The following is a 72089-nucleotide window of genomic DNA, read 5'->3' as shown; positions in this document are numbered from 1 at the left end:
TTAATAGGAGATTCTTAGGTGTTGTGTAACTCTACTTAAGTATTGGGTGCCGAGTAACTGAGTCATTATTCAGGTGTTGGGATTTATAACAATATTTAAGGTGCCAAACTCAGCAGGAAAGTTTTAACTACTAATTATAGCTAGTTTAGGTGCCAAGTTACCCTGGAAATAGAGTTGGTGTCATTTTAAACTACATTAAATGTCACATGATTTTCTCAAATGCATTTATAATGACACGACTTCCAAAGTACATTTTTTATGCTTCAAATCTTTTTATTCCTTGATGATTTTTAATTTTGAAGTCTTGTAATTTGATTGCCTCATGCAACTAAATCTGAGTCATTAAGGAGTAATATCTTCAGTACCATTTCCAGGCATGATAAGGACAAAATTTGTGAGTCTACATGGCTAATGACAAGTTACACTATGATTATTTATTGAAATATGCCTATATGTATCTTACATTGCACATTTTCATAAACATCCTGCAATTGCACAAATAGGAAAAATTATTTTGTGATCTGAGATTTTCCTAGTAGATGAATTATGGGTGGGATATTACTTTGGCTTGTGCGATGTGTCATAAACAACATCGTGTCATCATGCTAAAAAAAAATGTATTTGGTTGCCACCAGCATTAGAGGAAGCTGTGCTACCAAGTCATGTTACAGATGAGGTGATGAATCAAATGTTCATAATGCATTCACACACAGTCTAAAGAGCTATTCAGCACATCATTGGTGAAGAGCTTCTTTGTCCCTTGACACTTTTATTTCTCTATCCTACTCAGGTCATCTCAATATTTCTCTCCAATGCCATGGATCTATTGCAATCTCCAAAAATGCTTCAAGTTTTGGCCCAAAAGCTGAATGCATCGACAGTAAATTTGCAACCAATTGAACAAAAAATTTTGGGATCCAATTGGCGAGGTTAATTCTGATTTAGATTGGCTTTTAGACAATTCAAAATTTTGATTTGGCTTGGGAGTTCTTTCTGATGGATTTGGATCTTCTGTTGGTGGTCTTGTATCTATTTGGGAAGGATTGATAGGTAGTGTTACTAAATGTGCCTTTCAGGATACCGTCATCAACTGGTGTTAAGTCTTGTATGTTGTAGTTCTATGTCTAGGTACCTTATGTCGAAGCTATTGTATCTGGAGTTTGCAGAAGTTTAGTGTTGGTTATCTTCAAGTTTTGATTTACCGATGGGTAATAACCCTTTGTAATTACTTGCTCATAATATCTAAATTTATGTAAATATTAGGGATGATGCTAGGTTTTCTTCACTAATTCTTTCCCAGTTGACCTTGTTGAATCATATTAATAAATATTATAGTGGCTTGCCACTTTTGCCTAAAAAAACTAAAAATAAAACAATATTAATTGAATCAGGTTAGAAGCAAGGATTTGGGTCTCAATTCCATAGAAGTCTACAAATTGAGATCATGCTCTTTTAGAAATAGGTACCCGTTTTAGGCTCGGGTGCCTGATCAAAAATTCAAAAAATAGGAACCCATTTTTTTAAAAATCAGGTACCCATTTCTAATTTTGAAAAAATGGGTACCTATTTTTGTAATCATAAAAAATTTGTATATTTTAGAAATGGGTACCTGCTTTTGAAAAGTAAAAAATGGGTACCCAGTTTTTACTTTTAAAAAACGAGTACCCATTTCTAAAAAAAATTAACTTTGGTTTTTGGGGGGGGGATTTTATACGTCTATTTGACTTTTTCAAAATGGGTACCCATTTTTTGAATTTAAATAATGGGTACCCATTTCTTACAACATTGGGTAGGATTTTTTCTCCTACCTCAGATTTTAGTTCAGGATAGGCTTGGTGAGATCAAGCCTACAACTTGACCTCTCAAGATTTGGCTAAGGCATTGAACTAACAAATTTATGACTTGCCATAATTTTGAGAGGGTCTTCCTAATCTATTTTTTAATGAAACAAAAACCCATTAGAGCTCTTGTTTTCCTAATTTCAAACGTATAAATTTTATAGTGCTATGAATTTATTTGCTATTTTGCATTATTTTTTAATGAAAGGTGGTACCTAAATGTAAAATAGTGAAGTTCACTTATACTTTAATAACTTTTTTATTTTATAATTTTTCTTAAATTAATTTATATGTCATTAATCTACATACAATTCTTTTGAGGTTAAAAATTAATTTTTGAAAAAAGTGAAATTTTGATTAAATTATGGTGTCCATACATAAGAAATTTTAAAATTTACCTTTATAGCCAATTAATAGTTAATAATAAAAAAATTATTCAATAAAAAATTTAAAAAAATATTGTCATCAATCTTAGGTGTATTAGGTAACTCATTTAAAAAAGATTTATGAAAATTCATTTATATGTGTCAAATTATGGTGTCTGTACACAAGTGTGGTATGGTCTTGAAATAGGCATTTTTTAAAAAGTGGTTTTTAAATATCCATACCAAACAATATATATATCATATGGGTATACAAATAAATTACAAATTCAAACACTATATTTCAAACACAAATTTTTTTATTTCTAAAGTTATTTTATATTCAATTTCTAAATGCCTCAAATTTTGACATCAATTGACAAGAAATTTCAAAAATAGGAAAAACAATTCCACTTTTTGCCCAAAAGTGAGACCCAACTTCTTGCACTTACCCATGAAGTATACTAGTTGTGATGATTACATTTTGGGTGGTTTTGATCTAAGGTATGTAATCAAAACTAATTTTCATGCTGGCTAATTTAGCAATATAGATTCAACATTTTGTCATTTTGATAGGAAATAGATAATGATATGATGCAAAATGTTAAATTGATTATGATGATTTATGATTAAATGTGATGTTTATATTTTGATATTTTAACGTTTTGAATGACTTATTTGAAATGATTAAGTAAATGAATTCCATTGAATCATGTTAATATGGATTACATAACATTTAAGTTCATATGCATTTATGATATGTATTTTATATGACCTCCTTGAACTTCTGATGGTTCAATTTAGTGTGCAGGAAATGGAACCATGGAAATATTTGGGGGGAAAGAAGTTCCAAACTAATGTAAACATAGTTAGCCAAGGTAAATCTTTGGAAGATTCAAAAGCCTTGTTGTGATGTATTTTATTTTGTAAATGAAAGCTTGCTTGTGTGTGAAATTTTTAACCACAAAGAAGCATTAGGGACATGTGGAATGTGCTTTTAGGTGTTACTTGATACTTATGGACTTTTTGTGTTAATGACATGTCATCTAGGGTTTTAGTCATGGTAGCATTTTCCCCTAAAACTAATTACCTTTTTAATGATTAATTAAACCCACTTGACAAGGGGTAGGATGGGTCATTACCAAAGGAAATTCGAATTTAGACTTGACTAGGGTTTTCAAAGGTCAGTAGGTGGTCCCAAAGTGTCATTTGTGTGAAAATAAGCTACCCATATGATAGTATAGCATGTTAGGGACCAAATTTTGACCATGTTAATGCCTATGTAGACTAGAGGGGCCTTTTACCCATGCATTCCTCCACCAATTCGAAAATGGAGTTTTCACATGAGTTCTTTCCCATGTTTCTACTAAGTCAAATATAGAAAACTTAGGGGGAGAAAATTTTGTAAAAGGAAGTGGCTTGGTGGTTTTTCCAAAAATAGTTAGTTGGAAAGCCTTTCTAAGAGAGTCTTAGCCAAACTAGTGGGGTGTTCACCCACTATCTAAGTTTAGAGATAGTTAGGGTTTTGGAGGGAGGCTAAGGGAGCTCTTCATCAACTATTATTGCCATTAGCTTGGACCAAGGTTGGTGCTCAAACCATGACCATTTTGTTTTAGAATTGCATAATGAATCTGCAAGTATGGAGTATTGCTATGGGAGCATGTATTGTATTGCATTCCTTGTGTTGTATTGTGATTGTGCATTGTGTTTCATACATTTTCTTTATTTTTTCCCTTGATTTCCTTGTTTTTTTTTAATGTTGAAATTTTTAATTGGTGTGAAGGCTTCACTCACCCTTGGGAGGGAAGAGAAGCCTTGGGTGAAGGGGTTAGTTGGGCTCAACATTGTAGTTGAGAAAATCTACCTCGTGATGACAAGTTTTTCTTTCTTTCATGGAGTATGTGATCCATTGAAGCCATATGCATTTTGTTGTTTTGGAGGTATAAGTGTATGTGTAAGGAGGAGATTCTATGATAGCCTTGAGAGGAAAAAATGCAATTGCAACTTGATTTTATATTATGGATATGGAATTCTCCTCTTTGAAGAGTCCACTTTCACCCAATGTGTTAATGATTCCAATAGTGAATTGATGTGCATACCTTGGAAAGAATGATTATGTGTAGTGTTGTAAGTTTTCATGTATTAGCAAAAGTTGCATGTATGTATCCCATTTGGGATTTTTTTCTCCTACTCAGTGGGTGGCTTCACAGAAGCCTAGGATGGGAGGTGAGCCTCTATGGTTCCAATTTTTGTTTTGTTTTGTATGATTTGAGAAGCAGATCCTATGGGGAGGTTAGGGTTTCACCCTTGAAAATGGTGAGGAACCAAGTGTTGTGGAGAGACTAAGCCTTTCCATGTCATCTCATAATGTATTGTGAAATTAAGTTTCCATTGTTGTTTCATTGTAATGTGTAAGGGAATTACTTCCTTTTGTATATTGTTGTAAATGTGAAGCTTGAGAATTTATATATGGTTGTCCTTGCAAGGAAATACTCATTGTGAGGAAAGGCATGTTGAAGTTAGAGGATCAAGCTTTTGCATATAAGGAAATTTATGCATTCAATTTAAAGCTAAATCTTATGAAGTTCTCATGTAGGATAATCTTTGTAATAGGGTAAAAGCACAAACCTGTGTCACTTTTTATAAAGGAGAAGTGATATCAGAATTTAAAGTCTTCAACTTTAATGACATAAAAGTGGCATTTGTGCTTAGAATTTGAAGATGATGTAAACTAATGAAATGTGTAAAATTAGATGAAATTTATGTCTATAATTATTTTGAAAAAAATTGAGTGAAAATTTTATCTATTTTTTAATTTTTAAAGTCTATTTTTAAATCTTTTTTAAATGTTGAAAATATAGAGTTTTTTTCCCGTCAAACAAATCTATAAAAATATTCATATTTTGGTCTGATTTTGGAATATGTTAGAGTCAACATGTATACCTAGTGCACCAAAAAATAAAAATTGAAATTTATCTAATATTTTTTAAGTTATAATTGGTAAAAGTCAAAGTTATCAAAAACTAACAGTTTTTTTCTCCCGTCAAACTTTTTCCATCAAATCTACATATTTTTTAAAACAAATTACATATTCTTGAAGAAGACTCTCATCTAGTGCAGCATTAAAAAATAATAATTTTTGATAATGATTTACTATTTTTTTCTTTTTTTTTGAATAGACATCTTCCTGAATCTCAAAATACCTACTTGAATTATTTTCAAATTATAACATATTATCCATAATCAAAATTTTAAAAAAATTATATAATCATAATCTTGACTCCGAGACCTACAAAACTTTATTTTTGGTTTTAAAAAAAACTTCAATTTAGTAAGTCAAATTGGCCTTCAAAGTGAGAAGTTTGCAAAAGTTCTTATTTTTGCTCATGTGGCTGCCACCTAGGATGCCACATAGGTAGTTCCGGCCGAAACTGTTTCGACCGTAACCGTTTTGGCTGAAAGGGTTTTTGCCATAACCTCCTAGCGTATAAAATTATTTTCAATCACTTTTTGGCTATTTTTATGATATTTTGAGTCATTTGAAACATTGGGGTTATGGCTAGAACCATTTTGGTCGAAAGTGTTTCGGCCGTAACTATGCATGCCACGTCGACGGTGAAAATTGCCACATATGTACGGTCGAAACTTGTTCAGCCCTAACTGTTATGGCCAAAAATATTTCAACCGTAACCCCTCCAAATATCACAAATGGTGACACAGGTTTGTGCTTTCACCCAATAACTATTCAAGATAGAGTGGGTAATTTCATTGTTAGGTTTCATATTATGTGATTTGATTTTTTTTAAATTTTTTTTTTCTAAAAGGGGGTTCATGGAGGGGATTAACTATTATTATGAAGCCCATGGAGAATTCATGTAAATGAGACACTCCTCCTTCCATCAATCTATAAATCAGTTAGTAGAAATATTTCATAGTTTATTTGTGTGGGAGATTCTTATTGATATAGTAGACTTAGTCCAAAACATAAGTGATTGAATTGTAAAATCATATGTTATGATATAATGGAAGAAAGTTATTATGTTTAGATAGTTCATTGTATATGCATGCAGATTGGTTCATTTGTTTTCAAGTAATTTTATTTTTTTTTTAAGTAGAAAAAAACTATACCCTATGTGAGACGGTTCATTGTTTGGAACATATATGTTTGACCTAGTGCAACTATCATTTAGTATGTTAAACCTTGAGTTTGCAAGTTATAATAGAGCCTTAGATGAGATAAATGCTATAGTAATATTAAACTTTACAAATTAAAATTAATAAGGAAGTCAAAATTAGATCATTGTCAACTCTTATTCATGGTCTCCTAAAATGAGAAAGGAGATGAATGCATAAAAACTTATAGTGAAAAATCTTCCTGTAGCTACACATTTCACTCTTTGAAATTTGTATGGGAGGGACAATTAAATCTCCTCCCAAATTACATACCAATATAATACCAAAGGAACATTCTTTGATACCCTAGAAGGAGTCAATAAATTAAAAGGTTATAATATAAATTGAATAAAGATGTCACTCCTAAATTCTTCCCCAAGAGGGGTCATATGACCCTTAGAGAGGACATCCATGATCTAGACATAACACAATATAAAATAATAAATAAATAAATAAACAGATTTAGAGAATAAAAATTAAATTAGGATCTACCCAATCCCCTCAGAAATTGACCCCATCCTTTGAAAGAATGCACTCAAACAAAGCAACTATATGTGGACACCCTTACCAAGATACATACCTTGGAAAAACCATGTAACAAGACATGAAAATTGTGGGGCTTAAAAGTTGATGAGGCCTAGCTATGTAATGCCTTGACTTGAAAACTAATACTCCACTAGGTCAAGCCAGTAGCCTAGCACCTAGGATATTAGACCTAGGGAATGTGAAAGGTTAAAATCACTAGGAATAGTGCCTAGGCTTCAACACTAAGGAGACTAGAAAAGGTCATGGGCCCCCACACACATATGATATGTGAGGCCTACATTTTGAAAAAAAAAGGACAACTCATGTATTAAGGGGGATGGCAAAGTTGTAGGGAAATCAATGTAAGGTAGTTAGTACTTGTTAAGAGTAGAATGTGCTAATTGTTTAAATAGGGTGTTAAGGCATGAGTGAAAGAAAGGTTTAAGGGAATAGTGCCTAAGGATGGGCTAGTGTAGGAAAGTCAAATCAGATTTTAGTAAAGGCTAGGAAATGGAATGTCTAGTGAGTAGTGAGTTAGGTGTGTTAAGGTGATTTAACATATGGTTAAAATTGGCAGAGTGTCTAGTAAGGTATAATTAGTGGGGATGCATTAGTGAAGTTTGATATTATTTTTATGTGCCATTAAATAAATAAAACATTTATGATTATTGCACAATATAATTTTAAATCTTGTTAATACATACATATTAAATTGGGAGTTCATTTACTTAATAGTGAATAGTGATTATGGGATATCTAACGTGTATATGATTGATTGATATGTAGATTTCATTGGAGGTTGGATAACCTTTTTGAATCATCCTTAAAGTTTTTAATAGGTTATCATAATTGACAATACCTAATGAAATATGTGTGTGTGTGTTTGTGTGTGTGTATAAAATAATAATAATGATATGATTCTAGTCGTATTAGAATTAAAATAAATAGTATATGTATATGTGTTTCCAATAATCAAAATAACAATATATGGTTAGATTAGTCAATTAGAGTTAATGAAATGATGATGTACAAGATCTCATTAAAGTTGGTATACCTATAGAAAAAATATAATAATAATAATCAAATAAATTGGAATGGAATTGACCTGAAAATGTAAAGGATTAAGATCACTTTGTAAGAGCATGTGTGTGTGTGTGTGTGTGTGTGTGTGTGTGTGTGTGTGTGTGTGTGTGTGTGTGTGTGTGTGTGCACGTGCGCACATATTGAATAATGAATTGTAAGTAGGGTATTTAGGAGAAATGGGTAAACCTACACAATCTCAATTTATTAGGATTCCAAAACTATAATGGTGCTTCACATCTATATATGTTATGTCCCAGTGCAAGGTTAGGATGTAGAATTGTAAAGTTAATATTGTCTAGCTTTTATTTTATAGCATAGATTTCCTATGAATGTTAGAAAACTAATTAGCCTCCCTTGGAAACTTGTAGTCAAGAATTTTGAATGGAAACAAATTCTTCCACATCAACTAAGATTAATTAGCTCCAACTTAAGGATTGAATCAAGTAACATTCTGATATTCTTGAGTGAATATGAATTGTTATATTCCACACACCTCAGTTCATTAGAATATTCATAACAAGTATAGGTCTATTTTGCTATCCTTTAGTTCACCTTACAAAAAAAAAAAATTGGTTGGGCCTTGTAAATTTTGGGCATGACAGCTAGATTCTCTTCTTTTTCTATATTGTGCAAAATGTAATCACGTTTCTTGCTCAACCAAGAAACCAATCTTCCTCCCAAGAAGAATTCTCTACCACTAGTGCTTTTTATATCATCTGCACAGCTTGCTTGATCAACATTAGTATATGCACACAATGTTAAATCAAGTTATCTATCATACCATTGACCATAATCAAGACTTCCTTTTAAATATTTGAAAATTCTATGTGTTGTGACTAGGGTTGTCTCTTTAGGATCTACTTTAAATATTGACATAATTCCAACTAAATTATTTATATCATATCTAGTATGTGTTAGGTTTTGGAATTTTTCAACTATACATATGTACTTTGTTTGCTCTTCACTAGGAGATTCAATTTTGCTAGATAACTTATATCTAGTTGCCATAAGTGTTCCAATAGGTATACAACTATCCAATTAAAATCACTTCAATAAATTTCTAAGATAATTATCTTTTGATATAAAAATTCCATCTTTGTTTTGTATAATTTGTGATCCCAAGAAGTATTTTATCTCTTTAACCATATTCATCTCAAATTATTTCTTCATTTCTTCTCAAAATATCTTTCTACCTTCATCATTACCTCCAAATACAATGTCATCCATAAATACTAAAACAATTAGCAAACCATTTTTATTCTATCTTAGGCACAAATTACTATGAACATTTCCTTTTGCAAATCCCAAAATTTTCTAGTGTTTATTGAATCTTGCATACCAGGCTCTAGGTGCTTCTTTCAGTCCATACAATGCCTTCATCAGTTTGCAAACCATATAATTTTCATCTATTAGAGGAAAACCATCAGGTTGTTCAATACATACCTCATCTTTAAGTTCTCTTATTAGAAAATCTAACTTAAAACCCATTTGATAAACTTTAAAGTTCTTATTACCTACATATGCCACAAACATTGTCACTACCTCTAATCTTCCAACAAGTGCAAAATTTTCTTCAAAATCAATTTCTTCTTGCTTTGAATATCTTGTATAGACCAATCTTTCTTTATTTCTCAAAACTTAACCTTATTCATTTTCTTATTTTCAAATACCCATTTAGTTCCAATAGTATTTTTATCTTTAGGTCTAAGAACAAATTCCAATTTTTTGTTATTTTTAGTTTTCTTTGATTCTCTTTGATATCTTTTATCCAAAAGTCATTTTTGTAGAATTCATCAACATTCTTAGGCTCAATTTGAAAACTTAAACATAATTCTTCATTCTATTTGTAATTCACTCTAAAAAATTTTGTTAGTTTCATAGAAATAATTCCTTCTCAACATTTTGTATTTTTATTTCTCTTATTATCCCCCCCTTCAAAATTATAATCAAGTAAGGTAAAAGTATGAAGCTATGTCACCTTTCAGGCTGACTAATTAGAACAACAAAATTTGGGTATTTCTATCTAAAATGTTTTTTTTTTTCAAACGTATGATCTAGATATATTCATTCTAGCTAAGTTATATATGGTCTCACACTTTTCCAATTGGAAATGTCTACTAAATGCATGCTTTATACTAGTTTGTATCCAATTACTAAAGAAATTAAATTATTTCAAAAAAGTGGCATTTCAATAACTCTTACTATTTCTTATGATATATTTTTAATAACATATAAACACCATTTTATAGAGCTCAAAGTTAAGAATATTCTCATATAAAATTTATAGTGTTTTAATTAGATATAGTATATTATAATAAAAAAATTCTAAAAACACATATTTTAACACTAGAAATAATCTCTATTTTGAGAAAAAGATTAAATCATATCAAAAAATTTAAAATTATATGATGTTCTAGAGGAGAAAATATAGGTCTAAAGTTGATTTTTATTTTTGAAAGTTCTAGCTAACTATGCTATCTCTAACATAGTCTAAGATCAAAGGGAAATAAGTTTATTTACATATAGTTTTGTGGTGGGAACTAGACCCCTAATTTTGAGCAATATTTTTAGCTAAAAAATTTTCTATAAAAATTAGTAAAATATATTAATTTTTATTTAAAATAATTATTAAAAATTATAATCCTAAACTTCATCCATTTCTACACATTTCATTAGTTTACTTCATTTTCAAAAATAAAATAATAATACCAATTTTATGTCATTGAAAGTGAATATTTATACTTTTGTTAGCCTTTTCCTTTACAAAAGGGTGACACAGGTTTGTGCTTTTATCCAGACTTGTTCTTTCTAAATTCTTAACTTTTCATCAACTCTCTCATTAGCACTTTCAAAAATAGTCTTCAATCTCTGATCAAAAGATCTATATGCTTCTCTTTTCAATGAATATTTAATAAACTTTCCTTGATCACGTTTATATTCAAAATTTTAAATATCATCATCCCTCTTGATATATCATTTACTTCCAAAAATTTTAAAGTATTTCATAGTAAGTGTCTATCCAAACCAAAGTTCATAAAGTGTTTTTCTAATGCCTTGTCTATTCTTTACTCTATTCACAATGTATAATGTGGTGTTTATTGCTTCTCTAAAAAATATATTTGATATAATATTATCAAACATCATTTCTCTAGATTCCTCAGTTACTAATTAGTTCCTTTCTTCTGTTATCCCATTCTATTGTAGACTTCTAGGAGAAGTACGGGGTCTCTTTATACCATTATTTGCATAAAAGATTTTAGACTCATTAGAAATAACTCCTCCACCTATATAACATCATAATAATTTAATCTTTAAACAAGATTACTTCTCAAATCTACTCTTAAATATCTTGAATTTCTCAAAATCATCAAATTTCCCTCTAAGGAATGCAACCCTTATAATTCTAATGAAATCAACAATAAGAATTTTAAATATCTTTCACCATAATAGGCTTGTGTCTTTATAGGACCATTTAGATTTGTATGCACAATCTTGAACTTTGTTAGATTAGTAAACATCTTGCTCTATAATATAATTTTATTTTTCTTTTCCAACACACATTCTTTGTACATAATATTATCAGGTTTCATAATCTTATGAAAATATCTAAGTGTTGGGTATGTGTAGGATTATGGTTTGCCAAAAAGTGGCGATATGAGAAAGTTGTTTTAAAACATCTAAAAGCATTTCAAAATCCATTTTAACTTTTTTCAAACTAATATTGATACTAAAGAAAAAAAGGTAATACCTTTTCTAATTAGGTATCTAATGTCATATCAATTATCTCATATTATCGTGTACCCAATATGACAACATATACCAAAAAAGTGTAACTATAAAATAAAAGAAAATAAACTTGACAGCATCATTTTTGTTCAATGGTAAAATTAAAGCACTTTAATTAGGTTTATACCTCCACTTTACAAGGTATTAAGCCATTACAATACATATATGTGAGCGAAAGAGGGGGATTTACAATTGTGATTCTTCTTATGATCCAAACTAGATTAGCTAGGACCCAAAGGGAGAAGAGTTCTAATATTAAATTTGTGTTGTAAAGTGGAATAGAGTATAAATTAATACACTTTCTTAGGCCCTTTGATAGGCTAATGCGAAGGAGAAATAAAATTATTTACATAAGAAATATAAACCTAGGTTCTATTTGAATACAATTGGTTGAATTAAGATCCAAATCTAGGGTAAAGACATAAAATGAAATGAAATGTAAAAGACTCAACTTAAAATACATAAAGGAAGATGTATTTATACTTAATAACTTTTTCATCTAAATTTTTTTTGATATTCTATTCATAAGTCTTGTAATGAAATGATGAAATGAAAAAAACCAAGAAATATCACCAAAATTTGAGACCGAAGGACAAGGTCAACATGTAAGTACATCCTGCAACCAGGTTGATATAGTCGATAGCTATGAAATTGATGACTCTAGAAAGTGTGAAAACTGTAGGTTCTAAATTTGCAAAAAAAATTCTCCCAACATGCAAATCAATGTAAAAAAAGAAAGGTTTAGGGGTTGGAGTTTGATGAAGGCTTTCCTTAGTTGAGCCCTAGGTTATGGAATCAACCGTAAATAAGAAATGTAAAGATAAATGACCATAAAGAAGAAGATAAATATTAGGATTCACCTTGCCCATATGTATGTAATGTGTATGTAATGTAGATCTTAAATTTTAGAATATAGGATATCTCCATACTTTGTAACAGATATATCATAACTTCATCACTGTGCTATGGATATGGATATACATCAATGAAGATGATGAATGCTTCAATGCAAATATGTTCCCTTGATGGATACAAATACACTAGATCTTGAAGACAAAATTCTCACAAAGAATTCTCCAATGCTAGATAAAATTCTACTTGCTTGAAAGTTTGGAAAATGCTTGAATTCTTTAACTCCTTGAATGCAAAAGGGTAGAATATTCACTAGAGAGAAAGACCTTGAATTACATGAGATGAGATATGAAATGAGATGCTTGGGAGTTGAAAATGAAGCCTCCAAATCTCTTTCTATATGAGTATTTCAATAGAAAATTAGTAGACAACTAGATAACTATGATAATCTAATTGAACCCCAAAGGAATTTTGAGCCATGAGATTTGGTACTACCAAAGACTAGGTCAACTTGGGTCAACCTAGTCTAGGATTATGCCAACCTAGGTGGAATAGATCAACCCAAGTTGACATGGTCTAAGAGGACAACTTTTGGGTTGACAAGAGAGCTAGGATAGAATTTGCTAGAGGGATCAGAAGTAAAGATGGAAGAGACAAAAGGAAAAGAGAGTAAGCATGGGCATATCCATGGGATAAAGAGGGAATCATGAAGATGAGGTATCTAAAAGGTTTTAAGAGGAGAGTGTGTTCATTTTAAGAGATCACATTTAGCCACCCACTTTAGCGAGAGTATGAGTTTCCCTAACCCATGGTAAAGCAGATCAAGAGAAATAGAGAAATTTTTATTATGGCTAAAGAGGAAAGAAATCATCAAGCCCCAAATAGACTTGAGTCTTATCACATAAATAGTCAAAATAAGAGAGATAAGTGCTACAAAAAAAAGCAATTTAGTTTCTTTCACAATAGGTTTTATATGCCTTATTGTGAACCACACAAGGAAAAGGAACAAGGGAAGAAGCAAGTAGAAAGGTCTCTGAAGAGGGGATGGCATTGAATATTCTAGAAAGTGTTTGTAACATGCTATTTAACCCATTTTATATGGACCAAATGATCTATTAAGTGCATGTTTTATGATAATGAACCCATTGGAGATAAACCAAATAGTTTAGCACTTGTGTACAGAATGCTAGTCAGTCCATTGAGTGATTCAACTTCAAGAGAGCTCCATGTCCTAAAAAGAAGAATCAAAAGGTGATCTATAAATATGGATGTGTGTTCCCTAATGGGATCAAGAATGGGCTTACCAAACTATTAGTAGTCAAAAGAAGGATAAAAAACAAGGATCAATACTCCCAAGCTATGAGAGTTTAGAGAGATATCCAAAGAGAGACCAAGCACTCAAGAATTGTCCAAAGTAGTTGGAAACTAAAAAGGAAAAAGAAAAGACAGAGATTATAAAAAGGAATGAAATAAAAATGCATAGATTTGATTGTACCTTACAAATAGTACCAAGCACTAAGGCTGAAGTACACCAATCTATACATAGAATCTGTATTTGTATTCCATGGAAAAGGAATGAGCAGAGTGTAAGCCACAACATAAAAGAGATAGTAAATGCCTTAATGGGAGTAAAAACTTAATGGAAGCATACATGAATATAAGAAATAACATTTCCACTATGAGATACCCCCAAGAGGAGAAATATAGCAAGGAAAATAAGCACATACAAAATAAAAGGTTAAGGCAAAAAGGGATCTAATAACAAAGGGGTCAATAAGATCATATGATAATATGTAATATTATGTCAAGTATGATCATATCATCATTCCCTAAAGGATGTATGAATATAATATAATGGAGGAAAGGACATGAAAGAAAGATATGGAGAAGAGTCTTTTTGGGCCAATAACATGGAGACCAAAAGGAATCAATGCTACCATATAATAAGAAACCAAGAAGACTAAACAAGACCATTAGTAAAAATAATAGCATATGTAAAATATAATATAGAATTACATATAGAATAAGAGAGATACAAATAGAAGAATGTAAATGATAGACTGATTATTTTATCCCCCTGCACTCAACCAAGAAACAAGGTTTGTCTAAAGAAATAAAAGAGAAAATAGAAAATAGAAGAATAACTATTGAGATTTAGTCAAGTTTGTTATAAGTGACAACACTTATTTAGATTCTATATGGCTACCGAGCTTATTGAATAGTCTACAAGTGTTTGCCATGTATTTTAGTAGCTACCGAGCACTACAGTTCAACCCAAGCATTCCAGTGGTTACCAAGTGAATTTAGTCAATATGAAGCCTAATAGTTAAACTCAAGCATTCTAGTGGTTACCAAATTTTGCAATTTCTATTGAGCTAGTAGTTCATATAAAGTGAAGCCAATGTTAACTGAGCTGCATGGAGGTTAGTGTTTACTAAGTGTAGTCATGGTAAACAAGTAATTCAGTTTATATTGAGTTGTGTAGTATCTACTAAGTCACTAGTGTAGACCGAGTTCAAGACTACATTGAAGTGATTAGTATGGACTGACCTTCTACTTCTACTAAGTGCATGAAGATGTCAAGTATCAAAACTTCACCAATTTAGTCTTTAGAACCTAAGTATCTACATATGGGCTGACTTTGTAATATTGGTGTTAACTTGTATGATGGCCAACTTTGTAATTATGTAAATTGGATTGATATATATGTAATGTATTGTATCATATCCAAGTATGACAATAATGTAAAAATGAAGCATGTGAATGTGAATGAATAGTAGACAAAGTGTATTATAAGGCCATACCAGTAAAGGATTAGTAAAAGATAAATCCATAACATAAAGGTGATTAGTACTTCAAGGAATCTCTATTAGCAATGTAGTTGTAAGTCAGAGATCTATTGTTTCATTCTAATAGCTGAATTAGTCTAAATCCTTTAAGAAAGGTAGATTTAATAGTCTTTCTCAAAACCTCTTTACCGAGTGCATACTTCATTGGGTTTTTGTAAACCCTCTAACAAGGTGGACCTAGTAGTCCTAGTTGCTCCTAATAGGGAAGATCATCAGAAGTGATAAATGTAAATCTTAACCAACCAACTTTATGCTGCAGTATTGAAGTTTTGTGGGTATCATCCCAACCCCAATTTTACTTTTTATTTGGAAGGTTTTTGGGTCACCAAGTCATTGTGTTCAAGTGTTATGAATGTTTTATGTTTCTCATGCATGCAAGTAGATTAGATTTGATGAACCAAATGGTAATTAGATTATTACAGTTAAGATCTAAATGTAAAAACATTTTTGAGGTTACTGATTCACCCCTCCCCTCTCAGTAACCTACCTAGTCTTTAATATTTCCAACAATTGGTATTAGAGCTGTGTGGTTCTCAGGAGAAAGTTTAAAAGCTTGAGAAAAGACCAAGGATATGGAGATATTCAGACTTGATAAGGCAATTAACAATGAAAAGTTGGATTTGCAAATGGCCATTGCACAACTCAAGAAAGCTAAGGAGTAAGTTTCCCAATCCCTGAAAAGAAGGAAGGAGCTTGCAAATCAAATGAATGATCATCAGTACATTGAAGAAAGAATTGAAGACTTTTTCCCTTCAAGCAGTTCAGATGAAGAAAATGATGCAATCAAAGAACTCTTAAAGAAGAATGGTTCCCTGCAAGAAGAAGTAAGAAAGCTTAAAAGAGAACAAGAAATTTAGTCAGTAAGGTTATGTGAAATCTTGGAACAGAGGAACAAGATGAAAGAAGACATGGATGGAAGAAACAATAAGATCCAGAATCAATCCCTTCAACATGTAGATCTTATGGATCAAATTTCCAATACAAATGAGGAAATCATGAGCCAAAGATAGATCAATGAAAGATTAAGAAATGATATAAATTTGGAAAGACAAATCAATGAAAGAATAAGAAATGAGCTAAGATCTGTAAAGAAAATCAGTGAAAGGTTGAAAATTGACCTAAACACTAAAAATAAAGTCAATGAAAGAATGATGAATTCCCAAGTAGACATGAATCAATCAAATCAATTGAATGAATAGAATCTCTATAGGAAAAAAGGTAAAGCAGGAATTGGATATAAAGAAGGAGGTGAATCCTCTGAAAAAGGTGCTTAAAGGAATTAAAGACCTACTTGCAATCACTGTGGTAAGATAGGCCATACATCAAACAAATGTTGGATTAATGGTAAAGAAAAATTCAATGGTAAATGCTAGAATTGCAATCAGCATGGTCACAAGGCTAATGAATGCAAAGAGAAAACAAAATTTTAGGGCAAGTGTCACAAATGCAAGAAACAAGGTCACAAGGCATCTAAATGTAGATCTAAGTCATTCAATCCAACAAAACAAATTGCGAAAGAAATATTCAATTGGGACTACAACACTTGGTGTATATGTCATTACTATGGAGAATATGAACACTTTGGCATGAACTCTGTCAAACATCACACAAGGAAGAGAGATACACCATAAGATGTTTCACTTGTACCAAAATTGGTCATCTAGCCAAGAATTGCATGAATATAGGTAGAGTTGAAGATGAGAAGAAAGAAAAAGAAGATAACATTTGAAAGTAAATGAGGTAGCAATGGATTCTTAAATCTACTAAGGATGCTAGTTAAAGTAATTATGGTCAGGTCACTCAAGAAGTGGATGACTCCAACATTATCAATTAGATTACCAAAGGATAACTAGAACTACGCTATCATGATCATATTTAAATAGTTCCAAATTAATAGGTGACAAAGATCCAAATTAGTATTTGCGATACAAAAGGATTAGTAAGGAAGATCAATATTAGTTATCACTGAGTTGACTTCTCTACTAAGAAAGTTTGGATCATGGACTCTATCAAGCAAAGTTGGGATTAACAAGAACATGTTTGATTACCAAATTATGAAGCCTTTACTGAGCAATCTGAATAGATAGTAGATGATACCTATTGTCACACATAATATTGAGCATAATGTCATGCATGATGTCATCATAGCTATCTTCATACTAAGCATTGATGAAAATTTTTTAACAAAAAGTAGGAAATCAAATTCATTTTCACTAAGAAATCTAAGTGTTATTGCAAAGAAGCAAATTGTAGAGTGACCAAGCAACTTTGAGAAAAAAATTTAGCTAAGTTCTTCAAATTTTTCATAGCTTACCAAGTAGCCATGGCATCAAGTAGCAAAAAAAAAGAAAGCAAAGAGTCAGAGATGTTGGTCTAAGAAGTAGAATGTAAAGCACATGATTTCAAACTTGTGTTGGTGATCGTTGAAACCCTTGACCCAAACAGAGTGCAATCACAAATTCCTCCAAAGGTACTTCTCATTAATGACATCTGAACTCATTTTTAGTGTGAAAGTTAGGAAATTGGAACCCTAGAAATGGATTATTCCCTAGGTGAATTGTGTGTGAATGGGATTCTTAAACTCAAGCATAAACATTTGGAAGATAAGGGTTTAACCCACATTCCTCACCTACCCTAAAGCTTTCAAATAAAATTGATTAGATACATCCTTAACCAAGTTCACAATGGTCAATTATGGCTTAAGCAACTAGTCCTGATCACCAAGAAGATGATTCATCACATTACTAGTCTTCCCATGCTCACCAAGGCCAAAGTAACTAAAACCCTAGGTCTGGTAGAGTTGGAAAAGAAAACCCTAGCCAAGTGGCATAACAAAGGCATGAATATTAGTAGTGTAACTGATACAAAACTAAAATTTGGTATACATGTGATAGCCTACAAGATTTACAATTCAAGATATCTCAATAGTGTGTCATGTAAAGCTATTGACTTGGCATACAAGGTTGTGAAGAACAATCTGTCATATGACCTTGCAGATCTATTGTTGAAGCAATTCAAGAAAAACATGGAAAGTATTAGAACTTCCAAGAACAACCCTTGCAAATTCAGTTCTTTTTTTATTTTCTTATTTTTCTATGTTCAAAATTTGTTTCCTTCAAAAGGCACAGTAGTATAGAAAAAAGATGTGCTAGTATTATATCAGATTAATGAATATATTTTTGAAATGGGAGAGAATTTTGTTAGCATTATGGATAACTATTTTGATATCTTCAAGGAGAAAATGAATAATAGATTTAGGATACTCAAGAAATTGGTAGAGGATTACAAAAATGATTTTTTTTTCATGGTATATAGTGATAGAGTCTACATTCAAGTAGTGAGACCTAGAGTTGTATGGGTGAAACCTCTTCCCTTTGAGGTAAACAATGATGAAACCAAAGATATTATTGAAGCCCTAGTGAATGAGCCTATTGATCCTAAGGAACCATACTTTGGAACATATGACAAGACCAATGCAAGAATAGAGCTTGAAATTAAGCTTCCATAGGTAGTTAACTAAGGTAAGAGGAGGACAACCAAACTCAAAACAAGTGCACCTCTTATGTTGACCTCAGGTGAAGGAGAAGATGTTAAAGAAGTAGAGGAAGAAGAACTTGTGAAGAAGAAAGGCTAGGTGATCATCGCCAAGCCACCTAAGCCATCCACTACACTATTCACTAGAAGATCAAGGAAGAAGGAAGATAAGGAAGGTGGTGATGTTATCTTTAACCGATCTCCACCCACTTTTTAGGAAAGACTCAAGGTACTGAGAGAAGGAGCAGGTGTACATAACTTCAAAGCTCTTAAGTATGAGACAATGACATCAGTAGAATAGAAAGAGGTTGAAGATTTGGTCATGGACAAATGGGCCAATGGATATACTCCCCAGACTAGCCAGAATCATAGATCTCAGGTGTTTTGTTAGAAAAAATCAAGTTAAGATGGGAGAACACCAAGAAAACTATCAAAGATATTTTTGCACAATCCTTAAGATAGTTGGTACCCACCTTGATAGATGTAGAGGTAAACAAGGCATTGAAAGACAATGCGAACAAAATGACACTTAAGTTCAATACTTTTCTAGTTCTAATAAAGGACATAGTGTATGTTGTGAGGAATGCCACAAACACATGGAGAAATGTGTTTCATCTTCACAAATCAAGTGAGTATCCAATGGAGATCAAAGATGATGATGATGATGATGGTGACAAGGATGAAGATAATGATGAAGATTCAACTCAATTTGTCACAGTTGATTATCAAGAGCTTATGGAGGATGATGAAGAAGAGAAAGAGGAAGAAGCTATTGAGGAAGCCAAGGAAGATGATGTGGATATTGTACCTGTCAAGATAGCTATGGTTGTCATTTCCTCACTTCCCCACTCTCCAGCTAAACTTACAACATCATCAAGCTGAGAGATAGCTTTAGCAAGTTTGATTGTGACAACTACTGACACATCAAATTTCCAATCCCTCTTTGCTCCCTCACAACTCATCACATCACTGATAGAAGTGTCTACCACTTTAGCTACTAAGTTGTAGCATCCCTCTTCTTTAGCCACCAAGTTAGCATCATCAGCAATGGATACAATATGTTCTACAATTTTGTGCTCTTCTGAAGTAAGTACTACAATTTTGGATTCTATAATTCTGGCTACTATAGTTTTGGATACTTCTATAAGTACTTCAATTTTGGATTTAGTAAGCATACTAGTTAGTATTCCATCTATTGGAATTGTAAAAAATTTCATTGCTAATCCTACTATCTCTACTATTCTTTTCATACCAAATTCAAAGGCATTAAGTACAAGGATAGTTGAACCTAAGGCTCAAATGAGTATAAGAGTTTTGAGTAAAGGAAAGGACATAGAGGAGGATATAGAACTAGATGAGGAGATTGAACTTCCCAAATGAGACATTTATAATCTCACTACCAATCAAATGCACATAGTTGGTGAACTTGTCCAAAAGAAAGAAAAACAATAGAGATTTAGAGAGGAGAGAGATAGAGAGTACAAATCATAGATGATGCCAAGAATATTTTAACTGAGGATATAGGTCTTAAAGTTGATACTTCTCAACACATTTTTTTGCAATTAGAAGAGGCAATCCAAAAGTTTAATGAGGACACTAGTGGTCAAGATAAGTTGATTGAGAAAGAAGAAAATAAATTTGATAATAAAGTGCTTGAGCACATTGCTTAGCAAATAGCTAACCAACAAGTGGAGTTTTCCTCAATTTTGACCAATCTTGAAACCTCTTACACAAATGTAACATAACTTTTTGGAAAGTTTTGTGATGTTTCTGAGTTCACAAAGAAGATTAAGAGAAAACTAACAAAGATTGATGAAGATCTAAAGGCTAGTGCATAGCAGTTGCAACTTGACTCTAGTTCAAGCTCTATACATCATATGAAAATCAGAATTTTGTTAGATATGTAGGTAGAGTTGTTGAGAGAAGAAGGAAGGATCTAATCTACACTAATAGATATTTAGAATATGATCCTTCCCATCATGGATACAATGCAAAAGGATATTGTTTATTCAAAAACATTGATCCATGACAACAACTTCTCCATTGCAGATCACATGATACAACTATCTGCTAAAGTGCAATTTTCTCTACATACATGCAAATTTTTGCAAGAGAACTAGGATAAGACCTTATCACTCATTCTTAAGGTACATTCTAATTTTCTTTCTCATTTTGGTGTCTCCATGTTAATAAGTTCTAAATAAATCTTTGGCATTATTGTCAAAAAGGGGAGAGACACTTAATATTCTATATATAGGGAGACATGCTTGTTATACTATGTATATTGTATGGGGGAGAATCATGGAAAGGGAGAAGATTTATATAGCAAAGAATTTGCAGATATAGTATATTGTATATACATACAAAGACAAATTTTGAAAAATCTCAAAAACAATATACCATACTGAGCTAGTATCAAATTGAGATGTATATAAGTTTTGGATGATAAGTGTTTTTGTCACTAATGTCAAAGGGGGAAATTTTTAACATTTAGTCAAGTTTTTTATTAGTGACACCACTTATTCAAATTTTGTATGGCTACTAAGCTTATTGAATAGTCTATAAGTGTTTGCAATGTATTTCAGTAGCCACCGCGCACTACAATTCAACCTAAGCATTCCAGTGGTTACCAACAGAATTCAATTAGTATGAAGTCTAATAGTTCAACCTGATAATTCCAGTGGTTACTGAGCTTTACAATTTCTACTAAGCTAGTAGTTCATATAAATTAAAGCCAATGTTAACCAAGTTGTATGGAGATCCGTGTTTATTGAGTGCAGTCATGGTAAACAAGTAATTCAATTTATACTAAGTTACACTATATCTACTGAGTCACCAATGCAGACTAAGTTCAAGACTACATTGAAGTGATCAGTATGGACTAAGCTTCTACTTCTACTAAGTGCATGACGAAGTTGAGTAATGAGAGTGGACATCGAGTATCATAACTTCACCAATTTAGTCTTTAGAACCCAAGTATCTACATATGGGCTGACTTTGTAATATTGGTGTTAACTTGTATGTTGGCTAACTTTGTAATTATGTAAATTGGATTGATATATATTTAATGTATTGTATCATATCAAAGTGTGACAATAATGTGGAAAAGAAGCATGCCAATGTAAATCAACAACAAACAAAGTGTATTACAAGGGCATATCACTAAAGGAGGAGCAAAAGAAAAATCCATCACATAAAGGTGATTAATACTTCAAGGAATCTCTATCAGAAACTTAGTTGTAATTTATAGATCTACTATTTCATTCTAATAAGTGAATCAGTCTAAATCCTTTAAACAAGTTAGACTTAATAGTCTTTCTCAAAATCTCTTTACCAGTGCATACTTCATTGTGTTTTTGTAAAACCTCTAACAGGGTGGACCTAGCAGTCCTAATTGATCCTAATAGGGAAAATAATTAGAAATTATCAATGTAAGCCTTAACCAACCAACTTTATGTTGTAGTATTGAATTTTTGTGGGTATCGTCCCCACCCTAGTTTTACTTTCTATTTGGAAGGTTTCTAGGTCACCAAATCATTGTGTTCAAGTGTTATGAATGTTTTATGTTTCTTATCCATGAAAGTAGATTAGATTTGATGAACTAAATGGTAATTGGATTATTACAATTAAGATCTAAATCTAATAAAGTTTTTGAGGTTACTAATTCACCCCTTCCCTCTCAGTAACCTAGCTAGTCTTGAATTTTTCCAACAATAACATGGCAGAAACACAACACTAGAACACTAAAAAAATCCATATGGATGGAGTTCATGTGAAAAATTCTATTTTTGACCTATCCCCCCCTCTCATTCCAAAATTCTAGGGGAAGGGTGGTGACTTACAAGAGGAACCATATCCATAATAGTAGGAATTAGACTGAGTTCTAAGATAGGACTTTGAGAGTCAGTATTGTCATTATTTGGAATGATTATCAATTATTTACAAAAATTTTTAGGTAAATAATTATCTATAATAGTTCAATCATCATCACTACTATCCTCTAAAGTATCCTCCATAATGAATAGTGTTACCTTATCGAACCTCCTCCAAATATGCATGTAGGATTTGATCATAGGAAGGTAAAGGTTGAGATGAAGATGTAGGCTTAGAAGGAAGCTAACAAGATTGATCCTTAGTTATAGCATGATGGTTCTTGTGACATTGATGAGCATGTTGAATATGAATAGTTGTATGAGGTACAATAGAAGCAACATCAATGGGTTGAGATGCATGAGCTAAAGAGATGGATGTAGAAGGTAAGATAGGTGGATAAGTATAAGGTGTAGATGAAGTAGGAAAGATAGGTGAAGGTAAAAATACCTTAGGAAGGCTAAGCTCCATACTCTTAGGTACTTTATGTTGTTGATAGTTTTTATAAAGATGATCAGGACAAGTAGGTAGTTTTTCTAGGTCTGAATGCCAATAAAAATCAATCTATGCACAATCTCTAGGACATGATATTTTATAAAGAGGAATGATTAATAGTAACAATGAATCCATCACAAGGTAATTTAAGTCATTTATGGATACATGAAGCAAAAAATTGCATGGTAGAAAGACATTAAATATCAAGCTTAACTTAAATTGATCAAAAGTAGGAATAACCACAAAGGTAGTAAAAATATTTTTCTTTAAAATAGTAACAAATAAAGTGATAAAACCTTGAGGTTAGTAAATAAAACCATTACAATTTTGAATACATACAAGAGATGAATCATAAGTATTTATATCCAAAACTTTGTTAAAAAAGGTATTCGTACCTTGAGATGTAGTAGGTACTTGACCACCATTTTTATTTTGATATTTGATTTCAATAAAGTTGTTAGATTTAGAGAACTTGTTTGAATGTCTAGCATTATCACTCTTGTGACTAGAAACATGATCCATCAAAGTAGAGCTCTTGATTTGACTCACTTGTAACTAGTAATGGTGAAGCACTACACATAGGTCTAAAAAAGAGGTATACTCAGCAAAGTGAATCATATCCATAATGTCTTTTTAAAAATTATAAATAAAAATGCATAGAATATCATGATAAGATATAGGATAAGAAATTTGAGTATACAAATGTGTAAATCTACCAATAAATTTAGTAACTTTCCCTTTAACATTAAGATTACAATGCATCAAAATCAGTTAAAGAAGCTTGTGGACTAATATTATTATCTTCAAATCTTTAATGAAATCATTAGCAAGAGTTTCAAAAGAATCAATACAATAATGAGGTAGAGAGAAATATCATTGCAAGGTTCTATCCTAAAAGGTGCACAGAAACAATTTAGCCATAATCCTATAGTCATCACAAAAATTATAGCATATAGTTTAGAAAGTTTTAACATGAATAGCATGATCTCCATTACCTTTATAAGTCTTAAGATGAGGTACCTCAACATGTTGTATAATAAAATCATGAAGGATATCTAGGGAAAGGGGATTCACCATATCACATGTTGACATAGGGAGAAACAAAAATAACTAGGGCCAAAGGCACACCTAGCTATCCAATCCACCTTGCATGAGTCAACACAGTGGAAAACACAAAGAAAAGAAAAATACCATGGAGAGATGGAAAAAAATGTTTATTGATTCATCAGATAATCAACACACATGCCCAATTGTAAGGCCTTCTAGGTTATGGCCAATTACACTATACAACTTCCAAATTCATGACCCAACTTCAAGTTCACACTTTCAAACACATAACACCTTATTCTATTCCTCTCTATTCTATCCCCCTCTAAAACTCAATCCTAGACCTCCTTAAATACTTGTGTGGCCATAGGTTAGGCTATCAAAAAATAAACTTGTTGGTAAATAGATTTTGTCCTTCTTCTTTTCCTCTTTTAATGTGCCCAAATTTATAACGAAGAACACTTTACACAATAATTGGGAAACCATTTCTAAGAATATTTAGTTTCCCTCTGAATTGAGGTATAGCTCCCTATGTAAATGATATTCAATGAATTATGTTTTATCTCTAATTCCTACCATGGGGTATGCTCTTAACCTGAGAGTAGGAGAGGAAAACCAAATTAAGCCTATTCTAGAACTTAATTTAGGCAAGAAAAATTTCTCAATATCGAAATAGGTCTATGTATACACACTTCTTATGAATTCATAAGTCCACCCGAGCAAGACTAAAATGAGTTGAAATCTAAATCGGAACTACAACTGATGAATCAAGAAAACTAATAGAATCCTTTCATCAAATGAAATATAACAATACTTATCACATCCATTTGAATTCCAAAAAATAGGGGAAAAGAAACTCTATTCTTTCTTAGATCTCCGTAATGTAGAAAGGAAATACTAACTAATTACAGTACCTACCGGAATGAAAAATGATTAAAACAAAGTGCCATTCAATTGTCTCTGCAACAAATAGTACTTCACACCAAAATTTTTTGACCTTTGATTTATCATTGAATTTCATACATATAGGATTTGAGAGATGACCATTACAATGGGAATTTCAATCAGTTCATCTTCTGAATATAACAAATGGCAAGATGGCAGTTTGTCAAATTCCAAAATTTACTAAAATTTGCAACATTTACATCAAAGAACAAAAAAGGAGTGTTAAATAAGTCATTTAGACTTCTTTCTAATTTCAATTTTTGCCCTATATGTTTTGGCAGCCACTATAATTGGGATCATCTCCTCATGACTAGGCACATGTACATTGGTTAATCTCAAGAGCCACTTTGAATGCTCCTGAGCTAACTTCTCTACTGCACCCAGCTGACTTATTAATTGTCTAGCTGCCACATGCATGCATCCACTCAGTGTTTGCAACTCTACCACTCTATTTTGACTTCTTTAAGTCATTCCAAATAGGTTACTCAAGTATGTGGAGAAGTTATTCTTCATTACTTCTATCTCAATGGAAACCTTTTCTTGCCCACTACTTTTTGAGTTAGTGTGTAATTCTCGCATGAGCTCAAATGCTCTATCTTGGATCTTCTTCACCTTTTCCTTTGTTTCTTTGAGTCCTTCCTCTGCTTCTTGAATCATCTCTTGGTTGAATTGCATGTTTTGAAGCCATTCAAATAGAGGCTCGATTCCCTTCTTCAAAATCTTTGCTTCAACTACCTCTTTTTCCTTCATTTGGATGATCATATTTAGGAGAGAAATGCATTCATCACACCTTTCCTTTTTTGCAGCCAAAGTGTTATGATTAGAAGTGATGTTATCCTTCTCAATTTCTAATCGAAGCATAACATTCTCAATTTGATCAATTATAACAACTCTATCTGAACTAAGTTTCTCAATCTATTCTTTTCCAATCTGACCAAAATGCCTATCTTTTTGGAGCTATGATATGAAGGCTTGTACCTCTTCTGCTGAAGAATTTTTAGTGGCAGGCACATCAGTGATAGTTGCCAATGGAACAACTAATTTCCAGATGAATCTTCTCAACTCCCCTATTTCTACTTTCATTCTGACCTTTGATGACTTGAGATCCTCCATTTTCTCTTTTATCACCTCATTACTTGATTTCCATAGGCCTACTTTTGTATCATGTCTACTTCTCCAAGATCAATTGAGCGCAGAGTGAAGTCTTTTGGTGTCATATCTTCAATTCTCCCTGCCTTGTTTGGTTTTGCTACCTCCATAGTTAGGTGCCCTGTTTCTGGATCTTGTCCCAATATTGATAAGGTCTTATACTTTTTAGTTATTACTAAGGTAGATCCTGAGCGAACCACTTGAGATACAACATCCTTTGAAGGGAAATTTTCATCTTTTCTTTTCCTCTTCTTCTCCAAAGTATCCTCAAGCCAAGACTCTGTATTAATCACTTTGGAGGCTATTCCAAGTGATTTAATGCTGAACATTTTTTTCTTTACTGGAGTCATTATTGTTGTAGTTGCAGAAAAGGGGGTCTTTGGATCTCGAGAAAGGAGCCAAGATGAACTAGAGATTTCTCTTCTTCCTGAGCATTCTTGGCAACTTCATCAGACTCAGTGGATTTGCTACTACTACTTTTATCATCTCCAATCTCTACTATTTGAATAGGATAACCAGTAGGCTTAAGAATAGGAGTGCTTACAGATGGAGTAGGGCTACGATGAGGGGATAAGATAGGGGTAGCATGAAGAGATGTAGTTGGAGAAGCTTGAGGAGATGGGGGAAGAGCAACATGCGAAGGTGAGACTGGAGCAAGAGATCCATCTTTCTATCCCTCTGTTTCTTTTTTAGCTTCAGCTTGAGCTCCAATGAATGGTAGTGATCCCCCTTGACAAGTTGGGGTTATTGGAACATGCTTCTTTGGGGGCTGGTCACCTCCTCTCACAGATTGGGCTGGTCTTTGAGCAGTTGTGGCAGTAGCACTAGGAGTGGCACTTTGAGATGAAGCAGTAGCAGCTACAGCTGGAGAAACTTGAGTAGCTTTTCTCTCGCTTCAGCCTTTCTTAGCTATCCATTCAACCCACTTCCCAATTCTTTTGATAATCCTTGCCATCATGACATCAAAATTTTCTTCTATGTCAACATATGGTTTAGAGCTAATGGGAGTATTCCTCAATTTTGTCAAATATGTATTACTATACATATTTTGACTGTCATCCTCCAGCCCTTCCACATCTTAATGTATTCCATATGTCTTTACCTAATCAATTGTAAATCTAGAAAAGGCATGATCTTGACTCTCCAGCTCATCCTTAAAATCTTCCATATAATCCTCCATGGTTGTCACATGTTTGATTACAATTCCAATCTGGAGCACATCTCTGGAATATCCATTAGGATCAAACAGGGGCCTTACTACTTCATACTCTTCCAATTTGTATTTACTTTCAAATGCTTTGAGTATATTCTTAGAATCTGATCTGGTTTTGCAACTATATGCTCCCACTTTTATAGGGAATTCATACCCTTTCTTCCTCAGGCTAGAGCTCAATAGGTTCACTTGTATTGCTTGCCTCACAATCTCAATGAGCATGATCATATCATCTAGATACTTGGGCAGCTTTAGTGGGAATCTATCAAATGCCACAAGACACAAATAAGAAAATGATGAGAACTAGATGAAGTAATTGCCAAATTGGTTGAAGATTGCCACTGCTTCTGGACTGAGTCTCTGCTCTGGGTGCCCCTGTAGTTCCCTATAAATCCTCATGGTGAATGCATCATTTACCCGAATGTATTCTACATAACTATTCTATAATTGCAAGCATGGATAAAACTCATAACTTTTTACATTATCAAGGAAATTCTCAATTCTAGGGAGTCCCAACCACAATTGAAGAGAAGCCAACATGTATATCAAGAATGAGAACATATAAAAAGAATTATAAAACTTAGCAGCACTGAGAGCCCTAGAAAGCTATTCACTAACCTCATGTGTCCAGTCAATATATTGTGTGTCTGACCAAATAACTTGCACCAAAAAGAGGTACTGCTCTAAAAAATTAAAAGCTTCTACCTCACCTTTGAGTTGATGCAACAGAACCAAAATGTCAACAATTTCTAGTTTGAGGTCTATTCCAAAAAGAGTTTTAGGGACTTTACTCTTAGCTCCCCTTGGCTTCTGAAACCAAGACTGCATGATCTCCCTCCTCCAAACCATCATCCTCAAAGAGTACTCAAACATGGCTCCACTCATCATCATATTAGAGAACTCCTCCCATTCTGGAATCCGCAAGCAATTCACCACTAATTGTCGATCGATTGAAATTGACACTATTTGATCAGGCAATAGAATTTGCCTTATATCCAGCTTGTAATGATTGATGCATTCTAAAATCAACTCTGGGGCTTGTACTACTATTGGGAATCCAGTTGCTCCTACTAATCCACTTCCTTGAAGTTTCTCTATTATGAGGTGGATTGGCTTTGCTCTCAATCTCATTTGAAAATCTTGCATATCATTGAAACAAAGTGAAGTATCTATGATAGTCAACCATGCAGACTTAATTCCACCCAATCCATCAAAACCCACCAATCTTGTTTCCATTTTATTTGATGTATGATAGCAACAGTTAAAAAAATTGTAATTGATATAAGGAGAAAACTTTTTAACTCAAAAATTACTTGAAAGCAATATTTAGTACAAAAGTATAATAGTGAAATGGGAGTTTGAAAATCTGTTACTTCGCTTTTTATAAAATAACCTTAGATTTTCCCGTTGAATTTCATAAACTGCACCACACGAGTGAAATTAAGGGTAAATCCATTGGATTGGTGGATGTAAAGGTTCTAATAGATTTATCTTTTTCTTTTCATTATTTCTGTTGGCTCCTCAGTAACTCTCATTAATTACCAATTTACTTCCCATTTCATTCATTTTTCGAAAAAACACAAATGGAGTACTTCCTTGCACAAAATTTGCTTAGGTAAATTATAATTGCAAAAACCTAACCAATCCACTTATTTACTTCTATTTATTTGCCCAAAATAATCTATAACCAAATCACATACTTACCATGCTTGTAGGAATGACTTTCTCTGAAGTGCGAGAAATGGCCTTCGAGGGTAGAAAACCTATAGCAGAGAAGTAGATTTCTAATTATCCCCTTAAGCTTTTTTTTACCTTTCAACCCTAAGCACTTTACTAAAAATGTTCGAGAAACACCAAAGTGGCTTTGCAAATGAAAAATGGGGCCCGCCTAATAACTTTACCTTTCTATTTAGGCCTCTGCGAAAAGTTTACCTCTTGTTTCAAAGTCTACCAAAGGAGAAGCTACTTCTGAGTTTTTTGACGATGCTTATTCTTTCCTTGTTTCAGCCTATAGATAGCATTTATGGATTGCAATGGAGTTTCACCTTTTGGGTGCGAAAACCTGCAATGGAGAAGAGGAAACTTGTTTTTCCGCCAAAGCCCATTGTTTTACATCCTTTTCCCTATTAACTTTATTTTAAGCTTTCGAAAAACACAAAATTGAATTCAAAAATGAGGGGTGGGGCCCATTAGCTTTCTCAATTCCTTTACATAGACCTTTCCAAAAAACTAATTACTGACTTCAAAGTCTACCACGGAGAAGCTCTTTTTTGGTTTTTTGCCAATGCTTATCCCGATCATTTTCCAAGATTTAAAATGGTTCTCGCTGTGAGATCATGACATCATTTGAACAATTTTTTCTTAACATGATTCACTTTACTTCAAGGAAGCTTACAAATAGAATTTTCTAGTCTTCGTAAAAATTTGCCTTTGGGGTGCAAAAACCCATTGAGGAGAAGTCAAAACTTGATTTTCTACCAATTCAACTTTCTCTAACTCTAGATCAACTGAGTTGCATGGAAATCAAAAGATGTAGCACAAATCAAGAATCTCCATCGAGGATGGCTCTAAACTACCCCTAAGACTCATGAGAACCAAGAAATACCCACCTGGGCTAAGGGTGATACGAAAGAAGGGAAAATATACAAAATCGATGGAGAAACTTAGCACCTAAAGAAGAAAGACCTATTGACCCAACTTGATAGAACATGATATTAGTTCACTCTCCACTTTGCAAAATTTGTATATGGTGAAAAGTGGGGCAACACCTAGCTCTAACTGGGGACTTGGGTAGAGTATGCCCAAGCAAAGGGACTTAGAATCGTTGGTTTCGCAGAAGAAAAATAAAGGTGGCAATGCAACAAAACAAAACAAAACAAGAAAGGAAAGAAAAAATAAATAAATAAATAAATAAAAATGAATGGAGCAGGGTAACTAAGACACACACAACACTAAGTCTAACTATGGTACATTACAGGGATTATCTTTTTTCAATTTGAAACTTGGTAGAGCTTGAGATCTTGACCATTATAAGTCATGGGTAATACTTCACCACCTTCATATGCCAGTTTGAAAGAGTTGTTCTTGAATGGCTATTGAATTCTGAATGGGCCCTTCCATAGAGTATGAAACTTCTTATGCATTCTTTTTGGAGCCTTTCTTTTGTCCCAAAGTAGCACCATATCTCCCACTAGAAATTTTTGAGGTCTCCTTTTCTTATCAAATAGTTCTTTCACTCCCATTTCATGCTGTGTGATATGATCAACAATTTCCACCCTTTCTTCTTCCAGTTTACTCAGATACAAGATTCTTTTTTCTAGACCATCTTTATAGATGTCATCTTCAATTACTTTTCTAAGTTTTCTTGTGGTCAATTCCAATGGTAAAGGTAGATTAGCTTCAGTTCCATAAACTAGCTCAAAAGAAGATATTCCAATTGCCCTCTTAGGTGTCAATCTATCTACCTAGAGCACCTCATGAATCTTTTTGTGCCAATTCTTCTAGTTATCTAACACCAATTTATTTACAATATTGATCAAGTTCTTATTGCTAGATTCTGCCTAGCCAGTCCCTTGAGGAAAATAATCAGATGAATGACTGGCAGTGATCCCATACTCAAAACAAAAATCAGTAATTTCAATTGAAGAAAAATAGGATGCATTATCCATCACTAACTTAATGGGAACACCAAACTTGACCAAAATGTTTTCTTTAATGAATTCACATACCACCTTAGAAGTAGTCTTCTTTGTAGCCTTAGCTTCTACCCACTTGGTGAAGTAGTCGATTGTAGTTATGATATATTGATGACCAGTAGTGGATGCAAGAGTAATTGGACCAATGAAATCAAGGCCCCATTGCTGAAAGGGTCCTTCAATGACAACAGGTCTTAGTGGTAGTGCGGCTAATTGAGGGTGTCCAGAAAACATCTTACACTTTTTGCAATTCGATACCCATGCATGTGCATCTTTGAATATCCCAGGCTAGTAATAGCATTGCCTTAGTATTTTGAAAGCTGTAACAGGAGAAGAGAAGTGTCCTTCACAAGTCTCATCATGAAATGCTTTTAATAGCTTTTCTTGTTTTGGCTTATCTACACACCTCAAGAATGTACCATCAATAGCCTTTTTGAAAAGCTTGCCATCCCAAATCACATTCTTGGCTACTTTTAATCTAAGATCTATTCTTTGTTTTGTATTCAAACCTTTTGGACATTCACCATATGTTAAAAGGTAAGAAATTTTTTTGAACCATGAATCATAGAGACCCACTACTAGCACTAGTTGCTTCTTATTCAATTCTTCTAATTCTCTAGTAGTTTTGTTTTTTGCAATTGCTTTGCATAGAGCATTTCCTCTTATTAGCTTGGTAGCTTTAATCTCAATATCATATTCTTGTATCTTTGACACCCACACTCCTCTAACATTGCAACCTAATTCTTGTTGCGTTAGTACACTTTTTATTGCTGTGTCTGGGATAAAGACAATAGAGCGTGAACGTAAGATATAAAAATGGAAATTCTTAATTGCTCTGACTACTGCATAAGCATGCTTTTCAATTTGTGAATATTTTAGTTCATGATTTTTCAGAGGTATGCTCATAAAAGCAATGGGAGCTTGAATTCTTTCATCATTCTCTTGCACAAGAATAGCTGATAATGTATGTTCTAAAGCATAACAATAAATAATAAAATCTTGCTTGTAATTTGGATGACATAGCACAGGGGCATTAGCAATAGCAGTTTTTATACTCTGAAAAGCTCATTTTCCTTCCTCACTCCATTTGAAACTTGAATTTCCTTTCATCATATATATTATATGCTTAGTAGTTTCTGCAAAATCAGGAACAAACCTTCTAAGGAAATTCACCTGGCCAAAGAAAGATTTAACTCCTATTTTTTTTTATAGGCAGGCTTAGTCTTTTAATGGCCTCTACTCAGTCAGCATCAATTTTAATGCCTTCCTGTGACACTATATGCCCAAGTAGTTTTCCTTCTATTACACAAAAAACTGACTTCTTTAGGTTGAGAGAAATCCCATGCTCTCTGCATCTTTGTAACACTCTTGTCAGGTCCTCCATATGGTCTTTCCTTTTTTTGGAGAACACGGTGAGATCATCCAGGTATATGACTATTACTCAATCTTTCATATCAACAAAGGTCTCACTCATACATCTTTGGAAAGTAGCCCCAACATTAATTAGTCTGAAAGGTATCTTGTGATATGCAAATGTACCCCAAGGAGTTGTGAACTCTATTTTATGTTGATCTTTCTTTTCTACTTTGACCTGGTTATATCCTAAAAAACCATCAAGCATAGACATCATCTTAGATCCTGCAACTGTTTGTAACAAATGGTCCATGTTTAGGAGAGTGAAATTATCTTTGAGAGATGCCTGATTCAAATTACAAAAATCTACACAAATCCTTATCTCTCCATTCTTCTTCTTGACAAGCACTATGTTGGCTATCCAGGTAGAGTGATGAATAGGATAAATGATTCTTGCTTTCAATATTTTATCAACTTCTCAAAAAATGGCATCTGTGACCTTCGAATTATAGTTTCTTTGCTTTTGGTAGAAGAGTATTGCATCTGGCTTCAGAGGAATCTAATGTTTCACCTCTCTTCCTTTGTAACTCTTCAGATCTTCATAGCTCCAAGAAAAGACATCTCTATATTCTTCAAATAATTTTTGTGCAGTTTCTCTCTTTGGGAGTACAACATTTTCCAATATTAATCATTTTGGGACCATGGATATCTCCAATGTTCAATCCTTCATATTCACCTATGGTAGGTTCCTTTTTTGTTCTTTTCTAGTTAACATAAGCATCATGTTTGTTAAACAACTTTTCTAGAGCTACAAAATAAGGGGGAATAATATTACTTTTCAGTTGGACCTTGCCACTTTTGTTATGTTCATCGTCTTCATGAGACTCAGTTTCAAAATTGGCTTTAACATTCTCAAGAAATAGCTACAAACTTTTATCATCATTAAAGACTTACCAGGATTCTATATTATCTAGGATGGTAGATCGATATATGATTTCAATTTGGTATTTTCTATCCTTAAAACCTAGATGTGGGAGTAACAAGGAAGTAGAGACTGCAAGTGAGTCAGCCTTTCTATTCATTTCTCTTGGCACAGTTCTAATGGAGAAGGCATCTAAACCTTCTATCTCATCCCACACCCTATTCCTATAATTCTTCAATTTATGATTCTTCAATGAGTACCATCCTTTGATTTTTCCAACAATAAACTCTGCATCACCTTGTGTCTTTAATACTTTTATCGCTCTTTCTTTTGCAGTGACTATCCCCAATATTAAAGCTTCATATTCTATTGTATTGTTTGTGTTACCAAACTCTAATTTGAAAGCTAAGGGCTTAGCTTCTCCTTTTAGGGATATCAATACTATGCCTTCTCCCGAGCTTGAGGAAGCACAACTTCCATCAAATTTGAGTGTCCAGATATCAGAAGCCTCTTTGTCTTCATCAGGCACCTTCTCGACTTGATTCTCATTCACTTTTTTACTTGAATATACTTTAGTAAACAACATATAATTACCAAATTCAAATTCCTGATATAGAATTTGAGCTTTGGGATCATCCAATTTTAAGGCAGTGAATTTTGCTTTTTCTTTAGGTTCTAACTTGACTTTCTTATTACCAATAAGTATCACAGCTTGGGACCAGTCTAGCTTAATTTCTCCTCCTAAGTCTCAGCAGAAACTTCTACTTAAAAGGAGTCCATAACTTGCAGGAATATCAACTACCAGAATGGTTAACAGGAGTTTCTTTTTTGGGTATGAGGCTAGAGCTACTTGTGCATCTTTAATTTGTCCAAGTAGAGGGACTTGTTTGGCATCCATAGAATAACATCTCCCATACACTTTAGTAAGATTCAAACATAAGGCTTTAGCTACAAAATATGGCATAACATTATCTGATGCACCTGAATCTATTATGAAATTACTGAGTTTACATCCATTAATATACAATGAAATATAAAAAGGTTCAGGCTTCTGTTCAGGGAAAGTCACTAAAATAGTAGAGTCTTCTTGATTAAACAAGCTAGATGTTAAGGTTTCATTTTCAATTTCAATAATCACATTATGATTCAAGTCTGAGGTACCTCCTTTACATTTATCCACTAATTTATTTAGCTCAGAGGGATGTGACTTTAAATAATCAATAGTGGAAATTTGAATCTTTGACTCTTCACAAAATTGAATGAAATCAAAATATGTATGGTCCTTACCCATTTTTGGAGTGGATGTTTCTTGATTAGTATGTGCTTTACTCGTAAAAGGACTAGAGCTATCTTTGTGAGTATGATTAGAGGTTTGATTCTTCAATCTTTGTCCACAAGTAACTACTGTGTATGAGGTTCCATCAATAGTTGCATAACACTCACCTTTTGATTCAGAATCCGATTCATTTTCTAAAAATAAATTTCCAGAGTTGCCATTTCAATAGGAATTAGGTTCTGAACATGGAGCTACAATATTTAATTCATTAGTAGATAGCAATTGCATCATACTAATAGTCTCTGACAATTCTCACTGTCATGATCCATGGTTAAATGAAAGATGCACATATTCCCCTTTTTCGGTGCTGCTTCGATTTGTAGCCTAGGTTGTGAGCCTATAAGCTGTGGAAATCTACTTTCATTACTTCTACCTGGTGAGTTTTGGTAATTCTATTGATAAGAATTATTGAATCCAGGTATCTTCTTTTTCATTGCTACTAACTCATTAGACAACTTCTGAATGATTTCTTCTGATGACGTGGTATTACTAGAATTCCCTTTAGTTTGAAGTTCTCGTTTCCATTTTCTCGAGGAAATTAGGTCATCTTCACAGTCAATATCTTTCTTCTGTGCCTCAACTAGATCAGTAGGGCATGCTCTTCTCAGATCATAATTGATGTTTAGAGGCATAGCACTAATAAAGAAAGTTTTTAAATTGCTAGGTGTGGGTCTATCAGCAGTAGGAATTTTGATATTAATCTTATTGAAGTTGGCAATGAAATCCCTCATGCTCATAGTTGGTTTCTTCTTAATTGAAGTCAACTGTGTTAGCAAGGCATGTTCATCTTCTACAATCTTGAATCTGGCTTCAAATTTAGTTCTCATCATGTCCCAATATGTTATTGAACCATCATCTAAATGATAAAACTAGTCTGCTACATTATTTGTAAGGGTCTCTACAAACAATCTTACAGCAATATCTTTATGTCCCACCCCCAATATATGGGTAGCTATGAAGAATGCTTTAATGTGTTCATCTGTTGTGACTTTCCCATCACCTGAGAATTTAGGGAAGTTCTTCCTTGAACCACCTAGAAGTGGATGATAAGAATTTAGCACTAACGGCCCTCTTGTCATGGCCTATTGAGCAGCCATGATTGTTCTAATAGTATATGGCAGAAAGTTAACAACTGGAGGTGCAGTAACTTCGTGAAGTGCTAGCACCTAACAAGTGGAATGCAAAGTGCCGATGTCTTGAATTCTAACAAGGGAAGGGGGTCTACTCCAACTTTTACCTTCACCTTTCTATTTTGGAACTTCTAAGATAGGAAAACTGAGCTCTGTTAATTTATCAAAAGTGGAATCTTGCCCACCCTATTTCTTGGTACTTTTGAGGAACCTAAATTGTTCCAGGATGCTAGGTCTGATTTAACTCTAAGCTTTCTATCTTAATAGTCTTTCTACTCTCCTGATATCTCTCCTCTAAACAACTCTTTCAAAAGCTTCAGCTCTTCTTTCTTCTTCCTCTAATATTTGGCTAGCATTCTGATAATGTTTAGTGTTCCTTCTATGCCTCCAAAAATATGTGTTATGGGATGAAATTATATCCTCTTGGTCATCTTGAAAACCAAGGTTAGGTTGGAGCACTGGGATTATGTTTTCATGAGGCAGTACCATTTTTCCTCATGACATATGCTTTTTGATCAAGTGATTGTTTGTGTCCCCAACAGAGTCGCCAAAAATCTATTGGTAAACAGATTTTGTCCTTCTCCTTTTCCTCTTTTAATGTGCCCAAATTTATAACGAAGAACAACTTTACACAACAGTTGGGAAACCATATCTAAGAATATTTATTTTCCCTCTGAATTGAGGTACAACTCCCTATGTAAATGATATTCAATGAATTATGTTTTATCTCTAAGTCCTACCATGGGGTATGCTCTTAGCCCAAGAGCAGGAGAGGAAAACCAAATTAAGCCTAATCTAGAACTTAATTTAGGTAAGAAAAATTTCTCAATATCAAAACAGATCTATGTATCTACACTTCTTATGAATTCATAAGTCCATCCGAGCAAGATTAAAACAAGTAAAAATCTAAATCTGAACTACAACTAATGAATCGGGAAAACTAACAGAATCCTTTCATCAAATGAAATATAACAATACTTATCACATCCATTTGAATTCCAGAAAATATGGGAAAAAAACTCTATTCTTTCTTTATTCTCCATAATGCAAAAAGGAAATACTAACTAATTACAGTACCTACTGGAACAAAAAATGATTAAAACGAAGTGCCATTCAATTGTCTCTGCAACAGATAGTACTTCACACCAAAATTTTCCGACCTTTGATTTATCATTGAATTTCATACATATAGGATTTGAGAGATGATCATTACAATGGGAATTTCAATCGGTTCATCTTCTAAATAAGAAAAATAGCAAGATGCCAATTTGTTAGATTTCAAAATTTACAAAAAATTGCAACATTTACATCAAAGAATAGAAAAGGAGTGTTAAATAAGTCATTTAGACTTCTTTCCCTTTTCAATTTTTTCCCTATATGTTCTGGCATCCACTATAATTGGGATCATCTCCTCATGACTAGGCACATGTACATTGGTGAATCTCAAGAGCCACTCTGTTTTGACTACTTGAAGTCATTCTAGATAGGTTACTCAAGTATGTGGAGAAGTTATTCTTCATTACTTCTATCTCAATGGTAACCTTTTCTTGGCCACTACTTTGTGAGTCCGTGTGTAATCCAAGCATGAGCTCAAATGCTCTATCTTGGATCTTCTTCACCTTTTCCTTTGTTTCTTTGAGTCCTTCCTTTGCTTCTTGAATCATCTCCTTCTTGAATTGCATGTTCTGGAGCCATTCGAATAGAGGCTCAATTCCCTTCTTCAAAATCTTTGCTTCAACTACCTCTTTTGCCTTCATTTGGATGATCATATTTAGAAGAGAAATGCATTTGTCACACCTTTCCTTTTTTGTAGTCAAAGTGTTATGATTAGAAGTGATGTTATCCTTCTCAATTTCTAATCAAAGGATAACATTCCCAATTTGATCAATTATAACAGCTCCATCTAAACTAAGCTTCTCAATCCATTCTTTTCCAATCTGACCAAAATGCCTATCTTTCTAGAGCTATGATATGAAGGCTTGTACCTCTTCTGCTGAAGGATTTTTAGTGGTAGGCACACCAGTGATAGTTGCCAATGGAACAACTAATTGCTGGATGAATCTTCTCAACTCCTCTACTTCTACTTTCATTTTGACCTTCGATGACTTGAGATCCTCCAGTTGCTCTTCTATCACCTCATTATTCAATTTCCATAGGCCTACTTTTGTATCATGTCTTGCTTCTCCAAGATCAATTGAGTGCTGAGTGAAGTCTTCTGGTGTCATATCTTTAATTCTCCCTGCCTTGTTTGGTTTTGCTACCTCCATAGTTAGGTGCCCTATTTTTGGATCTTGTCCCAATATTAACAAGGTCTTCTACTTTTTAGTTTTTACTAAGGCAGATCCTGAGTGAACCGCTTGAGATACAACATCCTTTGAAGGGAAATTTTCATTTTTTCTTTTCCTCTTCTTCTCCAAAGTATCCTCAAGTGAAGACTTTGTATTAATCACTTTCGAGTCTGTTCCAAGTGATTCAATCCTCAACATTTTGTTCTTTACTGGAGTCATCATTGTTGTAGCTACAGAAAAGGGGGTCTTTGGATCTCGAGAAAGGAGCTAAGATGAACCTGGAGCTTTCTGTTCTTCCTGATCTTTCGTGGCAACTTCATCAGACTCAGTGGATTTGCTACTACTACTTTTATCATCTCCAATCTATACTATCTGAATAGGAGAACTAGTAGGCTTAAGAATAGGAGTGCTTACAGATGGAGTAGGGCTATGACAGGGGGATAAGATATGGGTAGCATGAAGAGATGGAGTTGGAGAATCTTGAGGAGATGGGGGAAGAGCAGCATGCAGAGGTGAGACTAGAGTAGGAGATCCATCTTTCTGTCACTCTGTTTCTTTTTTAGCTTTAGCTTGAGCTCCAATGACTAGTAGTGATCCCCCTTGATAGGTTGGGGTTATTGGAACATGCTTCTCCGGGGGCTTGTCACCTCCTCTCACAGATTGGGCTAGTCTTTGAGCAACTGTGGCAGTAGCACTGGGAGTGGCACTTTGAGATGAAGTAGGAGTAGCTGCAGCTAGAGAAGCTTGAGTAGCTTTTCTCCTACTTCAGCCTTTCTTAGCTATGCATTCAACCCACTTCCCCATTCTTTTGATAATCCTTGCCATCATGACATCAAAATTTTCTTCTATGTCAACATATGGTTTAGAGCTAATGGGAGTATTCCTCAATTTTGTCAAATATGTATTACTGTACATCTTTTAACCATCATCCTCCATCCCTTCCACATCTAAATTTATTCCATATGTCTTTACCTAATCAATTGTAAATCTGGCAAAGGCATGATCTCGACTCTCTAGCTCATCCTTAAAATCTGCCCAATAATCCTCCATGGTTGTCACATGTTTGATTATGCTTCCAATCTAGAGCACATCTCTAGCATATCCATTAGGATCAAATAGGGGTCTTACTGCTTCATAATCTTTGAATATGTATTTAATTTCAAATGCTTTGAGTATATTCTTTGCATCTAATCTAGTTTCGCAACTATATGCTCCCACTTTTATAGGGAATTCATACCCTTTCTTCCTCAAGCTGGTGCTCAACATGTTCTCTTGTATTGCTTGCCTCATGATCTCCATGAGCACTATCATATCATCCAAATATTTGGGCAGCTTCAATGGGAATCCATCAAATGCTACAATATGCAAATAAGAAAATGATGAGAACTAGATGAAGTAACTACCAAATTTGTTGATGATTGCCATCGCTTCTAGACTGAATCTCCACTTTGGGCACCCCTGTAGTTCCCTAAAAATCCTCATGGTGAGTGCATCATTTACCTGGATGTATTCTGCATAACTATTCTGTAATTGAAAGCATGGATAAAACTCATAACTTTTTACATTATCAGGGAAATTCTCAATTCTAGGGAGTCCCGACCACAATTGAAGAGAAGCCAACATGTATATCAAGAATGAGGACATATAAAAAGAATTATAAAACTTAGCAACATTGAGAACCCTAGAAAGTTGTTCACTGACCTCATGCACCTAGTCAATATACTATGTGTCTGAGCAAATAAGTTTCACCGAAAAGAAGTATTGCTCTACAAAATTAAAAGCTTCTACCTCACCTTTGAGTCGATGCAACAGAACCAAAATGTCAACAATTTTTGGTTTGAGGTCCATGGCAAAAAGAGTTTTAAGAACTTTACTGTTAGCTCCCCTTGGCTTCTAAAACCAAGACTACATGATATCCCTCCTCCAAACCATCTTCTTCAAAGAGTACTCGGACATGGCTCCACTCATCATCAAATTAGAGAACTCCTCCCATTCTGGAATATGCAAGCAATTCACCACTGATTGTCAATCGATTGAAATCAACACTATTTTACCATGTAATAGAATCTGCCTTGTATCCGGGTTGTAATGATTAATGCATTCTAAAATCAACTTCGAAGCTTGTACTACTACAAGGAACCCAACTATTTCTACTAATCTTCTTCCCTGAAGTTTCTTTGTTATGGGTTGGATTGGCTCTACTCTCAATCTCATTTGAAAATCTTGCATATCATATAAATGGAGTGAAGTATCTGTGATAGTCGACCATGATGACTTAATTCCACCCAATCCATTGAAACTCATGAATCTTGTTGCCATTTTATTTGATGTATGATAGTAGTAGTTTAAAAAATTGCAATTGATACAAGGAGAAAACTCTATAACTCAAAAATTACTTGAAAGCATTATTTAGTACAACAATATAACAGTGAAGGGGAGTTTGAAAATCTATTACTTCCCTTTTTATAAAATAACCTTATATTTTCTTGTTGAATTTCATAAATTGCACCACACAAGTGAAATTAAGGGTAAATCCATTGGATTTGTGGATGTAAAGGTTCTAACAAATTTATCTTTGTCTTTTCAGTGTTTCTGTTGGCTCAATGGTAACTCTCATTAATTATCGATTTACTTCTCATTTCATCCCTCTTTTGGAAAAACATGAATGGAGTACTTCCTTGGGAAAAATTCTTTTAGGTCAATTCTACTTGAAAAAACCTAACCAATCAACTAATTTACTTCTACTTATTCACCCAAAATAATCTTCAACCAAATCACATACTTACCATGCTTACAGGAATGACTTTCTCTAAAGTGCGAGAAATGGCCTTTGAGGGTAGAAAACCCTCAGTGGAGAAACAAATTTTTGATTATCCCCTTAAGCTTTTGTTTTACCTTTCAACCCTAAGCACTTTACTAAAAATGTTTGGGAAACACCAAAGAGGCTTTGCGAATGAAAAATTGGGCCTGCCTAATAACTTTACCTTTCTATTTAGGCCTCTGCGGAAAGTTTACCTCTTGTTTCGAAGTCCACCAAAGGAGAAGCTACTTTTGAGTTTTTCACCGGTGCTTATTCTTTCCTTGTTTTAGCCTATAGATAGTATTTATGGATCACCATTGGGTTTCACCTTCTGGGTGCGAAAAACTCACAATGGAGAAGAGGAAACTTGTTTTTCTGCCAAAGCCCATTGTTTTACTTCATTTTCCCTATTCACTTTATTTTAAGTTTTTGAAAAACACAAAACTGACTTCAAAAGTGAGGGGTGGGGCCCATTGGCTTTCTCAATTCCTTTACATAGACCTTTCCAAAAACTTGATTACTGACTTCGAAGTCCACCACGAAGAAGCTCTTTTCTGGTTTTCTACCGATGCTTATCCCAATCATTTTCCAAGCTTTAAAATGGTTCACACTATGAGATCATGACATCATTTGAATGATCTTTTCTTAACATGATTCACTTTATTTCAAGGAAGCTTACAAATAGCATTTGGAAGACTTTGCAAAAAATTTCCATCAGGGTGTGAAAACCCGCTGAGGAGAAGCCAGAACTTGATTTTCTAATGATTCAACTTTCTCTAACTCTAGACCAAATGAGCTACACAGAAATAAAAAGATGTAGCACAAATCTAGAATCTCCATCGAGGATGGCTCTAAACTACCCCTAATACTCATGACAACCAAGAAATACCCACCTAGGCTAAAGGTGATACGGGAGAAGGGAAAAGATAAAAATCCAATGGAGAAACTCACCACCTAAAGCAAAAAGACCTATTGACCCGACTTTATAGAACATGACATTAGTTCACTCTCCACTTTGCAAAATTTGTATATGGTGAAAAGTGGGGCAACAAAACTTTACATTAAATTCATGCACAACCACAAGTCAGGTCACAATAACTACCTATACCAAAATTAAATGCAACAAAGGTCGGCCCAAACTAGAACCAGAAATATACTAATTGAAAAATGAAGACTTCACAAAATAATGGAACTTGGCATCTAAAGGAATCACTCAGGAGCTACTACAAACTTAGCTTCCTCCAACACTCAATAACCATGAAGAAATTGACAACCACAAAGAATATGAAAACTAAAGGATCACTCACCAACCAAAGGATCACTCAGTAGCAACTAAGAACTTAGCATCAACTAAATGCTCGACAATAACTAGAACTTGGCAACAACTGACATAATGAAAAAAAGTGCAAGATTACAAGGCAACCTAAGATGCTCCTACATTAGACAACCATGGTTGGAAGAAATGATTCTCCTAAATCATTCAGATGTAACAACCTAAGAAAAATCCAACTCAAATTGAGAAATCCATGAAACATCTTCAATAGATCTATTCTTCCACTTCACAAAATACTCATAGTAGTATTTTCCTCTTCTGCTCTTGCCAACTCTCTAGTCCAATTTTTGTTCAGCTTCTTCAATCTATTTCTTAGGATAATATTTTGAAACAAAAATCTCATCATCTGACCCATGATAGTTATATAAATCAGCAACATTGAATATAAGAGATATATTCATGTCATCAGGTAACTAAACTTGATAAGTATTTCCATTATCAAACTTGTTCAAGATCTTACACAGTCCAAATTTCTTCATCTTTACCTTACTGTACGTTCCAATAGAAAATATTCCTTTCTTCAAATGATCCATCACCTCATCACCAACTTCAAAAATATGATGTCTTGTAGACTTATTAGCATTCTCCTTATACTTATGATTACTTTATTCCAACCTCAACTTCACTTCCTTATGCAAAGACTCCATAAAATTAGCAAATTCTTCCCCTGTAGCAGTTCTCTTTTCTTCACCAGCAACATTCCTTAAAATTTGATACTCCTTTGGGCTACATTCTAGTAACAATCTCAAAAGGTATCTTCCCTATACTCCTATTCACATAATTATTATATGAAAATTCAGCATGTGCTAACATGACTTCCCAATTACTTGGCTTATCTCCAACTAAACATCTCATCAAATTACCCAAGCTTCTATTCACAACCTCTCTCTATCCATCTATCTATGGATGGAAGGTATAACTAAACTTCAACTTAGTACCCATGTTCTTCCACAAAGTCTTCCAAAAATAACTAACAAACTTACTATCTCTATCAAAAATAATACTTTTTGGTAATCCATGCAAACTCACAATCTCTTTGAAGAAATGTTCAGCAACATGCTCAACATATTATGTCTTCTTACATGGTATTGAATGAGCCATTCTAGAAAATCTATCCACAACAATAAATATGGAATCATACCCTTTCACTGTCTTCAATAATCCAAGAACAAAATCCATGCTAATGTCGCTCCAAGGTTTCTCAGGAACAAAGATAGGTATATACAAACTAGTATTTTGACTTACCCCTTTTGAAACTTGACAAACTCCACAACTCTTCACAAATTTCTAAACATCCTTATACATTTGTGACCAATAATACTTCTCCTTCAGCAAACTCAATCTTTTATCAATTCCAAAATGTCTAGCCAATCCACCACTATGCTTTTCCTCAATCAAATTAATTCTCATAGAACTTCTAGGTATGCACAATTGAATACCTTTGAGCAACATACCTTCTTGAATGAATTATTCATCATACTTACTTATGTGATTTGTTAAATTTGGTGCTCTACACTCTCTCCATGCCTTAGAAAAATTAGGGTCAGTATCATACAACTCTTTCATTTCACCAAAATGAAGAAGTTCAACCTTCATCTCAGTAAATAAAGAATTTCTTCTACTTAATGCATCAACAAATCTACTAATAACTCTATTCTTATGCTTAATTAAAAATGTAAAACTCTAAAAGTACTCAACCCTCTTCATATGTATTTGATTTAACTTATGTTGACTTCCCAAGTAATGTAAAGCTTTATGATCAATAGACAACATGAAGTCCTTAGGAATCAAATAATGTCTCCACTTCTTCAAGCCTTGAACAATAGCATAACATTCTTGATCATACATAGGATACTTCCTTTTAGCCTCATTCAACTTTTCACTAACAAAAGTAATAGATTTACCTTCTTGACTCAATATAGCTCCTATTGCACTACCACTTGCATCACATTCAACCTAAAATACCTTATTGGAATCAATTAAAGCCAATATAGGTAACTCAACAACCTTTTGTTTAAAAGTCTCAAAACTCTTATCAGCTTTATGTGTCTACATGAATTCCTTTTTATTCCCCCTCATTATCTTAGTCATAGCATTACAAAGAGAACTTAAATTCCTTATATATTTTCTATAAAAACTAGCCAAACCATGAAACGATATTACCTCACCCACATTCTTAGGTGTAGGCCGTTCCAAAATAGCTTTAATCTTCTCAGGATCCATCTTCAAACCATCAACTGAAATCACAAATCCCAAATACACAATATCCTTTTGCATAAAAGAACACTTTTTCCATATTAATCAGCAACTTCTCCTTTTTCAACCTCTACATTACTTTTTTAATATACTCTGTTGGGACTCAAAATTGAAGCCCTAATTTTGAGTATCATTGAAAAATTCAAGCCCAATAAATGCTTTTAAATGCATATGTACCTGACTATACTTGTCAGGCCTAAGAGCTGTTTAATATTTATAACACCTTGCATTTAGTACATCCATGTGTTCTATGAAGATAAATTTCCATTTCAAGCCATTTTGTGAAGTCTTGTTTTGAGCAATTGTCAATTCTACATTTTCACCGAAGTGTCAAACAGTGACAAGAGGCCTTGTTTACAATTGAATATCTTGCACCCAACAATGTGTCATGACTTTTTTCTTTGGTAGTGTCTAGTGTCCATAATTAAGAGCCTATGTTTCAGATTTCAAGTTGATTTGAATCTATTTGACTAGGTTTTGAATCCCTCAAAATTAGTTGTTTATCAATGTCATGCAGATGCAATTTATTCCAAATTCTAGGAAGCCCTATTTGACATGTTATAACTTTGACCCTGTTGACCAAAATGCTAAAATTCCTTTTGCATTGAATTTTAGAGGTTAGAGGCTTGTTATGTTTCAATTTTGAGCTTACAAAAAATTTGTTTGATTAGTTTTCAAATGTGATTCCAAACACAATTTCTAACTTTTTACTGGTGTCAAGAAGTGCAGATTGGTCAGTACCCCTATTTGTGACATCATAACTCCTAATTTGTGATAGGTGATATTGAATGGATTGTACCAATATTTTTTACTCTAAAAATACTTTAAGTGTGCCAATTTTCAAGTTTTGATGAATTTGTATATACACTTTTCTGGGTCAATTCCATTTGCAAAAAACACTTTTCTGTTATTATTTCCAATTTGCAAATTTTGAGTAGCCCACTTTCGAGCGTCCAATTATTCATAATGAGCCCAAATCATAGATCCATATTATCCTTGTGATAGTGAACAAATTTCCTAGTTTTTGTTCTCCCAAGTGTCAATTTGCCTAGTTTTCAGAGCCAAATCCAAACACAATTTATTATTTTCTAACATGTTTTCTTGTAGGCAGTTCTAGGTGGTCAACTTTGATGGTCAATATCTTTTGATCCAAAATTTCTCATGAGACAAGATTCAACATGGTACAAGTGTATAGAATAGGGAATCAATAGGTCAGATTCCAAAGCCCAATAAGGTGTTTGGGTAAGTTTTTAAGGCTAGTGAATTGACCTCTTGGCACAAAGTTGACAAGCTGCAATAGAGTGACAAAATGACTTGTAAATGATTGTGCAATGGTCACATTTGTTTTTAATTAGTTTAAGATGTTCCATGGATGAATTTGAGGATTTAGTTGCTTCGAAATGAATTTTTTTTTATCCAAACCCATTTTGGGGCCTAACTAATCTTGTCAAAATGATAGGGCATTGTGGAATTTTCAAAGGGAGTAAAATGGGTTATAATGAATTTATTTTATTAAAATGTTGTAATGTAGATGCATGTATAATAGTGATTGTAGTGACTTCATTGAGGAAGATATGTCAAACCATGAGAGGAGGTTTTCAAAGAAAAAGAAGAGACACTGGTCAGATTCAGAGACTAAAACATCATCATTTTCTTGAATTGCATGATATATGCCCACATGCATTGCCCAATAACTGGCATGAGCAATGTTGAGGACCAAACCTAGCCTTTCCCAAGTTATATTTTTACAACACAACAAGAAGAAACCCTTCACTAGATGGTTTAAGATGCATTCTAATTTCTTCAAAAATTTATATGTTGAATTTTAAAGCAGAGGGGTGTTTTTTCTTGGAAGGAAACTCTTTTGGGAAGCTAAAGAACATTTGGAGAAAGCTCAAATATTAGGAGAACCTTTGGCTTCTTTATTTCACAACTGTATATATAGGAACTAATAGAGGAAAGCCTGACTATTTGGCCACAGTAGATGTAGATCCAAAATCTCCAACTTATTCAAAGATTGTGCATCGCTTGCCTATGACTCATATAGGTGATGAATTACACCATTATGGATGGAATGCATGTAGCTCTTGCCATAATTATGCTTCTACACAAAGGCTTAGTGAGCAAGAAAATGTTGGGCTTGAGGATTAATTTGAATACCCAACCGAGGATGTGATCAAGACAAGTGATGATGAAAGTGGGTATAATGAAAATGGACTTGAGGATGAAGTACATGGATAAGGTTGTGAAGACTATGGACATAGAGGAGTTGAGCATGGAGGAGTAAAATTTCTTATTAGTGATAGATATACAAATAAAAATCCATGCACAAGGTAAAAAAGAAAAGAGTTACAGGCCATATAGAAGATGCCAATGCACAAAGGAAACAATGCAATGTTTGAGATGAAGTGGTAGGGTAGATTTCTAAGCAAAAGGAAAACTTGTGAATGAAATAGCAAGGAAACCCACATGAAGGCCAACCTACAAGTAAGAAAAAGGGTAGGAGCAGACCTATGCATAAAAAGAAGATGTAGCTTCATCTATATTATTAGGCAACATTCATGTGTGGAAGGGAACCAAACTTTGAGCTTTCTGAAGAGGAAAAGCAGGAGCTACATAAATTCAATTGGGAGGAATTTTTAGAACTAACACATGATGCAATTACAAATAAAAGGAAATCAACAAATTAGCTAAGGTTGTTGCTGAGACTCCTACAACAAATATTACCATTCAAAATAAAATCCTTCTTAGCAAGGAAAGAAAGAAGAGGGTGGTAGGGATAAGGTTGCTGGACTCATTTTCATGCGTAACTTTGAAACCAAGTAGAAATGTTTTTGATGTCGTGTATTTTGCTTGCCACAAAGTAAGAAGGATCTGATGCAAAAGGAAAAAAGTTGATTGAAAGACTAGCCACATCATAAAAAAGAGGATTTCTATTTTCCTTTCATACAAGTGTGCACACTATGCATTGGAACATTTTGGTAGAGCACCCCAAAGTTGTTATAATGATATATCCATTAATCTAGTGTGAGCTCTTTTCCAAGTCTATATATTAATGAAAAGAAAGGCAAGGTGGTATGTCAAAGAGGAAAATACTTTGATGCATCCACACTCCATGTGGTTGGAAGGGGAGAAGTAGAAAAGCATTGTGAGAAATTTTTTTGATCTATTCAAATGTATCTGACTAGGTTTTGATCTAACTAAGTTCTAGTTTCTACTATAGTTCAATCTACCCAAATCACGGCTCCAATTTTTTTGGGAGAGTGTGTACTACTATTCTAAAGACTTGCTAGGCTAGCATGCACAAGAAGAAACTACTATGGAAAGGTTCAAATCTATGGTTGCATGGAGTATCTCTACCACTAGGCCTACAATCTTTGGGAAGCTCCATTAAAAATCTTAGTTCATAAACTACAAAATGCCTTATCTTCTTTAGAACACTTTCCTATTATCTTAAGCCATTCTCAAAAATTATGTAGGGGGAGTACAACATTTGGTAATATACATGAACAAAGGCTCACACAAGTGAATAAAGAAGCCTACAGTGAATAATGGAAACAAAATCAAAAAGATATATCCCACATTCATTTTGGGAGGGACTTCTAATAGTTTTAATGAAATACCACACATAATGGAAGATTTCCTAAAAGACATCAGCTTTTGGAAGCCTAGAATTGCATGCATGGCAGACCCTAGATGATGAAGCCAACTAGAGATGCCTTGCAAGTATTTTGAACATGCAAAATGAGAATGCTAATGTGGAGGCAGATGCATAGGATGCTACCACATGGTTGCATCAAAGGGCTAGCGCTTGCCCACAAAACAAAGTTGCTAGGTAGTTAAATAATGCAAGTAAGTTAGGAAGTGCCACATGGCAGTGGGCCTGCCCAATCATGATGATGCATGATGACATGGCATACCTACACAGTAAGATGATGTGGCACCTTAACATGAATTATAGAATGAAAAGTGGCAATCAAATAGCTAATCTTAGGCTAAACTCCCAGATGCATCAAATTGTACTACGTGGAGAATCTAACAATTGGCACTTTCCTACAATATGGAGATGCAGGGAGGTTAAGCCAAGCAGGAATGCACCTAGGCACCATGAGGTAATGGGCCTAGGTCAAAGATGAGGTGGTAGATGACTAGATGGATAGATGATCCAATCAAGTGCTACCATGTGGTAGCTTGGTCAAACAAAGTTGGACCTGAGATACATGGGATGGCTAAAATTTGAAAGTAATAAAAAATAATTTTTAATTATTTTTTGCAGAGAATGGCCATGTAAATTTTTTTTAAAATTTATCAAGTTATTTTCTAAAGTGTAAACTTTAGAAATCTTAAATTTTTGAAATTCAAAAATGTAGACAAGATAGTTATAATAGGGGGTATTTTTCAAATTGACTTTTAGGGGGTTTCTTGTAGGTGAATATAGTGATATTATATATTGTTGAAACTAGGCGAAGATGAACTTTCTGATTATAGAGTTTGTTTTCACATGGGAACTCACTGGTTCAAGTTATAGGCACAAATGCAAAAGTTGGGGCTTCTTAGTGGAATTGGTAAAAATTGAAAATCCAGTTAGAAGCTTGATAAAACATGGTAAGAATGTAGTTGGCGTCAAATTTGGTCACTTTTAGATTAGTTAAACCTCAATTCCTTTAGTATCTCATGAGATTTTTTAGATATTTTGGTTGTAGTATGGTTTTCATCATTGAGCAGAGATATTTACAAGGTTGTTACAAAGTAATGATGAAAACTAAATCAGTTTTAAGGGGTAGAAAGATGAAAGAGGTTTTTCAATAGTAGAGGATAGAATTTCAAGTGGACACATATCATTTAGAAATTTTATCTAAGAATTCATTTCTCTTATATATTTTTCTTTCTTTCATCCATTGTACGGGTTCCAGTTTTCATTGTGAAACTGGTTGGTTCTAGTTTTGGAGAAAAACTACTCACTATTGTGATACCATGTTTTGGTTCTAGTTTTGATGTATTCCTAATACTGTGAGTGTTGGAATATTCAAATATGGAAAGAATATTGATCAAGGTGGGTGGGGGCGGGGGGGGGGGGGGGGGGGGGGGGGGGGGTGAATCAGAAGTATTACACTTTATCTAATAAAACTTTTATTTGAAAGTAAATTGCATGCATGTAACTACATCATGAAAATATGAAACTAAACATGCACCAACAACAGATAACACTGGAATTTGGTAACCTAGAAACCCTCCAAAAATAAGAAGGTAAAATTGGGGTGGGGATGATACCCACAAAAATTCACTGCAGTAATATTGTTCAACCACTTTTGATGGTCTGCCCTATTAAAGGCTTGCCCTATTAAAGGCTTTACACTGTGTCAATAGTGACCTGGTTAAAGGATTTACAAACACTTAACATGAAGTGTCACCCTGTTAAAAAATTTAATCGCCTTTTGATAAGGATCTACAAATAGTTGTTAAGCCAACCTATCTACATAGAATTTTCTTTCTAATACAATGGTAAGAGAGTATTAAGTATTATAAACCTGATAGTTTGCAATCCTTGATTGCTGAATGTAGGCACTTGTTCTAGCTCTCTCTCTCATTTTGATCCTCTAAGATCTGATTTCTGTTCGTCTCCTTTACTTTGTTCTGATCAACTGAATATTGAACTGCTGCTCTTACTCTCTATATCTTCATTCACTAAATTCCATTATGTTTTTCCTTTAACACTATTCTCCTTCTCTCATTATCATTACAGTGAGTCTTTTGTCTTCCTTAAAAAGACTTCAAAGACTTAGGGTTAGATATGGATCTATGATCCACATTGAATCTCAATTTCGTACTCAATACTTACTTTTTTGCTGATTGGTTGCATGCCTTTCCAATTTTCCAATTGGATGCATGCAAATTGCATAGGAAATGTAAAAGATTCATTCTTATCTCTAGATCTTTCAAGATTTACCTTATGTCAGCTACAAAAATGGTTTACATCATAGTTTGTGCAATTACAAACTCTTATGCTAATATCTTGAGTTACTCGGCTCCTAAAGCATTATTGATGCTTGACACATGCTATTTCCTCGATAGCTCAACACCTAAACAAAACTATATCACTCGGCACCTTATGTTACTCGGCACTTGAATAAATCGACACTTGATATCACTCAGCACTTGAATAACTCAGCACTTGATATCACTCAGCACTTGAATAACTGGGCACTTGATATCACTCAGCACTTGAATAACTTTACACTTGATATCACTAGGCACTTGATATTACTCTTTGCTCGGCATGTATAGTGAAAAATGATTAAGTGTATTGACACTCAGCTGTCAAAATTATTCTTTAAACCAAAAATCTCCCCCTTTGACATGAGTGGCAAAAACACTTAACTAAGATCCTATGATCTTGGCATTATTTCATGCATCCTCTTATTTGCTTCAAAAATTTTACAAACAAATAACAATATACCTTATGACTCCCTGTGAGTTGATTATGACTTGTTCACTCAGTGACTTTTGTCCTGTTTCTGCATTCTGACTAATATGTTATACAAAATTTTATCAAAAATTCTCTATCTCCCCCTTTCATCATACTTATCATTTCATTCTGTACTTAACTCCCCCATACTTAATTTCTACTTAACACTCACTTCATACTTATTCTCCCCCTTTTTGACACTTATGTCAATGGTCTTATAAGGAAATGCCATACTTGGCCAAAAATGTTCTATTTACTTCAAGGAGTACCTTTAGAGCTTCATCCCAATTTGCTAGTGCAACATCCAATGACTTATGCTAAATGGCAATCTCTGCTACTAGCTGTACAAGTCCATCAGTTGTAGAAAGATTGAGGTCTTTCTTGAGGACTATCTCTACATTCATCTGCTCCTTGTGAAGTATTTCCAAATGAGGAGTGATAGAGGATTGAATTTGCATCGATTTGGCTTTTGTGGTTGCCTCCTTTGCTACTAAGACAGCTAACTCTCTTTGTGTGTGAAGCAATTGGGAAAAATGCTTCTCACTCTGAGCTAGATTTCTGGGGAGTTGCATGCTAGAAATCTTTAGATTTTTCTCCAAGCTCAGTATCTTCTGGCTAGTGTCCTATGTGAATGTGGAAAAGTCACACAACTTGTTGTACAGGGAAAATATCTTTCCAATTATAGTTTTGACTGTTTCAATTTTCTTAGCATGTTCTACTTGTGATAGTGTTATATCACAAGATATTTTCTTCTTTACCTTGCCTTGGAATTTTCTTTCTAACCATTCTAGTAGTTTGGCATTTGTTTCTTGGTCTTCACTAGTCACCTAGTCAACTATATCAGATAGTTGCTCTACAATTGGCCTTGACTCATCTAGAGACTGTAAGCAGAAAGCTTCTGTGAATATATCTTTGATTTCATTCAAGGTAAGCTTGTGCTTGTGTTCTCTTCTTAGTGCTTCTTTTCTCCTTCTTCTGTCCAATGCACTCTAAATTTCATTGATCTTCTCTTCAGTGAGAGTGCTGGATTCATAATATGGAATCTTTATTTCTTCATCAAGCTCAGGAATTCCATAGTGAAGTTTTCTGACTACCTTTCATGAGCTCGAGCTTGGTGTCCTAATTTTCTATTGTTGGAGTACCAGATTTGGGTAATGCAATCAATGTTTGTATTGCAGACTCTTCCTTCTTGCTTGTCTCATCTTTTTCTTCAGCTTGTATATCCTTTTGATGATCACTAGGTGGGGTTGAACTTGCTAGTTGTTCAGATGTTTCTTTAATTTCCTAGCTAGCTATTCAAATGTTTCTTTAATTTCCCCTGGTGTTGTACTCGACATCTAAAGTGTGTCACTGACTACACTTGGTGGAGGTGGTGGAGGAAGGAATAGAATACCAATAGGTTGTATGATCGAAGGTGGTTCTTGTGTTTTCACCTCGACTACCTTTGTTTTGACTACTACATTCTACAATTCATCAACACTGACCAATATAGGATTTGAACATAATTTTGCTACTAGTGTTGATTGGTTAAGGATTTCTAAATTCTCTACAGTTAATGGATTGGTGTTTGGACTTGAAGTGTCTATAACATCCTTGATTTTGATAATCTCTGTATGTGTGATGGTGGCATGAGGAGAACTAGGAGGGGATACTTGTGTGTCTTGCACACTTTGATCTTGTTGCACAACTATATCTTTCTCTTCCTCTGTCTCCTCTATATGTGCCTTTTTATCTTCCTTTTCTTGTTCAACCTTCTTCTCCACTTGTTCCTTTCCTGATTCCTTCTTCTCCTTTATCTTGACACTTGCCTCTGCCTTATATTCCTCATTATACACATCTTCTATTTTCTTGTAAACTATTTTCCACAATCTTGTGGATTTTGTAACTACCTCCTCAATTTTGTTTTGTAAAATGCTAAAAGCTCTATGTTCAGGAGTGAATCTATTGTTATGCCTCTTGAGTACATTTGTTACTTGATCCTTAGTCAAATCAAGCAAAAATCTAGCTAATGTTGATTCCCTTATCTCCCTTTCCATTTGTAAACAAAAATGCCATTTATCCTCTACAATTTTGTACAATTCTTTAGGCATTGATTCATCTAGTTCTAGAGGTTTTTGCTTATACTCAACCATCATAGCATACACTGATTCCTCTAATTTATTTTTTTCTTCTTTGGTGAGCTTAGAAAAAGTTAGGTTCTTTAAACCTTCCAAATCATCATTCTTGATCTTTGAACATAATTTATCAATATATGTCTAAGGTTTGTGCCTTACCACTTGAAATTGGCTGTTATCCTCTAACTCAGTCTTCTCCTCATCTGTTTCAGGCTGGGCAACAAATTTTCTTTTCTTCTTTGGCTTGACAACAGTCTTCTTTGAAGTTTTCTTCTTCTCTCTTGCCTCCTCTTAGGCTTTTTGTGCTGCAGCTCTTGTAGTAGGTCTCTTTGGTGCTGGAGTAGCTACTTTCTTTCCCTTGGGTTGAGGAGCAGGAGTTCTAGCCTTTCTTTTTGTGACCTTGGTTTCAACTTGTGCTTCCTCAACTTCTTCTTCCTCAACACTTTCCTCTTTACCTTCTCCTAACCCTTGAGTCAGACCTTATGGTTCATCTCCCTCATCTTCAATGTCTTCTTCTTTCTCTTATACTGTTCCTTCTTCTTCAACACCAAATTTTTGTTTGATTCTACTTACCAATTTTTCTTTCTTCTTTATTGTGGAGGTAGTTTTTAAATCTATTGCCACCCTTGATTTTACAACATCATAGGTTCCAAAGGCTTTTGCATTCTTATCAACTTCTTCTATGAGGAGGGATGTTATTGCTGTAGAGGCTTGATCAATGTCAAGTTCATAGCCTAGTGGCCTAAGCCATCTTACTCTAGGTATGACTGCTTGTATATAAGTATAATCAATATCTACAAGAAAAAAAATGTCTTTTTCATATTTGGCAGTCAATGAAACTAGAATCCTCATTCTTTGTTTCATGGACTGTTTGAAGTCCTCAAAGTAACTAGTCATTTGGGCATCAAAATTATAACCCATCTGTTCGATATATCCATTGATTTGTTCAATAATTGTTTTGTCTAGACTCCATCTCACTTTACCCACATAAGGGAATTCTTTCATCAGATAGAAAAATATGCACACCAAAACTGATCAAAATTTTCACTAAGCTCCCTTGCTCTTCCTTATAGCTCCCAGATTCTCATTAATTTGTTTAAACATGAGCTCTGCTAGATCATACGTATGATCCTTTTTAATCAATTTGTATGCAACATCAACTGCTATACAAGGCAAATTGTTTAACTTGCTTGACTAATAGAATTTGTGTGAGATGATTCTCACAACAAAATCTAGTAGGGGTTATGTGATTGTATCAATAGTCATTCCCCTATTATTCCAATTAGCACTCATGTTTCTCTCTGTTACTTCCCTTTTATCACTATGCAAGGTCTTTGGCCGATCTAGGGTTGGAATACCAGTAACCCTATGAATAGTTCTTTTGGTGAATTTCACTGGCCCTATTTCTAACCAAAAGGCTCCATCATGTATTCTACTTAAAACTATGTGTACCCATTCAACTTTGAAAACAATCAAAAATTCTAGGGTTTTGGTCAATCCTTTTCTCTTGACTATTGAGAGCTCATCTTTCAGTATCTTATTTTCACATAGCTTGTCATATGCATTGTGAATTTCTAAATCTGCTATGGCACCAATTTTGCAGTTATTGCATCTACAAACATCTTGGACCATAACAACTTTATTAGGAATAACTGATAATGCACCTACAAGATCCTTCTTATATGCAACTTCTGGAATGGGCTTAAATTCTAGTTGCTTAACTTCATTACTAACCAACTGTATCTCATGACTCTCTTTGATCTTAGTGGTTCCAGACCTAGATACCATTGTTCGCCAAACTAGGGTTTATAGTCTAAACAAGTTTATAAACACTACGTAGCTCAACACTTAAGTAAAATACCTCAAATCGATGAGACTCGTGCTGAATCGCAATGGGAATTTTTTTAAATGGCTTCTAAGTTGGCCTTGATCTCCTGTGCTCTTCTCATCTTTCCTTCATGTTTGAATGGTAAGAAATGATCAAAAATAGAACTATGTACTCTTCAAAATAGAGTAATTAATGCCTAGTGCGCTAACAACTATCTACTCAGCACTTAAAGGATTTTGACATGACTCGGCACTCATTGTGTTTCACTTCGCTCGACTCCCATTGATATTTCATAGCTCAACATCATCTATCAACTCAATCGTTGTTAGCAACTCGGCACCTAAAGACAATTTTGGCAGATTTTGCAAGACTCTTAGTGTAGCATCTTTGCTTATGCTGATTTCTTCTTTGCAGTTCTTCTATGTTTTGGGATTGATGTATGATGTAACTTAGTTTATCAATCTCACACACCCATTCTTGCTCAATTTGATGAAGTGTGATCACTTAACCTATTAGGTGAAGTGATCTCTGCACTTGATGTGCTACACTCATCTTTCTTCTTCCATGTCTTATTCATCTCACTTCTGATGTGTTCAACATCTATCTTTGCCTTTCCATCATTAAACTTAGAACTTGGTGCCTTTGACCTTGTTGGGCAATTCTTGTTGATATGACTAGTTTTTAAGCAACTGAAACATGTGGTTTGACTCAACCATCTTTTATAGTTTCCTCTAAAATGTGTTCTTATGCAATTTTGGTATATATGTCCATATTCTTGAGAATAGTGACAATTGTACCTGGTGTTGTAATCCCAAAATTCATGTTTTAATGTCTTTGCTAGTTGATTTGATGTCCACATAAGCTTTGATCTACATTCAAAAGCTATATGTCCATATTTCTTCCAATAATGATAGTGACCCTCAAATATTGATGTCTTAATAGTCTTGGTTCTACATTCATATGCTTTATGACCTTGCTTCTTGCACTTATGACAATAGTTTACATTCTTAGGCTTATCATACTGATGGGCATTCTTGCTTCTACATACATTAGATGTAACTCCTTTCTTTCCATAGAAATGACATGTAATTTTGACATTTTTACCTTTGTCACTTCTTTGTTCAACACTCTTTGATGATTCTCCAAATTCAGTGCTGTTGTATCCAAGTCCCGATGTATCATGGGTTGATCTTGGGGATTTTAGTAATTTCTCAAAATACTTGATGGCTTTGTTGGGTTTGTTGAAGCTTTTTGAAATTTTCTTTTCTCTTCTTAAGTCATTTTGCAATTGTTCATTTTGCATCTTTAGTTAAGAGATCTCAATGTCGTTCACATTAAGTTCATGATGAAGGTTCATCATTTGGGCAAGTGTATCCATCTACATCTTTGAGATCCTTGTTAATTTAGTACATTTTTCTTCAAGTCTGTTTGCAAGATTCCTTTTGTCATTTTCCATCATGACTTTATCTTCAACTACTCTTTTCTTTTGTTCAATGATTTCACATAACATTATGGCCTATGATTCATGTTCCATCTTGAGAGATCTTATCTCATCTGTTTGAACTTTGTTTTTCTCCATCAATTCTTCAATTTCTGCATCAAACTCTTTAGTATCTCCATTGGAAAATATATTTGTGGTATCAATCTCCTTGTAGTTTATCTCATTTTTGGCTATGGCTAAATCCTTCCTTCTTTTCAATGAGTTTCTCAACTTATCTCTAGATTCCTCCAAGCTATGTGGAGCAAGTTGCACATCTATCACCTGATTTTCAATGATCTTTCCAAGTTTGAAAACTTCCATCTTTAGATCTTTTCGTCCAAGCTGCTAGGCTTTATCTTGTGAGAACCTAATCTGCTCTGATACCAATTGTTGGAATATTCAAATATGGAAAGAATACTGATGAGAGGGGGGGAGGGGGGGGTGGTGAATCATAAGTATTACACTTTATCTAATAAAACTTTTATCTGAAAGTAAATTACATGCATGTAACTACATCATGAAAATATGAAACTAAAACATGCATAAACAACACATAACACTGGAATTTGGTAACCCAGAAACCCTCCAAAAATAAGAAGGTAAAACTGGGGTGGGGATGATACCCACAAAAATTCACTATAGTAATATTGTTCAACCACTTCTGATGGTCTGCCCCGTTAAAGGCCTACCCTGTTAAAGGCTTTACACTGTGTCAATAGTGACCTGGTTAAAGGATTTACAAAAACTTAAGATAAAGTGTCACCCTATTAAAGGATTTAATCACATTTTGATAAGGATCTACAAATAGCTGTTAAGCCAACCTATCTACATAGGATTTCCTTTCTAATACAATGGTAACAGAGTATTAGGTATTATAAACCTGATAGTTTGCAATCCTTGATTGCTGAATGCAGACACTTGTTCTAGCTCTCTCTCTCTCTGATTTCAATCCTCTAAGATCTAATTTTTGTTCATCTCCTTTGCTTTGTTCTGATCATCTGAATATTGAATTGCTGCTCTTACTCTCTATGTCTTCATTCACCGAATTCCATTATATTTTTCCTTTAACACTATTCTCCTTCTCTCATCATTATTACAATGAGTCTTTTGTCATCCTTAAAAAGACTTTGAAGACTTAGGGTTAGATATGGATCTACAATCCACATTGAATCTCAATTTCCCACTCAATACTTCCCTTTTTTGCTGATTGGTTGCATGCCTTTCCAATTTTCCAATTGGCTACATGCAGATTGCATAGGAAATGTAAAAGATTCGTTCTTATCTCTAGATCTTTCGAGATTTACCTTATGTCAGCTACAAAAATGGTTTACGTCATAGTTTGTGCAATTACAAAATCTTATGTTGATATCTTGAGTTATTCAGCTCTTGAAGCATTACTGATGCTTACTCAGCTCCTGAAGCATTACTAATGCTCGACACATGCTATTTCCTGGATAGCTCATCACCTAAACAAAACTGCATCACTCGAAACCTTATGTTACTTGGCACTTGAATAACTCGGCACTTGATATCACTCGACACTTGAATAACTCGGCACTTGATATCACTCGGGACTTGAATAACTCAACACTTGATATCACTCGGTACTTGATTAACTTGGTACTTGATATCACTCGGCACTTGATATTACTCGGCACTTGATATTACTCTTTGCTCAGCATGTATAGTGAAAAATGATTAAGTGTATTGACACTCAGCTGTCAAAATTATTCTTTGAACCAATAATGAGACCACATTCTTCAGTAATTTCTCCCATATAAACAAGAGTAGGAAGGATAATATAGAAAGTTTAGATCTATTAGGTGCTTCTATGTTTTGATTGTATGTATATGAATGTATTATTTAAAGGAAATCTATACAAAGAATAGCAGGTGTTGAGTTTCATTTTAAATATTGTCTCCTTTCTTAGTGAGCTATAATGTTTTATGATCTTTGAACAAAGAGCCCAGGTCATAATTGTAGTCCCTTAAGGCTATATGTTGTTTCATTATTGCTTGTAATTAAACAAATTATGTAAATTCTTTAGGGAAATCAATAGGGTTGTAATTTTATCGAGGAGGATATCAGGTAACAATGAGATTTAGATTGAACACAGATGTCTGTTTATAAGGTGAATGGATAGATAAGATATCTAAATATATGAATAGGTATGAGGTATCCATATGTATGTGCTTGATTCATGGAATTTCCCAATAGATAAGGCACTAATCAGCTATAGGATCATTAGTTCTTATTGCTACATATTAGGGGTTTTTCTGAATTCAACATTATTAATTAAATGATTTTCCCTTTCATGTTGAAGAACTGAAAAGTCTAATCCTCACTTAGCTTGTGAATATCATAGAGTTGTAATTCTCTACTATAGATCTATGTTATGCATAAGTATTAGGAGATATAAGGGTTAAATCTACTTAATAGATTTAGGAATTTTTTTTTTGCACTAGTACCATATTGATTGAATCTGAGGTCCTCTCACCTAGGTTTTGCAAAGCCTGAAGTAGAAGAATGGTCTAGCCTTATAGTTGGCCCAATGTCTAAAATGACATGTTAAGGATTGGAGTTAGCTCCCCCTAGATGTGTCTTGTTCTCATCAGGGTAATTTAAAACCTATAGTGTTTTAAAACAGTAACATACTCAAGATGTTCTTAGTTTTACTGAATATCAAAATGTCATCAAAATAAACAATCAAAAACTTACCCAAGAATCTTTTCAGAACTTCATTCATCAAACTTATGAAAGTACTAGGTTCATTAGACAAACCAAAAGGCATAACCAACCATTCATACAAACCATCTTTTGTCTTCAAAGTAGTCTTCCATTCATCATCTTCTCTAATTTTGATTTGATGGCCATTCTTAAAATCAATCTTGGTGAAATACTTTTCTCCACTTGAACAATCCATTATGTTATCCATCCTCGACATAGAAAACCTATATTTCACTATGATCTTGTCAATAGCTCTAGAATCAATACACATCCTCTATTCTCCATTCTTTTTAGGTGTCAATACAATAGGTATAGCACATGGACTCAAACTTTCTCTAATCAAACCTTTCTCCAACAACTCATTCACTTATCTATTATGTAGTTCTTTCTCTGTAGGTGTCAATCTATATGGTTCTTTTTTTGGCAAACTAGCTCCAGGAATTAGATCTATACAATGACTTATGCTTCTCACTAGAGGTAAACCATTAGGAATATCTTCGGCAACAATGTCTTTACTCATTCAACAATTCTGTAATTTCTTCTGTCACTCAACACCACTATATATTGTCACTTGGCCATTACTAGCTTTATTTTATTGGTCATTATTATCAATACTCAACCCTCTAGGAACTAAAACAAAATAGACTTGATTCTTCTTTACTTCTTTTTCAAATTGTTTCCCATTAACTATGCAAATTTTTATAGTAATACAATTAACCTCATTTGTAAATTCAATCAAAGGAATCAATATTTGTTTCTTCCATTTACCCAAAGAGTATATTGATTGAATCTTCCATCATGTATAGCATATCTATCACATTTCCAAGGTCTACCTAAAAAAATATGACAAAAATCCATAGGCATAATATCACACAAAACTTCATCAAAGTAGTGTCCAATCTTGAACTTCAGAATACATTGTTCACCTACCAATATCTTATGCTCATATTTGATCCATGAAACATGATAAGGTTTGGGATGTTTCAGCCTCTACAACTATAACTTTGTAACCAACTCTTCTGATGCCAACTTTGTAGAACTTCCATTGTCAATGATCACTTTGTAGCATTTTCCATGCATCTTACATCAGGTCTTGAAAAGACTTCTCCTTAAAATACACTTCCCTTATTACATAAGGTTCTTCTCACCATTAGATTTTCTCTAGCCTCAAGTCCACTTAGTGAACTCTCAATGTCTCCTTGAATCATATCATTTCTATTATTATGTCCACTTTTAGAAGATCTTCATTCAAAAGATATATGCCCTTCTTTACAACATCTAAAACAATTACCATGGAAAGTACCTCTAGAATATGAATTACCTCTTCCTTGGTAAGAACCAGTACCTCCTTGGTAAAAGCTACCACCTTTCCACGTGGTATTGTCTTTATCATTACATTTCCATTTAGATTTTCCCTTATCTTGCACAATTTTTTTAGATCTACCATCTCCTCCATAAGATCTACCTCTTCCTCTCTACAATCTACCACCTCTACCTCTTTGTCTTTGTTCATGATTCTTTGTGAAGATCTCCTCAACTTTCAAGGCATATTGATATGCTTCTTCCACACATTCCAACTTCACAAAACTTATTTCATCTTGAATTCCATATCGTAATCCATTTATGTACCTTGCAATTTTCTCAATATCATCTTCAACATGTCCAAATATGATCTCCAACCTATAGAATTCCTCAGTACACTCTTTCACACAAAAAACAAAAGAAAAACACTAAGGAGAGAAGGAAAAAAATGTTTATTGATTCATCAGATAATCAACATACATGTCCAGTTGTATGGCCTTCTAGGTTATGGCCAATTACAATATACAACTTCCAGATTCACAATCCAACTTCAAGTTCACACTTCTAGACACATAACACCTTATTCTATTCCTCTTTTCTCTACCCCCTCTCTAAAACTCAATCATAGACCTCCTTAAATACTTGTGAGGCTAGAGGTTGGCCTATCACAAAATAAACTTTAGAATAAATTCATGTACAACTACAAGTCAGCTCACAATAACTACCTATACAAAAATTAAATGCAACTAAGATTGGCCCAAACTGGAACTAGACATAGACTACTTTGTAAATGAAGACTTTGCAAAATACTAACACTTGGCATTCACAAAAACTCGACATCCAAAGGAATCACTCGATAACTAGTACAAACCTGGCATCAACTAAATGTTTAGTCATAACTAGAACTCGGTAGTAACTAGCAGAATGAACAAAACTGTAGGATTACAAGGCAACCCAGGATGCTCCTACATCACATGTAGCATTATTGTACTTAGATTAGACTAAACAAGAAATATTTTGTTGAAAAGAAGAGATATTTTGAACCAAGGTACTAAGAGTAGGATTAGAAGCAGCACTAGTAGCCATAAGTATACTACATGGATAAGAAAATGTATTAGAAGTGGAAGGAATATGTAAGGATGCTGATGAATAATTAGAAGGAATGAGTAAAGGGTTTGAATAAGTAAAAGGAACTACATTATAAAAAGGTAATGAAGAGGGAATAGAAGTTACATGAACACTAACAAGAAGTGAAATACTAGGAATACAAACACTTAAAGAAGTGGAAACTTGTGTAGATTTTGTAATGCCCCGCTAAGGGATCCAAAGAATTTTACTAAGTTTGACAAATAAATTTTTTTAAAACATGAAAGATAAAACCATTCATAACATTCGCGGAAGCAAAAGCAACAATTCAAATGAAAATAAACATAACATATATACACAATAGGCTACATTCTTTAAAGATCCCTTAACGTTGTATCACATCTAAATTAACTATTCATCTAACATCCCATCCTTATGAAATAACAATGATACATCCAATGTACTTAAAACAATATACAAGTGTCCTTTTGTAATTATATTTTAGTTTAGCTCAATCATCCACTGTACATATCACAGGGTATGAAAAGCTTAAAAGAATAAACATCCAAGTAAATAAAGTACAACATCATCATCTAATATTAATCCATGATGCAATAACATAAATGAAACCACATATCATACATGATACATCATCACAAAAGATATAAACATCCATCACAAAAGATAACCATATATCACAAACATAAATAACTAAGTGCACGGTTCCTCCCAACCATAAATAGCATCATTAGACCATAGTGGATCCTAGCCATCCCTTCGTGCATAACATTTCAAAGCATCGAAGAGATCATCGGTATTAACATAGTAGGAATGTCACTCCTAAAACATCCTACTAACATGCAAAGTAAAGCATAATAAATCATCAACTAACATATGCAAACTGAAGAAAATCATCAATATAAGAAACATACCAGTAAATACATCCATCATAAGGTATATTATCTATCATAATGCTCTAAGAACATAATGAAGAATAAATACCAACCAAGGATACTCTAGCCACGATGTCTTGGATGGATCTCAAATGATAAGAGTGAAAATACACTACCACCCGACCACGTGGAACCTAAGTGGTCCACTCCCACCATGCTGAGGAGATAATCTCAAATCCCAAACAAGATATCAATTCATGAAGCACAAATCTCTATAAGTCCAGGAATCCTAAAAGTATACTAACTCAAAGGTTCCATCACACAAAACTGACATCTAATTCCTAGAGGCACACAAAGACAAGTAGGAAACCTACCCTGCAAGCAGGAAAGTGTCATCACATTTATCACGTACAAGTTACCCTAGTAGAACTTTAGCTAAACTCCATGGGTCCATACTAATCTCATGCGGCCACTAGTATCCTCTCATATTGACAAGGCATACTATGGAATGCACGGTCGCAACCATGCATTCTAACTACTCCCATCCTAGCCTATACAAGCACTCAAGGAATGGGTGAGAACATCAAAAAAATTATCTTTTTAGGTTCATTTAATCCCCATTTAGTGTGTAAATGTTATCACTTATTAACCAAACTTACAATGAGTTACCTTGGCAGCCACTTAGGGCCTTGGCCCCCATTGCAAGCCACTTCCCAACACTACAAGTAGATTACCTACCCTAAGCTCATGGAATCATAAATCTCAAAATCATAAAAGATAATCCATAATAAAATAATCAAATATGCATAAAAGCATCAAATATCTATAATAAGAATCATCAAATCTCCATGAGCATCTGAAAAAGCATCTATAGAAAATCATGACCACAATAGTTCTCTATTGGCAACTTAAGGCATCACTGATAATCATAAGTATCAATTGGTTCTCAATAACCACAATATATCTCAAGATAAATTACAATATCCCTTGGTTCTCAACAAGCAACCAAGAATATCTCAAAATTATACTGATCGAAGACTCCAAAATGGTTGAGTCAAACATATCACAACATTATATCATCAAGAAATAAATCCACATTCTAGTCCCATCATGGCGACTAGAAAATAATCTAAGGATAACTGATCGATGACTCAAAAATGATTAGCTCAAGCATCTCAGATATATATATACATCTCAGCTTCACACATGAAGGCTGATGAACAGATACAAACATTTCATAGAGCATACGATCACATAACCATGGTTGGGCTTATAAAGATCAAGACCAAATAAGATCAACATGCCATCATATCTCATAACCCCCGAGCCTCTGGTAACATCCTAGGACTGGTCAACACTAGTCATCCCAAAACAAGAAGCATATAGAATACACGATGCAAACACATGTTTTGGTTTACTAAATTCACATAGTTGAATAATGTGTAGGGGTTTCCAATTTTCTGTTTGCAAGTATACTTCAAGTGTTTTAAGTTTCATCATTTGACCTACAAGTCAACCCATTTGTTCCCCGATAGCATTATCCTTCCATTATTAATAATTACATTCTAAGAATAACTTAAGGATAAATATTCACTAAACTGATCATCATTGACCTTTTAATTAAATTTTCCTCTATATTTAACCATGATCCATATTCTAATTGATTAACTCTTTTTTAATGTTACTTCAACTTTTCAACATAATCAAGGATCATTATTCGTTTAGGTTATAAAAAAGCCAGTTACTAGTCTTCAAATAAGAAGATTATAACTTTATTAAAATGATCAATTAACATAAGTACACCATCCATGACCTATTACATTCTAATAGTTTTCAATTAGAAACTTAATTAAGTATTACTAAAGTTTGATTCTTTTATTTTAATTGTTATCATCATTGACAACCATATAATATCTAACGTCATAATTCAAGTCATAAGACTTATCAACTTCGATATAGATAATCTACAATCTCATTAAAAGAATTATATCAATTAAATCTCTATTACATAACTTAATTACTAATTAAATCTAATTAACTCTAGTTAATTGATTTAATTAATAATTTCACAACCAAACCATCAACCCAATGAATATTAGTTGACTAATAACTAAAAGTCAACCATACACAAATGTTCATATTCATAGTTCAATAATAATAACTTGCTAATATTTAATGACAAACTATATTGGAAATCTTATTAATAAATCTATAATGACCACCTTCGCCATTCTATCAATGAAAACTAACTTTTCTTTGACAAACCCATATTATTGATAATCATTTAGTTAAACCTTATTTGATTCAACTAATTATCAATCAACTATATTCCATTTCATTAACATTAGGATTAGTAATAGTTTAATAACTAATAACAAGTTAAAATAAATCTACGATAACAAATTCTTTATTATTTTTGCTAACAATGATGTCACTAGTAAATTAAATATAACTTCCTTAAGAATCATTCCCCAGATAAGATTTACCAATAATCAATAGGTAATCATTTGTCCAAAATAATCTTTGATGATTCTAAATATAATGATCACCAACTTCATTAATCACAATTTCATTCATGATAACATGAATTCATTTCCACTGTATTTTTCCCCCCTTAATTTGATCTCAACTAAATTCTTAATACTATAATTCAATTATTAACTAATCTCAATTAGATTGAACTTAATTGAATCAATTAACAATTATATAAACTTATATATACTATCCTTCATTAATAATTTGTTAAACTTAACAATTATTAATAAATAATAACTCACTAATAATTTTAATATTCAATTATAATGATTGATATTTGAACCAATCAATAAATAACAACTAAATCATTAGTATCTCTTTTCTTTTAATTTTCTCATATCCATTTACTTAGATTGACTAGTAATTAATTACACTTCTTCTACTATTAACTAATCTTAATTAAATTTGATTTAATTAGATTAGATAATAAACCATATAAAACTAATGCATATTAATAAGATTCTAATAAGGGAAGATTTCAATAATATCTTTAATTCATTCCATGCTTTGATATATTATTTTTGTAAAGTTTAAGCATAAAGAACTCTTGGTTATTAGAAATGGAGAAATAGTTGTCCTTGAATAAAATAGTCTCAGTATGATGGTCATATCTCCCTAATGAACTGTTGGATCGGGCTGAAATTTAAATATGTTGGAGAGGGCCAAGTTGCGCCAATTCTAACTGGAGAGATCGAATAAATTCGATCATAATAAAAAGTTATGAATGAATGAGTTAGGGTCTATCCAAGGGGCAGCGACAGACAATCTGTGATGAATTAAGAATTTTCTATTAAAATGTAATTTTTCTCTAAATTTACCCATTCATCCATCTAATAGGTTTGTCCATACGCATCTGAAAATATAATTTGATAGAAAGATTACATCTAATCATACGAATTTTAAACTTAGAATTTCTATTTTAATTTCAAATCTTGTCTATCTAATTTCACAATATAAATTTGAACCCAAACCTGATTAAAATCTAATTTCTTTCTCATTTGGAACTAGATTTTTTCTATTGTTTTCTTCTCATCCAAATAAAATATCTAGATTTCAATTTCAAATACAGAGAGTATTCAGACACATAAAACAGATATGATGAAGACAGGAAGAGAAAGAGTGCAAAGGGAATATGAGAATATCACGAGTGCACCTGGACACTGATGCTAATTTGCCATGCCTCAGAAGTCCATAGAAAATCCCTTCCTTCTCCATCATTCACAATTCTTCCAAGAATCCAAGCCGATTGAATCCTCCAAGTGATTAGAAGAGCTAAAAGGAGCATAGAAGCAAGTAAAAAATATATGAGCATATGAATCTTCTCCCATGCATGTAAGCTTTGAAGTTTCTATTTTTTTTTTTTAGCTTGTAGCTCGAAGCTTCCATTAAGCTTTTCATTTAAGCTTCTATGAATGCCTGAATATCAAGAGCTCTCAAGAAACCTTTGGAATGCTTCTTGAAACCGCTGAAAGGTGTCACCAGCTAAGCATGGGTCTTTTCCAATTCTTTTTGATGAGTCATAGAATTTTAGACACCTTGTGCTTAATTGATGCACTAACCCCCGTGTTGTTGACACATGTTAATTCCCATGCAAGCTTATAACTCTAATTTACTTTTTAAATAATCCCTATTTAAATTTTATAACTTTCATTTTAATTTTTATAACTTTTGTTATTATTATTTTATTTATTACTTTATTATTAATTTTAATTTCTAGTTTTCTTTTATTTAATTCATTTTCCCCAATAATTCCCATTTAATTAATTACAATCAAAATATCAAAGATCATGATGTTTTATTAATTTTCTCAAATAAAAAATTTATTAATTAAATCTATTTGGTAAGACTTAATTAATGGAAAATTCAACATAATCCTCCAAGATAAAATATGAAAATCCATCATAGAACAAATCGTACAAAATAAATCTAAAGGATTAAAAATCACGAAATATGTCATCTGACACATTTGGTGGGTATTCAACTTAGATACTTGTCCTAATTTTTCAATTAGGACAAATGGTTCAAAGGTTTGGGATTTGGACTTGAGAATTTATCTCCCCTCTCTTATCATTGAGATAATGTGATAGGGTACGCTCATCTTGGCAATTCAGGGAAGTCGATACCCAATACCTGCAACCTGCATAAAAACCATGCATGTACAAACACAATATATACTAAACTAAACAGACAATGGTAGGAAGTGGTGCATCATGTAGATCCTAACTAGCAGGTGACTATGACTCCCTTCCTTAACCACATCAGACACGCCATACAAAAGCAAACACGCAAGGCAAACATGCACACCATACACATGCAAGTATGGGGTAAGTATCCATAAGAAAGCACATATGATAATAAATTATCTTACTAATCATCATTAATAATTGAAAGCAATGTAATAATCATCATCAATAATTGTGAACACTAAAAATAATCATCATACATACATGAAATGTAGAGTCTAAGTATTCTCATCACATAATAAACTGAATCCATAGCACAATATCTGATAATCTCAAAAGAATGCTGCTAACCAACAACATAAAAATAGTTCTAAAAGAGTTCAACAACGATAACAAAATGTGAACTAGGGGCAGGCACTATAGATGTAGTCATAAGAGGTAGAGAATAGGTTGTTTTGATGGAAACTGTGGTAGAAATTAGGATAACAGGTTCAACAGTAGTGGAAGAAGAAGGAGGATGTCCTAACTCTTGAGCATATTTTGTCAAAGGATTAGCATGAGTATTAATAAGGTGAGATATAACACACAAGATAGAAATGTTATTATCATCATTATTAATAAGTTTTAAAGAGCTTCAATAGAAGAAACACTATCAAGATTCCAATTTTCTTGAGCAAGCCAAGTTTTCAATTTATCAAATTCACTAGAAATCTTATCAACTTGTGAAGGACGAACTCTTAAAGTATCAACCTCATGATGGGATGAGTGAGAATGTTTATTCTCTATTATAGGGTTAAGATAATGAGAAAATTTGTGAGTATCATCAAGTAGACCCATGAATGTATGGATTCACCTAATGGGAATGCTATAGGTAAGGATTTGTGAAGTTAAGCTAATAAAAATAAGAGAAAACAAAAGGAAAATCTATTGAGATTGAACAAAAGTAAAGACCATCCAATAAAAGAGGAAAATATATGATAACTATTCCAACACCAAAAAATATAGGTGGTTCACATCAAGTTCAGCCAAATGTTCAATGGTAAAATGTAAGCACTTCAATAGGACGTAGACATTGATTCATTAAAATTATGTATATGTGAAGGAAAGATGGGGATTTCTAAGTATGATTCTACTTATGATCTGAATTAGATTAGCTAGGACCCAAACAGATAATGGTGCTAATAATAAATCCAAGTTGTAAAGAGGAGTGAAATACAAAAGAATGCACTCTCTTAGACCCTTTGATAGGATAATGTGAAGGTGATATTAAACTAATTGCATAAGAAATATAAATCTACATGCTATGTGAATGCAATCAGCACAATTAAGATGAAAATCTAGGTTAAATATATGAAATGAAATGTAAAAGAATCAACTTGAAATGCATAGAGTAAGATGCATTTATGCTCAATAAATTTTGGATCTAAAACTTTTCTAAGCTTCCATCTGCAAATCTTGGAATGAAACAATGAAAGGAACAAAACCCAAAAATCCCCCCAGAATTTTAGACTGAAGGACTATGTCAACATGGAAGGATTTCCTACAAGTAGGTTAATGTAGTTCATACCTCTGTAACTAATGACTTTGGAAATGTTGTGAACTATAGCTTGTAGATCTACAATTTTTTTCATTCCCAACTAACAAATAAACACATAAAATAAAGATTCAAGATCTTGTCTTGGTCAAGCCCTAAGTTAAGTAATTAACCATCAATGTGAAATTTCAATGCAAATGACTATAAAGAACATGATAAATGTTAGGTTTCACCTTGCCTATGTGTATGTAATGTACATCATTAATTAGGAATGTAGGATATCTCCACACTTTGCAATGGATCTATTATAACTCCATCATGGTAACATGGATATGGATATGAATTAATGAAGAGGATGAATTCTTTAGTGCCAATATCCTACCTTGGTGGCCAAAAATACCCTAGATCTTGAAGAGGAAATGCTCATAAAAGATTCATCAATGCTAGATAGAATTCTCCTTGCTTGAATGCTTGAACTCCTTGAATGCAAAAGGCTGAAATATTTACTAGAGATAAAAACCTTGAGTTAATTTAAATGAGATATGAAATGGGGTGCTTGTGAGATGAAAATGAACCCTCCAAGTCTCCTTATATATATATATATATATATATATATATATATATATATATATATATATATATATATATATATATATATATATATATATATATATATATATATATATATATATATATATATATATATATATATGAGTTTTTGAGTGGAAAAATAATGCAACACGACTAGATAAAAAGTTTGTTGTCTTGAATTTTGTGAACTGGATGGAAGATAAGGATGACGAGCTAGTGGTACAAAATTCTAGGTAAACCATTTTTGGGAAAATATAGGTGGATTCTTCATGATGTTTCTAGAAGAAATAAGATAAGGGGTAGATTCATTAAATCTTACCTAATCCATTGGAACCAAAAATAAGAGCTAGAAGATTAGAGCAGGAAAAGTATTCTAGAATTTTATTTAAGGAGTTATAGGTCAAGAAACAAGAGTGGTTGGTTGGAAATAGTATGCAGTGTGAAGGAGAAGACATAAAGAGGGAAGAATAGAGTACAAAAACTCTACTTTGATAGGTGACCTTAGAGGTGATTGTATTGGCACAATGAGCATGGAGACTCAAGGAGACAAAGATTGAAAGGAGGACAAGGTGTCAGAGCTACAAAGGCTAAAGGCTAGGCAAAATTGTGAGCTAAATTGAGATGTGAAATCTACAAGTTATGTTGTGAGTTTTATTAGATCAAAAGCCCTTATTTTTACTCTCTAGCAATTGTATCAGTTAGGGAAGAATCCTATGGACTTAGGTTGGTTTAACAACCATTTTGTAAATCCTTTAATAGGGTGATATTCCAAGTGAATATTCTAAAGTCCTTTAACCAGGCCCACTTCTAACAAGGTGGTTGAAATATTTTAACTATGTCACATTTAACAGTGTGTTGTAGACTTTAACAGGCCAGGCCTTTCATAGGGCATCACTTCAGAAGAGTGAGAAAGGAGTAGCATGTTACTGGTGGTTTTTTCCAAGTTGGTTTTCCACATAAATCACTATGTTATGTGTTGATTTTTCATGTGTTATTCTTGCATGTTGATTTAATAGTAACTTGCTAAGAATAATGTTTAGCCTAGATGCAGGGTTAGTCTAAATAGTCTCAATATAATTAGTGAAAAAAATTTATCAGGACATTTGGACCTTAAATAACTAATTCACCCTGCCCTCCCAGTTATTCTAAAGAATTTCTAACAAACATGATGGAAGATTAATCTATAAGAAGCTATATTGGTAGAACTTCTGAAATTGTTTGATGAATTAATTCTTATCAAGGATCTAGAGATGAAGATGAGATTGTATGGAAAATTTTGAAAACCTTTACACCATCATTCAAGAAAATAATACAGACAATTTAACTAGTGATACCTTGCATTGAGAAGTTTACTAGAGAGACTCTATTAGGAAGATTGGAAGAAATAGAAGAAAGCTTGAAGCAATATGGAGACTTACCTAGAGTGTAAACAAATTTTAGTGGATTAAGTGTTTGTACTTCTTTATCAACAAGTGCAATCACCCGTAAAGACTATCATAGTAGCAATAGATCCATTTGTGAGTGTAGACACCTAAATCCTTTAGAAAATAAAGTATTTTTATTTTCTAAAAAAATTCCTGATGACATCATCATTTATTAATTTATTAATTATTTATTTATTTTTCTACTATTAAATCCCTTTATCTTAATTAAGGAATCCCTCCCAAAAATGTTGAAATCTTATTTAAACATTATTTCTTTATTTAATAATTATTTAATTAATAAATTGACCAAAAAACCCAAAATAAATTAAAAATTTGTTTTTTGCCCAAAACTTGGCCAATTTCCTTAAGACCACTAACCTCTTCCAAAATATTCTAATCCTTCTTTAATTTTGATTAAAGGCTAATCCCATCATTTCTTACCCCTGATCTCAACTCAAAATATTTAATTAAGATTAAATATTAATCCTCATGTTTATTAAAAAAGTTTTAATAAATATCTCCTCAACCCAAACCTTGGAAATAAATATAACTTTATTTATTTCCTAAAAATATAATTTATCCTCATCCTAAGAAGTTCTAGACTCTTCTAGAAAGTCTTCATCCTCATCCTAGGAAGTTCTAGACTATTCTAGAAAGTCTTTATCCTCATCCAAAGTCTAGACTCTTCTAGAAGATGTCTTTAAACCTAATCCTAATCCCCTCCCAACCTTGTCACACTCCCTAAACATGGGTTAAGACTTACTAACCCAAGCCAAAGTTAACAAATATCTCCTCCTTCACCCACCCTCATTAAATGTCATCCAGTTGCCTATCCCTAAGCTAATCCTAAACCATTCTAATCCATCCTCTAATCATTTGCACAATCCTAAGCAAGCTTAAAACCTTCCTAATCAAGTCCAAGTTTAAATTCCTCTCATCTCCCTCAAAGTATCCCAACCATAAAACTTTATGAATCCCACTAGGCCATAAATGACTTTTCCAAGCCCTTTCATTGCTCTTACAAGCCATTATGAAGGTCTTTATGAATATTTTATCCCTTGAGCCTCCTTTGTTGACTCATCCTTCCCCTTT

Source organism: Cupressus sempervirens, chromosome 6 (assembly GCF_028749045.1).
Source record: "Cupressus sempervirens isolate cs-2001-9-10 chromosome 6, ASM2874904v1, whole genome shotgun sequence".
Taxonomy (NCBI): Eukaryota; Viridiplantae; Streptophyta; class Pinopsida; order Cupressales; family Cupressaceae; genus Cupressus; species Cupressus sempervirens.
The sequence above is the reverse complement of the archived record's forward strand: the minus strand, read 5'-3'. Positions refer to the sequence as shown.